Source organism: Oxyura jamaicensis, chromosome 4 (assembly GCF_011077185.1).
Source record: "Oxyura jamaicensis isolate SHBP4307 breed ruddy duck chromosome 4, BPBGC_Ojam_1.0, whole genome shotgun sequence".
NCBI lineage: Eukaryota > Metazoa > Chordata > Aves > Anseriformes > Anatidae > Oxyura > Oxyura jamaicensis.
Window position 1 is genome coordinate 6,326,797 of NC_048896.1, and position 72,089 is coordinate 6,398,885.

Consider the following 72,089-nt stretch of genomic DNA (forward strand, 5'->3'; position numbering starts at 1 on the left):
TTCAAGTAGGTTTTTGAAACCCATTTCAAAATGCAAGGGACATCATGTCTGATTTTTGAAACAAACGTTGGCAATGTTCAAACTAAATGAGCCATATTTACATCTCACTGATTTCTGTGAATGAAAGGGTGGCAGCAGGGTGGGGGACACGACTGCGTTTGGCAAGTCCCAGTGCAGAGAAAAGAAATTAAACAAACAAAGCAGGAGCAGAGTACTTTCAAAAAGAATCAAACAGCATGGACCATTAATGTTTCAAGAGATAGGAGCTGTATGTGAGCCAACCATCCCCAAGATATTTATTCCCTATCTTTAAAATAGGGAATTGCATTAGAACAGGTAGAATCTTTCAAAGCAGGGAAAATTTTAAGGGCACTCACTACCCTTTAAAGAAGACTTCAAAAACCATCTCCAGCATTGAGCTGAATAAGTTGGAGAGATTTGTAGGTTATAGCAAGGGAGAGTGATGGGAATACATACAGATCAAGCTGGTTACTGCAGTAAACAAACCTCCCCCAAACTAGCAGTGAGTGCTCCAGCTCAGGAATGAATGGCTTCTTATCTAGAAATAGGTATTAAAGTAAGCCAAGAAGCTGGGTAAACACCAGCCAAGAGCTATAAACTATTGTTAGCGAAAGGTGAAAGCCAACCAGCCTTGGCCACTGGAGTGGTGAGGAAGAACATAGCCAGACACTCAGCTCTTCGTAGACGGAGATGTAGCCTTGAGGAAGCTAACCCCTGAAGGCTTTGAAATTAAAAATGATGAAAAAGAAGAAGTTTTCATTACAAAGGAGGACAGCATAGCACAGCTATAGAGGCAGAGCTTCAAACAGTGCTGCTTTAAATCTGTGACAAAGCCAGCAACTGCACGGGAAGAAAGCAAATCCACGCTTCTATTCATCCTGTACCATCAAGGGCAACATGCAGCTCAGCTTTCTGTGCATCCTGGCCAGTTAGTGAGAATAAACTATTTTATCTCAAGGAAAGGGACATTATCATTAATTGACTTGCAGAGTGCTTTACACTAATGCTGTAAACAGGTGCTGTAAAACAGAGATACTGTAATCATGCAAAGAGTTTGAAAATTAGCAAAGTTAGCTGGGCTTTATTTCCCCCCAAAAATGTACATGCTCCACCTGGCTGGTGGTGGGCAGGCATCATCCCAGGGTCTTCCCAGCCCACCCAGCTGTGGCCAGCACCATGTGTCTTGCATACCTGGAGTTGCATCCCAGTAAGCCTCTGGCCCAGCTGGGTGCCCATGGCTGGCAGAAGGGTTGGAGTGGGGTTTTTTGCATCAGCCCAGCACTGTTTGATGGAACTGCTTGCACCTGGTGTGCTGTCAGAGACACTTTTCTCATCCTTCCTGAAGGCCAACATGTTCCCAGACAGCATGAAGAGTCCTTAATATAATATAAGATAGGTCCAGGACACTCCATTACCAATGAGATACTTATCTAATGTTCTGCTTGTAGCAGGAGGTCACAGGAGATTTATCTGAAGAGATGCACATAGAAAGACTTAGCAGACAAGCCATTTCACAGCCTCTAATACCCTCACCTTCTTAGTTGCTCAGCTGAAATGCCTTAAGGGATGCATTTTACAGGAGCTCAAAAGTGAACTGGAAACTGCTTAGATCACACAACGTATGCATTTTAAATAGCAGTGTAAAATACTGTGCTTTACAAAAGCTCACTGTTGTACCAAGTGATATAGACATGCTTTGAGCACTGCTGCTGGAAAAGTTGCAGGAAGTACAACAGAAATAAAACACATACAGCAAAACAAATCTGTGACTTACTAAAGTTTATGATTAAAATTTAAAGACTGTTCAAGTTTTATTCCCTATAGCTGCTACTCCCCGGACAAGAAGAGACAGAGAAAGACTGACCTTGAATAATTAAGCCAGTCTGTGGCACTAGATCAATTGCTGGTATTGGCAGAACTCCACAATCAGGCATTTTGAAATGCAAGTGTCAAAGTGCATGTAACTATGGGGCTTTTGGTGCAAAGCAGCCAATATAAAGGAGAAGAGGTGAAGAGTGAGAGAAAATAGATTGTGGAGTTTTTAGCACACTCATGGGGGAGGGATGGGAAAAGTTTCCATTTCCTAACTCTAATAGGACACAACTAGCAGCTGACAGAAATCCACCATGTGTTTTGCTCCCATAACCTTGTAGAAGTCACCCAGAGCAAGCTGAATCTCTCCTGAGTGAATTAAATCCATCTGGAGCAGACTCTGAGCAACTACTAGTAGTCAACAGTTTAATTGAAAATAAACTTTGTAAATCCAGGGAAACATCTCTGATCAACATCAATTACTGAACAAACCTGAGAGTGCTTGAAAGCAGACTTTCCCAGATGTGATGGGCATTTTTTTCTGCTGTTTCTGCTCACCCTCAGATCTGATAGCACTGAGGAGACCCACCAGAATGGGATGTGAATTTTATAGAAGTCAAGAAAGTCTTCATGTTGATGTCAGCCAAGAAAGACTTTGTGTTAATTTCAGGAGCCAGGGGAACTCCTGCTTAAATCTCTTCCCAATCCCTTGACCTACAATCACATGCATGGAAAAGCAGCATCAGGCAGACAAGATAATCATTGCATTCTTGGTGCAACAGTACTGGAAGATGCCCTTAATACTGGCATTATTCCCAGAACTCTCTGCCAGACACTTCTGTCCAAAATTCAAGATATTTTAGGTGGTCTTCTATAGAAAGAGCGATGTACAGCATTTAGAGAGCATTTTCATGTATGAAAACCTTAGATCCCACGCACCCCTGCCAGTGGCTCTCTCCAGCCACAAGGAAGATGGAAAGATGCTGGCACAGAGTCACAGTGCTTTGGGGGCTTCTCTGCTCTCCCTAGCAGGACAGCCTGCTCAGCTTCTGCCAAAGAGAGAAACTGCACATCAACAAAGGAAGGAAGACACAGTCATTTCATTGCCCGTCCCACAGTTTTTATGGTAAGTTTTGTGGTACCTTATGTTTTCCAGAAAGATCCAGCCCCTGGACTCCTGTGATGAGACAACACCTGATTCCCTAGCTTTAGTTTTAGAGCTCATAGTGAGTTATAATTTCCAGTTTTCTCAAGTATATCTTAAAGCTTCAAATTCCAGGAGGAAATCAAAAGCAAACCAAATATATTAAAAAAAAAAAAAAAAAAACATTGATTCTTAAACTAAATCATTATCTAACAGGCTTACTTTTTGATCAATTTGCAGGGTGGCCATTTTGTAGTGCTCCAAAGACCTGGCTTGAATTCATATATGGGCCATTGAAGAAATGGTGATGATGAGCAGCAGCTGGCCAGAAGGGACAAGGAGGAAGGAGCAGGATGTCTTCCTCATGTTCTCTCAACCCATGACCACTCTTTCCAGGCATGGTTCCTCCCTGCGCTCACTCCAGTGCAAATATAAAGGAAGGCAGGAGGCAGCTAGGAGAGCGAGGAGGAGAGACAGAAGAGTTGCTGGAGACTTAGGGGGGCACTTTCCACACCATCTCTGTGTTACTCCAGCTCTCACTAATGCTGGAACATTACAGGCCTTTCATTGCCTTTGTTCTCCTCTTTCCATTTCATGGGCTTTTGGTACATGCAGCTTCTGCAAGGGAGTGAAAGAGAATCAGCAGCACTGGCTCCCCTCCTCAGTGGAAATGCTTTGAAACTTTCAAAGAACCCAACTCTCTCCCCACATCCCTGCGTTATTATGCACCAGCTCTGCTCCTGACACACTCCATTGTAAATGATGTATGAAATGAAATCTCACTCGCCTAATGCAGAGAAGAAAGGCTCTGTAGGCAATGCTACAACATTCCTACCTGGAGAAAAAGACAGCAAAACTTCAGACTCCCTATAAGCAATATATATTTTTTAAGTTGGTGTTTTCTTTTTTTTGCTGAGGGTGGGGATTTTAATTCAGATTTCACAGAGAAACACAAGCCACTTAAATGCATTTCTAAGCCTTTCACAGTGACTGTGCTACCATCACCCATACCCTCACCAGAGGGAATTGCAGCGGTAAATGCATTAGCCCCACAAACAGTGGAGCAAAGCCAACGACTTTAGCCCTATGGGAGGCAGTAGGCTGGTTGCATGGGGGAGCAGCGGCAAATGTCAGCCTTGATATGAATTTGAGACCTCCTTCCAGTTTTATATGAAGCTGTTTGAAAACCAGAACATGTCAGCAGACTCCAAAGGGAGAGCAGATCAGAGTGGGCTGGGAGCTGCAGCGGGAGCAGCGCCGGAAGGTCGGCAGCATAAAGTGGCAAATGCTCCGCAAAGTGCTCTCCATGCCCAGAGTAGATGATGGATTAGTTGAGGGCACAGGAAAAGTCACTGGAAGGGAGAGCAAAGAAGGTGACTGAGACATTGCAAAAGGCACAGAGCATCTGCTGGTGACAAATAGTCTTGTGGAACCCTTAGAGTGACTTTAAGCCAGACACATCAACCTTGGCAGCTCCTGGGCTTGGTGGGACCCACGCCCCCTCAGTGTGCTCTGATGGGCTTTGTGATTTCCCCAGAGCAAAGAACTGTACCCAGTCACCAACTGCCTCGGAATCCTTTGCAGCCAGGCTTGAAGGAGACCCTGTCCTTTGGGCTGACAGGCGTTTGCATGGTTCCTGTGTGCTGTTTGTTGGCCGTGTTTTGGCTTCTGCACCTGGCCATCACAGTGCTGCTGCCACGAGCACTAAACTCTGATTAGACCTTATAAAGTGTTAGTAAACTTCTAGGGATGATGTCTTTATAGCTGACAAATGAGCCACCTTGATGGATTATTAGACACTGTTAGCCATACTTGCTAGACTTTACGTTACTAATGAGTTTTAGGGGGGTTGCTTTCATTATTCTTTTCCCTTTTGTTTGTTCTGAGCAGCAACTTGCACAGTGACAAAACAAAATGCTTCAAGGCAGCAGCTGGAGCTTGAAATTAATAAAAAGTAGTTGTACTGATGTTTGGATGCAGAGTCATGCTGTCAAATGTGCTTGTTTCACATGGCCATGGTACTCCCAAGCAACCTGATTTGTTGTCAGGGCAGGCAGGGGAACAGAGAAGGGTCCCAGGGCTACAAACAGTCAAACAGTTCAACAGAAAGCTTCCCTGGGCACTACCATAACCAATGGCCAATTTTAAGAACCTCCCAGCAGCGATGTCCTGCCCAGCCTGGCTCCGCACCAAATCCTCCCTGCAGACACAGCCTCGCCCCACCAGGCAGCACACGCTCCCTTCTCCCCCAGTGCAGGCAGGCTGCATTCATCAGCCCTGTGGAGCCCACACTTACTGAAACACCTGAGCCATGTCATTATACCTGTAACAAACCTGCTGTTTTTACATATAATCTGGATGAGTTAGAAGTCTTGTCCAGAAGTCTTAAAATATATATCTATGTAGAAAGCCTAAAAGCCCCAAATGAAAGAGCAGACAATCAGTTCTGGCATGAGTCCAGATACATTTGACCTCCTTACTCCTCATTGTTCATGAAGTTAACAGGAAAAATATCCATGTTTATCTGAGAATGGCACCATTATTTCATAAAGCTACTTTATTTCCCTTTCTCTTTTCTGTATTGGAAAAATTCCCCAACATAAACTGAACATTTACTGCAGGCAGATTTTCTCCTCATTGTTCAAGGATAAGATGTGAATGGGAACGGCAGGAGGCCAGCTATTCTCTAGACATATAAAGTGAAAATGATATTTTGAAGAAGATCAAAACCAGTAGCAAGTTTTCAACCACTTCCATTATGTGTCTTTGTATTATTTGTGCTGCAAAGAGGTGACAGCAGTACAGTACATCAACCCTTGTGCACAAAATGACATGCAACAGTTTTTAATCAAACTCTGCTCAGGGAACATAAACCAGTGGAAAGTAGAGCAAATAACAAGAGAAAATTTCAAGCAGGTTTACTTGAACTGTGATTAATAATAATAACCATAACAATAACAATAATGGTAACACTTTGTATTCCCAGACTTTGCCTTATCCTGTAGTACTTTTGAAACCGTGCCAGCTTATAAAAAAAGCTATGTTTCCCTTCCTAGGACTTTGACAGTGACAAATCTTACAACTGAACGGCAAAGGTGTTCCTAGCAGGGTAGCTGCACTTTGTGGCACTAGGGAAAACCAAGCACCTCTCCTGTCAGTCTGCTTCTACTGACCCTTTCACAAACTCATCAAAACAAGAGCATCCAGGAGTTAAACCTACAGGAAAACACACATGGCCCTTCCTGCCATGCAAATTCCTTCTTCTTCCAGGGTGTGGAGATATTCATGAAGTACCCATCCTTCCCCATATTTCACAGCCTCCGTGGTAGCTCAGACAGGATAACACTGCTGGAGTCATCCAAGGAGCCTCAGTCCTGGAGAATGCTACGTGGACCGTAGCTGCTCTGGCAGGAGGGCTTTGACATCAGAGTGATACTTACTGATAACACAGGGCACAGGGCAGGGGATGCTTGTGTTGCTGTCTGCATCAAGGGCAGACCTGAGGAGCCTGTCCCTGTGCCATACCCATCCTCAGGACATGCAGACTTGCCACAGCAGAGCTTGGCTACATGTGGGTGTTTCCAACCACTGGGAAGCCTTTATTCAGTCAGTCTATTTGTTAGTCCAGTGGTAGCAAAGAAATACAAAGCCAAGCAGGTGAGTTCACCCAGTGCTCCACCTCTCCAGAATTTTTCAGGAGACTCCTGGCAGCATCAAATTAACCATTAGTGAGGCACACATCAGAACCTGAAGGTGTCACAGCAACAGAGACAGACCCAGAGAGCCAGCTCTATAAATGGAGCTTTAGGGGCTCTTCATGTCACACAAGCCTGGAAAGATGCTTCCTTCGAGATCAAGTACCACCATTTTAAGCTCAAAAAATTCATGCAAACAATGCCCAGGAGTACCATGCTAGTACCATACCTGCATGCTCCCTGCCTGCAAGTCACTGCTGTCATCTGTATGGGGATTTCACCTTCCTGAAAGGCAAGGGCTGATGCAGAGCGCCCCTTGCTGCATGCAGGTACCTGCATGGTGCTGTCCTAGAGCACACGGACATCAGACATCCCGCACCAACACCAGACATCCCCCTTGCAGGCGGCTCCACCGCTAACCTTGTGTCAGGCACGTCAAGTCAGATTGAGCCCAGAGGGCACCAGCCAATTATAAAGAAAACCTCAGAAAAGGTTTAGAGTTGGAGACGGGCACACAACAGCTTTATGTGCAATTGCTCATCCATGTCCATAAACTCTGTAAACCTTGTTCCATTATAGTCATCCTAATAATAATCATTAATCAGTTATTTTAAGTCATTCACATGAAAGGCTGTGAGCTTTTTTTTTTTTTTTATTTTTTTTTTTTTTTTTGAGCTAGTATAAATCAACCTTATAGGCAAAAGAATAAATACAGGGAGACAGGTGTACAGATCACACTGTCACACCAATCACTGCTTAAAAGCACACACTGTAAATAGCAGACAAAATTCACCCCCAGTGGAATGCCATTGACTGCACGGGCTAGAACTGCAGTGGGGATAAATTGGCCTATCAAAAATACATAAAAATTTAGAAACATAATTCAGTGATGTGAGGGAACAATTTATCACTTAAAATGACATTATCACTAGCAAACCCATTAAATATTATGGGCTCCGTTAAGATTCTTAAGGGGCCCAGCAACACTGGAGGAGGCAGTGGGTGCATGGGGTGGGAAGCAACTCACACCCAAGGCTGCCAGTGGGACCATACTGCTCACCAGCTCCTGAGCCACGGCTGGGGAGAGCTCTGGGGTGGCAGCCCTTGCCCTGCTCCACCAGCATGTCTCCACAGTGCAGGCACAGGCAGAAGTGAGGGGCATGAACAGCAGCCACAGCAAAACACTGTGCTTTGGGAGCTGAATTTGTCTGTCCTCAACCTGCCTATTTATGTGGCAGCATCCCTGGCCAGGGAGGAGCATTGCCACCAGCCCTGGCTGCCTTTCCTGCTGCAGGAGCTGTAGTCTACAAGATGAGCCTTGCAGGGAGAGGCAGGGAGGGATAGAGACATCTTTTCATGCCCCCTCATGGTGTTACCATGATTTCAGGCCTTTAGAAAGTCATCAGGCTGCTTCGTAGACCACTCATCACCAGTAGGAGCCAGACGTGTGGCACTGTCTTAACAGCCCAGCATGGTATTTAGCTACAGTAGGAGTTGTTAGGTTTGGTGCATGGGCTCATTGGGGAGTATTGCAGAGACATTGTGTATCACAGTATGGACTTAATGACAGTAATTGTGTTTTCATGAAGAAGGGCTGAGGAATTTTGCTCCAGTCTGGAAGTGCCCAAGCCCAGCAGCTCTGCCCAGGGATGCGGGCTGGGGCAGCCACGCGGCTCAGGATGGCTTCACCGAGGGGCCAGCCTTGTGGTCCCACAGGGCTCACAGGTAGCTTGGCAGTGCACCCATGCCAAGGCAGAACACAGCAGATGAGGGCAGCGGAGGGGATATGAAAAAAAAAAAAAAAAAAAAAAAAAAAAAAAAAAAACCACCTTGCTAGATTGCCTTACCAGGATATGATTATTGCAGATACTGGGCAAAGTAGTGTCAGTTGCAAAACATTTGTGGGAAGCAATTTTATTAGAGATATCAATGTAAATAAATAGAAAGATTTTTCCGAGTGTGCTTCCACACTTGTTTTGAAAGGTTCTTTCATTACACTCACAACAGCTGCTGATCATATTCTTCTACTCTCTTATGAAGCATCTGTGGTAATAGTACATAAGGCACACCAGCGTCTGGCTGCACACCACTGCGTTTTGGTCCAGTAGCTTTGAGATTTCACTCTTATTATTTTTTAAATTTGCTAAGGGCAGCAAGTACACAGGCACACAAATAGAAGCACTGCCCCTGCAGAGGCCTCAGTGGGGATATCTGATGCCAGTGGATATCTGATGCCAGTGTGGGGCCAGACGCCCTGTCCCTGCCCCCTGCCCTGCTACCAAGTGGCCACATCCAGCCCAGGCTGCTCGCCAGTGTTCCCATGGTGCAGGTGCAGGCTTGCACCCTGTGACACATTGCAAAGTGGGGCTGGGGGGGGGCTTCATGATTAATATAACTGAGGTGTCAGGATGCATTAGTCAGGTGATATGAAAGAACAACTGCATCTTGAACTGTGATTGTTCATTTATTATTGCAGAACTGAATGGCAAAGCCTAAGAGGGCTTTTTGTCCCACCCTGTATAGATTGTTATAAAACAGCTACATTAATCTTTTGTTGTTGTTGTTTGCTTTTGGTTTTTGGTATTTTTTCCCAGGGATATAAAAATATAAAGCTAGCAGCAGAATCAAGTTGAGAATTATAAGTCCCATGACAACATATGCCCCTGAAAACTTCACCAAAATTTTATAGCGGGAGTTGCTAACAAACTCACCATGTATATGCCTGTTTGTTGTGTTCTTACTAATGGATGTTTATACACAGTAACATACCTATACCCTGCCTCTTAAACCAAATTAAATTAAAATTCTTTAACAGTACTACAGTGAAAAATAGCTAGTTTAGGCTTTTATCCATCTTTCCTTCAAAAATCCCAAAGCATTTTCCATGCATCAAGTAGGCCTTGTAGGCAAGAGCTCCTGTTCTCACATGACTGAAGGATAAACCAAGGTAAAAAACCATGGTGCAACTTGAATAATGTTAGCTGTGAACAACAAACTACCCTGGCAAGAGAACGGGCTTTCATCCCAGCACTAGTCAAACCCACCAGAGGCTTTTTGCTTTGAAATAGAACCACACAGTGTGGTATTATTTGTTTTTACATCTCTCTTCTTCTCTCCTGACCACACCTTATTCCTGAAAGAGACAAAAATATTCCAGAAACAACTGATTTCTTGGGAGAAACATAGAGGATTTGATTTGCTTCTAGTCTCTTTATATTTCCAGTCCCTCAAGACCATGTCACAAACACGTCTCTCCATCGCACCTGACGTACCGTGTGATTGCTCTTTCCTGCCCTATCTGCTTGTTACCGAAGAGTGGGCTCAGACCTGGTTTCACACTGGCACAGCAAACTGTGGCACTGCCCTTTGGGTTCTCAAGAAAATGACGCAGGTAGGTTTGTATCCTCTGCCTGCATCACCTAGAGGCTACCTTGGATACAGAAGTGAGGCTGATGCATCTCAGCCACTCACCCCTTCCCCAGAAGAGCCAGGGAGCACATACCCCCCAGCAAGACAACTGGCCAGGAATGGCCACAGTGCAGCCCCAGACATCTTCCTGCACTCGCCTTCCCCAAGCACCCAAAGTAAAGTGCATTTTCAGTGTGCAGCCCAGGTCACGTCACCGCAGTCAGCTCTTAATATAACTTTCTGGATGACACTACAATGTAAAACCTGGATGAGTTATTTCTTTGATAATCAGATGCTTTCTCTCCAAAACAAGCTATATCCAACAGCACCTGCATGGTAGAAAACTGCAACCTGTGAGCATCCAGACATGCTTTGAAATGTTCATGAAACATTTCCATGCCCAATGGATTACACTGTTAATCAAATCCAACTTATGACTAGCCTGAATACCTGGCCCTTATTCGCAGTTGGAAACATATCTGGCTCATATTCAAAAACAGATTAATCAAGAGGTGGTCTTTAGATTAAAGACTAAGTAAAATATGTTTCAAAATTTTGATTACTAGCTCTGGGTACCAGGAAATTAAAACATATTGGTAAAGTCTGTGCATGTATACTAGGTGAAAGCTATGTAAATGCCATCACACTCCACGGGAGGGTTTGAGTTAAGCACTGGTCCATGGACTACATTTCAGAATCAGACAGTGATTTTTGAAGAATTCAGACAGTAAGACAAAAATAGTCAAAAATTGCCACACACACACAGGACTAATGATGCAGAATTTTAACCAGAGGCTCTTTAGTGGTGCTTTGTTATCTTGACCCTGGCTCCCTTTGCTCCCATTAGTCTAACAACTGCACCTTCCAGCCTCACGTGTCTGCTAAAAACCGTGGATGTACATAAGACATACTGCTGGAAGCAAATATGGCAACTTTGTCCATGGTGGAGGTTTCCCAATATCAGGAAGGAAATAACTTCAGAGAAGGGCAACTCATGTTCTGCATACATTACAATTTTACTGGGCTGTGGCAACAACTGTAGAACCCAAAGCAAAGCATTTCCTGACTCTCTCCAAGTGTTTAGAGCTCATCACAACATGGGATACCAAATGGAATTTAGCTATTGCAGGCTGATCATTTTTTTCTCAAATATATATATATATAAATGCATGCATTCACACACCCACAAATACATGTTCATGCACAACCATACATATTGATCCACTTCTCCTGTATGCACACTGATCCACCTAGCCACAAAATAAAGATTTTTTGGATACTCTGATGCTACATTTACTGACACAGTCCCAGGGGTAGCACACCTATTCTTTTTGGCATTACCCGTGTAATGCAAGATATAAAATTCTCGATAGATGTTCTGAGTTTGTATTTAATAGACCTGGAGGCTCTGAGTGCCTTTTCACAGATTGTGTTCCAGCTGTCTGCCAATATTTGAATGTGCAGGTCTTGGTCCCATGCTGAGCAAACAGGCAGCCTCCCACGCATTTTGTGTACCAGGAGTAATTTATGAGTCTATCTATAAAGGAAATAACAGTGCGTTAAGAAGGGGTTATGTAAAGCTCTGAGATTGAGAAGTAGCTCAGTTAACTCAGTACAACTTCCCAACATCAGTGTTATGTTTCAGCTGATTTACAAATACAGGAGGCCTTCATCTGGTGATTCATATGCCTTCTGAAGCAGATGGGGGGGGGGGGGAGGGGAACTCTATAATAACTGTCTCTACATAAATCTCATGTCACTGAGAGGCTTCTAACTTGAAATCTCATATTCATTAAACATCTTTTGCAAATATGAGCATCTGAATTGAACCACAAGTCCCTAGGCACCATGGAATATTCTGGTAACAACTAACCAGAGTAAAAATAAAGTAAGAGGTGCTGGCCATTTGTTATCAATCTCACACCATGGGGATTTCTTCACAACTGTCATTTACTGTAGATTCCATGGGCATTGCATTGGAATGCGCACAATGAAAGCACAAATGGGGAGCCAGGCAGCCCTGTCAGGAGTCCCTGAGCTTGGGCAGAACTGCTGCACTCCATCCAGACCAATGGCCAAAGGTGTTTGCTTACAGCACTTCTCTTCCCCTCCCTGAGAAGAAAGCAGCCAGCAGCAATCACAGAAACCTGTTTTAGAGACCTGTAAGCAACCTGTTTCAGTCCTGCTCTGCACACCCAGCTAGCAGCTAAGAGGATTTGAAAAACCAAATCTTCCCTAACCAGGGAACAGATTGCATTCAGCAGCCTGGTGTCAGATCTCGACTGGAAACGAGGCACAAAATGCAAAAGTTGCAACCTACTCAGCTTAACAAGTTCAACATTATTTATTTAATGTCCTTAGAGCATGAATATTTAAAGTGTGAAGTAACCTTTAACCAGAAGAAAGTTATCAAAATCCATATGTGCCACCTCTCCAGCCAGAGGGCAAGCTGAGCTGGCTGCTCAGTTCAGGTCAGAGTAGACCAGGGCAGAAGCTTCATCTTGTTTTCTCAGGAGCTGCCACCCAAGCCATCCTGCTTCTGGCACTGACCTACAACAAGCATCTTTCTGCAACAAGCATTTATCTGCCTATAAATGGTGTGTATCATGAGCCTATGGCTACTTTTGTGCAATGGGGAAACAGGGAGCAAACAAACGTCACCTGGTGCAGGGTCATGAATGGAGGTCCTGTGACCCGGGCTGGGGCTCGGGCATGTCTCAGATGCTGCCCAAAAAGAGGCAGCAAAGCCTGAAACTTCAGCAGACAGCCAGGATACACCACCAGTGGTTACAGCCTTACAGTGGTCTGAAGGTTGACCCAAGCTATTGGAGGAAAAATTTTATTCCAATTGAAACCGGGAGCGCACATAGAGCAAGGGCATGGGACAGTGTCACTGCCCTCATGGGGAACAGCCAGTCTCAGGCAAATGCATCCACATGGATCAGTCTCATCTGGAAATCAGAGAGAATAATATTTTCCTACCTTGTAGACCCACTGCAAGAGATATTCCTTAGCACTTGGGAGGCAATCAGACCATCACCATGATGAGCACCATAAAAAGCTGCCTGTGAAATGTGTCACTCAGCCAGCCAGCCAGTCAGCCCAAGCCAAGCCCTGCCTTCACTGCATGTTGCACAAATGAGACAGACAGAATTTATAAGCCAAGGAAGTGCATGCTATTTTCTCTGGTATTTTATCCACTGGGACTCAAGCTTTGCCAACTGTTAGCAGCTAATGTTGCAACCAGCAAATTTCAGCTTCAGCTTGTGAGATTCCTGGCATTTCACTTCAAAAGATGAAAGATGTTGCATTCCTAAAAAAAAAAAAAAAAAAAAAAAAAAAAAAAATTATTATTTTAATGTAATATAAAACACTCCCATTTTTCACCAAGTGTGTTGAAAGCCAAAAGAAAAAAAAAAAAAAAAGACAAGGAGAAAGCAGCTGGCAGTGCAGAAAAACTCCCCAGGAGCTTGGAGCTGACTTGTTGGCTGGTGGCATGGCAGCAAGCTGGGACAATTTGTTTTGGTGCCTGGTTTGTAGGGCCTGGACCCACACAAGATTCTCCGTCTGACCAGGAAGAAGAAGAGCTGAACTAAGTGACACAGCTCCACAAAGCTTCCCCTTTGGGAGGTGAATCTAGAGCAGTGTGGCAATGCTAGTTCCCCAAAGAAAGGGCCATGGCTCATTTTGGGGCTCACTGGTTGCCTACAGCACCTCCAGAAAAAAGGCACCTCCCATGTGTGTTTGCACCTCAACAACCAAAATCCCAGTTCTTGCAAGCAGCCCCAGCGCCCTGCCCTCTTCCTTGCACTGACAGCCCAGGATGGAAAGTAGGAGGGTGATTTCTGGATATAGCATGACACCAGGCAACCTGAAAGTTGGAAATCAAAGAGAACCAGAAGTAGACTCATTATAGGCTAATTAATCCAGCACAAGTCTTCTGGACAAAGGTTGATGACATTCACTTCAGGATAATTTTGAAATAAATATGAGGATTCACAGACAAAAAAAAAAAAAAGGGAGAAAAGATTATTTTGAAGCATAAATATAGCTCATTTCCAGGCCCCCTCCTCCACATATCAATTAATGAAGTAAATCATCCATCTGAATCAAAGATGTGGGAGAAAAACACAGTTATCTATTTGAACTACAAAAAAATTAAAGGATTTAAAATGAAACATATAATTAGCCTGTAGGACTTTTCTGTAGGTTATTGAGAGGAAAAAAATAAAAAATAAAAAAATAAAAAAGCTTACTAACTTTAAAAAAAGGGCTAGACAGCTACAAGAATAGCTTCTGCTTCTCTCCAACAGAGGGGGAAGTGCTCATCTTCCAAAGACTGGCAGGGCCAGCCAAAGCTCAGCTCTGGCTACAGGGTTTGTAAACCATCAGCAAACAAAGCCCTTCATACGTTTGGTCCTATGCTGTTGCTATCATCTGGTGATTGTAACTGCTGAACCTCCATCCAGGAGGCCAGCTCTTGGTCCTTTGATACCAGACAATCAACAGATAGCACCAGCACAATGCCCGCCATATGAGGGGTTTCATTCACCAGTGTTTGTGCTCTTCTGATTGAAGGCAGGCACTAAACATGGCTATTTTCATCAGACCCTAGTGCTGCAGGACACATAGCTGATGAACACCAGCTGGCAGCGGGAGGACGTGTTCCCAACAATTAGCTGTATGATGATGCTCTGCAATCTCCTCTGAAGCATCTGGCATGGGCCACTGGCAGACCCAGCCCCGGGATGAATTGTCGCTCTGTTCCGCTGTGGCAACCCTTACGTTATTAAAGTTTAAATTGAAATGAGGGGTTCAATGTCAAATCTAAAAGCCCAGCCAAAGACTCAGCAGATGCTGCATATATAAACTCATACAAGGGTTAATATTAGTCTGGACAAGGCTGAAGCTAGCTTTCACAGATAAATCACAAGAACGTCCTTTAGCAGGCTTCATTTTTCCAGAGATTATCACTTGCATAAACATGAAATATCTACGGGTCCCACCTGAAAATCCCTCTTTATCATCACTATTTATTTGCAAATGTGGTAGCTGCTAGAGACCCCAGGCTGGATAGGCACCCCTTATCTTCCACCAAGACTTGGATACATGCCTATCCTTAAACACTATTGTGTTGCTGCTCCTTGCATCATTGCAGAAGCAGGCACAAAATGCCATTGTAGAACTGGAAGCATGTTCATGTACTGTTGTTCTGCTGAAAACAGCTTCCCAAAATACAGAGCGGCAGAGAGAAAACTCCCTCTGCTTTGCATGGCTCCATGTAAGGGTGCTGGGGGTTGGCCTGAAGGACTGAGCAAAGGAGGATGGGTGCCTTCCTTCAGACACCTTCTCCTGGTGACCCTACCCATGCTGTCCTGCTGCCACACACCTGTTTCCTCCTGTATGATGACTTCTGGCAGTACTGGGGCTAGTGCTTGCCGATGAAGTGTCCTGAAACAGTCAGGCATAATTCAGACATTCTCAAATAAATGGCCATTGGACATCTCCATAGGAAGGGCAGAGGTGTGATAAGATTAGTTAAAAGTGTACAAATCACTTGATCAAAATCTGACAAAAAAAAAAAAAAGGGTGAGTAGAAAATTATTCCCTCACAAATAAGATCACTTTGACTAAGTTACTTGCTTCCCTTCAGAGAAGATTTAAGGTTTTACTCTCTTCCTCTGCAATCTGTCTCCCTTTTGAAGTTAAAAGAAAGGAAGGTTTGGGGGCTTTTTTATTTAAGAAGAAAAAAAACTTCTCCTCTTTGAAAATATTTTTCTTAGACAATTGCTGTCTCAAATTTTAACAAATACCCACTAATTTGCACCTTGTTCAAAAGCCAAACAGTAACTTTGATTTTTTTTTTTTTATTTTTTGCCTACTGAATGTTACTATGCCTTTCTTTGTCTTAGTGGCAGAAGGGAGAGTCTTAAAGAAATCAAACTACCAGTTCCCTTTCAGATTTCCACAATTTGTTATATAATTTCTTAAAAGGAGCCATAAGGCCACTTGGAGGAAAAAAAATCTTTCAAAAGAAGAAAGAAAATAGATTTTTCACCCATCTTCTTGTAGATGAAGTAGATGAGACTAAAAAAGGTGTTTCATTTGAAACATTGTATTTGAGACCAAGAAAAAAAGCTGACGAGGTGTCCCTGCTAGGAATTTCATTCGAAGGGACCAGAAAGAAGAAACCAAGAGATTTTCTTCAAGGACAAAGAGAAAGGAAGTTTTGAAAAAGATGAGCTCAATCTAAAACATCCTTTTTTCTTTTCTTTTCTTCTTTCTTTTTTTTTTTCAGCTATGTGAGAAGAGACGTGAGGTTTTGTTTTCCTGAGGAGAATTTTTGGGTTCTGCGTGTTTGAGGTACAGCGGGTGTGTGAGTGGCAGGAAGGAAGGGAGCGGGCAGGGGAGCGCTGCACCCACCTCTGCCTGCAAGGCTGCCTCATAAATATGGGAGGGCTCTAATGACAGAGCACTCTTTTAGGAACCACGTACTCAGAGGCTGCTCAGGCGGCTCCACGTTGCTCCAGCAACAAGAAGCTCATCTGAACAGCCAGAGAGAAAAACCCTGGGACCACCTCACAGCCATGGGTAAAAGGGGTGGGCAAAAAGAGGGGGAGCAGAGAGGCTCAGCACCTCGGTCCTGTTACACTTGAGGTTTTGCAGTGGCTCCTGCAGCAGGGCTGGAGGCAGCCCCATCACCACAGTGCTCAGGGACCCACACCTCCTGGTCCGAAGAGGCTGACCAGTCTGTCCCTCCGCTTACTGTGGGCATGAGCCGGTACTCCAGGCAGCTCGATGCATAAACCTCCCTCTCCATCTCCCACCATGCACATGCACCAGAGTACTCCATTCATACATATGCATGCACATGAGGGAAGCATAATGAAAAGCATCCAGCCTGTCCTTTCCCAGAGGGAGCACATCTTCCTGCGACTCCTGTGATGGAGCTTCCAAATAAATACATCAGTACAAAAAGGAGGACTAAGGAGAATCTCCACCCTTTACTAGATGTGAGGGGAAACTTAGTTACCAGAGATGAGGAAAAAGCCGAGGTGCTTAATGCCTTCTTTGCCTCAGTCTATAGCAGCAAAACCAGCTGTTCTCTGGATGCCCAGTACCCTGAGCTGGTGGAAGGGGATGAGGAGCAGAATGTGGCCCCCACAATCCACGAGGAAATGGTTGGCGACCTGCTACAGCATTTGGATGTATGCAAGTCGATGGGGCCGAATGGGATCCACCCGAGGGTAGTGAGAGAACTGGTGGAAGAGCTGGCCAAGCCACTTTATATCATTTATCGGCAGTCCTGGCTATCAGGGGAGGTCCCACTCCACTGGCAGCTAGCAAATGTGACGCCCATCTACAAGAAGGGCCAGAGGGTAGACCCAGGGAACTATAGGCCTCTTAGTTTAATCTCAGTGCCAGGGAAGCTCATGGAGCAGATTATCTTGAGAGTCATCATGCAGCAGTTGCAGGGCAAGCAGGCGATCAGGCCCAGTCAGCATGGGTTTATGAAGGGCAGGTCCTGCTTGACAAACCTAATCTCCTTCTATGACAAGGTGACACGCTTAGTGGATGAGGGAAAGGCTGTGGACGTGGTCTACCTTGACTTCAGCAAGGCATTTGACACCATTCCCCACAGCATTCTCCTCAAGAAACTGGCTGCTCTTGGCTTGGACTGGCGTACACTTTGTTGGGTTAAGAGCTGGCTGGATGGCCGGGCCCAGAGAGTTGTGGTGAATGGAGTCAAATCCAGTTGGAGGCCAGTCACTAGTGGCGTTCCCCAGGGCTCGGTACTGGGGCCGGTCCTCTTCAATATCTTCATTGATGATCTGGATGAGGGCATTGAGTGCACCCTCAGTAAGTTTGCAGATGACACCAAGTTAGGTGCGTGTGTCGATCTGCTCGAGGGTAGGAAGGCTCTGCAGGAGGATCTGGATAGGCTGGACCGATGGGCTGAGGTCAACTGCATGAAGTTCAACAAGGCCAAGTGCCGGGTCCTGCACCTGGGGCGTAATAACCCCAAACAGAGCTACAGGCTGGGAGATGAGTGGTTGGAGAGCTGCCAGGCAGAGAAGGACCTGGGAGTGATGGTTGATAGTCGGCTGAATATGAGCCAGCAGTGTGCTCAGGCGGCCAAGAAGGCCAGCAGCATCCTGGCTTGCATAAGAAACAGCGTGGCCAGCAGGTCCGGGGAAGTGATTGTCCCCCTGTACTCGGCTCTGGTGAGGCCGCACCTTGAGTACTGCGTTCAGTTTTGGGCCCCTCGCTACAAGAAGGACATGGAGGTGCTTGAGCGAGTCTAGAGAAGGGCTATGAAGCTGGTGAAGGGTCTGGAGAACAAGTCTTACGAGGAGCAGCTGAGGGAGCTGGGACTGTTTAGCCTGGAGAAGAGGAGGCTCAGGGGTGACCTTATAGCACTCTGCAGGTACCTGAAAGGAGGCTGTAGCGAGGTGGCGGTCGGTCTATTCTCCCACGTGCCTGGTGACAGGATGAGGGGGAATGGGCTAAAATTGTGCCAGGGGAGGTTTAGGTTGGATATTAGGAAGAACTTCTTTACTGAACGGGTTGTTAGTCACTAGAATAGGCTGCCCAGGGAAGTGGTGGAGTCACCATCCCTGGAGGTCTTTAAAAGACGTTTAGATGTAGAGCTTAGGGATATGGTTTAGTGGAGGACTTGTTAGCATTAGGTCAGAGGTTGGACTTGATGATCTTGGAGGTCTCTTCCAACCTAAACTATTCTGTGATTCTGTGAAATCCACCTGTTCTAGCCTCCTTCTCCACGGTGGACCAACAGCACCTGATCCCCACACCCGCACTTGTCCCAGACCCTCACCACTGGCAATGAGCCCCACACTGAGCACCACCTGGGGCTCAGGGACTGCAGAGCAGAGAGGAAGGATGAGTGCAGCAAGAAATAAAAGCAAGTGCAAGAGGTCATGAAAGTTAAAGGTGGTTCTGGGGAAGATAGATGGATTTTACACCAGGTACTGGAGCTGGGCAGCAGTGAAGAGGACAAAACAGATCTGGGGAAAAAAAAAAAAAAAAAAAAAAAAAAAAAAAACCAACAGCCACTAATTTGTTGTTATTTATCAGTTTATGAGCACTGGTGTATGCTGTGGTGGGTGTGTTTGCACATTGCTAATCAACTGAACAGTCTGCATGTAGCCCTGGAAGAATGGCAAATTAACCCAGTATTCTGGCGTTGGAGACATTTTGTGCTGAAAAGATGTGTTTGGTGGCAGACTCATAAGCTCCCTCCTGGATCACACATTTGCATCCAGGATGTTTTCTTTCCAATACAAAGCCAGTGAAAACAAAACCAAACAGCCAAACAACTTTTCCAACGAAAATAAATGGAGATTAAGCATCAAAACTCTCTGTGCATTTCTGCTATTTCCTTATGAAAAGAAAAGAAAAAAAAAAAAAAAAAAAAAAAAAGGAAGTCAAAGCCTTTAATAGCAGACTTTCAGGTCTTTTCAGCTCTGAACATCATTTAATTTAGAAGTTTCCTCTAGTTGTTTAAATGCTTTCAGGTGAAAATCAAACCAAAATTAACCCAAATGACATTTTCCTTTTTCTCATTTTATTCCTCTTTTCATCAAAAATCTCCTGTGAGACCACCACCCCCAGCTCCCAGCTCTCTAGGGACCTGAGGATGTGGCTGCCCTGCAGCTCCACTCAAGGACACAGAGCCAAGGCTGAGGAGCTTCCATAGCTCAAAAGCTGCATAAAACATCCTGGTGTGACCAGTATCAAGGCCAACCTGCCCCTGCCTTTCAAAGCAGGCCTCTGATTCTCTCCAGCACTGAAGAAGATGGAGTGCATTTTTCCCAGCAAGCCTCAAGCTGCATCTTCCTGGTGAGTACACAGGAAAACCACCACCAGTAAGCTGAGGAATAGGAACATGTGCATCTGGTCCAATTCTTTCATGAATAACTCAGTAATGATAAATAAATAAATAAATAAATCTGTATTCATACAGCTTCACCACGATGCTATTAAAATAAAGGTAATGGCTGTTAGTGCTGCATTAGGGAGCAGGCTGCAGCTACATCTTGCTTCATTAGCAGCATCCCTGCCCCTCACAGAGTCATTTAAGGCACTCTACAGAGCCATACACACGTAAGGTGGCTGGGGACAGGGTGAGCTGGGCACAACATCATTTCAGGGACCTGCTTCAGGGTCCATAGAGGGTCACTGCTGTTGGCTCTTTCCTCTATGTTTTCCCTGCTTGCTTTTCACAGATTAGAAAACCAGGTTTTAGTTTTGCTGTCCCAGGTTACTCCTTCTTCTTCCTCAGTCATATTAAAAGCCACAAGAGGGTATTCACATGAGGAAATCTTTGCAGTAAATCCCCTGCTTAGTCCCTGTGGAGTGTCGGGTTTGTTCTTCCCCAGCTCCATATGCAGAAAAGCTGCTTTCCAACCTGCCTCATGCCAAGGTGGACGTGCCACCCCCAGCAGCAAAAAGGAGAGAGCAGGGATGAAGACATGCCTGCAGTGTCCCCACACTGGGCCCTGCTGCTTATGGTGGGACAAGAGATAAATGTGCCAAAGGTGCTAACAGTTCTCTGGAAAATACAAAGAATGCTCTGGGGACGGCCTTTACTGCTGCTTCAACATCCCCAGAGGGCCATGCTGGAGGGTTTGGTTGCAGGGTGCTGCATGCTCCCAAACAGCACAACAGCTGGGATTAGCAGGGTAATGTGGGAACTTGCTGGGTAGGGCCAGCCTCGCTGGCTCCACTTCCAGACCAAACACTCAGCAAAAGCCCAAAGCCCTTGTCCCGTTCTGGGGGGCATGCATGTGGCTGAGCCCCCCTGGCCCCATCCCCACCACAACGCACCACTGGTTTTCACCCTGTCAGCCGCCGCAGCCCGCAAGCCCCTACAGCTTGTTTGGTTTGAAGCTGTTGTGTTTGTTTTCTTTTTCCGTTAACTTTCAAGTATAAATGTGCAAGCTGGGGAAAGCATTCCTAATGCCCCATATGTTTCCCCTCAGGAGCAGAGCTATTCTTTCCCATGGTTTAGACTTTTAAGATGTTGCCACCTTATTTTGACTCCTGGTTGTTGCAGAGCCATGAGTTGGGCACAGGGAGCAGATGAGCATCCTTTGCAGGACATGGTACTACGGCTGCCTGCAAGGCCACCCCAAGATGGGCAGCGAGATGGGGTACACAGCTCCTGTCCTATGGCCAGGCACTTCTGTGAGTTGGAGCCTTTTCTCAGCAGCTCTGATGAAATGCTTTGAACATAAAAATGAAAAGAAAAAGGAAAGGGATATCCCGTTCCCTTCCCTGACACATATATATGTACACACTCACACTCCCGCAGACTTCTCCTTCGCCCGGTATATCAAATGGCCATGTCTTTTTGAAGTTATCATGGCAGTGAGAGCAGAGCAACAGCACAACTCGTAGAGGAGGAGAGAGCAAGGGGAGGGCGCAGGCAGTGGCATGGGGAGGATAGCAAGGGGCCACGAGGATCCTCTGATGTCTGTTAGATGTGCAGGAAAGGATTTCCCACCAGAGAAATTAAAATAAGCAAATAAATATCCAGCCATGAGAGGGCAAACAGAAAGTAAAGAAGAGAGAGATCTAAGAGCAGAGCTAGGAAAAGGACAAAGGAAGAAGCAAAGCAGAGACAGAAATTCAACTAATTATAGAACAAGAAGTATAAAGAAAGAGAGCCCGCAGGAGCCCTGCCACCTCCGACTGCCACGACACAACACCTGGTGATCCTCAGCCACCAAGCTCCAGGGCTGCAGCAGCCCCTGGCAGAGAAACAGCACAGTGCAGGAGGAGAGAAAAGGGGCAACTTGTACTGGTTCTTAACTCATCCTCCCCTTTGTACCCCAATAACATAAGTCCGGGCGCTCATCTAGAGCCTGTGAGCCCACAGGGAGGAGGTAACCAGCCTAAGAAAGAGGCCCGTTGTACAATCAGTTGGGAAAGCACCACTGAGCTGTCTTCCAGCCAAGATTAGGTATCTTCTAGTGTGTATCTAATCTACCCCAGCAACAGGGACCTGACTTTCTCTCTTGGGCTACTCCAGAGATTTCATCACCAGAAAGTCATTTAGAGCATCCCATTTTTCTCAGAGTGAGTCTGTACTCCCAGTAGAGCCATGCTAAATAATTCCTTTTTGCACTGGAAGTGTAAAATCTTCATATGTCATTTTGACTTTGTACCTTATTTAAAATGGTTGACATTTTTGCATTTCCAGGCTTACCTGGAGGGTGCTAAGCAGAAGACCAAGAGACTGGAAAACTTTGCAAAGCAGAAATCTTACAGAACATGAATGTAGGATGAAAACAGCATCCCACGCATATTTAAATACCAGCATCCAGAGTGAGCAGGATTATGATTGCTTGGCCTGAAACAAATGGTTCCACTTTTGCTGCTGCTAATACCATTAAATAACCAAGAGAGCAAACGTTGCTGATTAGAGAATGGCACAGAGAGTCACTGATGAACATTCGCAAATGCTAATCAACTTTACAGAAATGTTAACTTTCAGACCTAAAAAAAACCCTGACAGTGTTCCTGTGAAGTTATGTGGGGTGAGGCTCTGCATACCAGAGCTGTACCTTCACATCAGGCTTGATCCTTGCTCACTGTGGTAGCGCGCAGCAGAGTGCACCCTTAATGCTTTTCAATTATGTGACAAGCAAAGCAACCTATCGGTGCTCTTTATGTAAATGTCCCGATATTTCTCATATTTATATCTAATTACGTTTGCTTCTGATAGAGATGTAATGTTTGGGTACTGAAGATTGAGAAGACGGCTCTGATGTTAACATATTTACATTATTAAAAAGTAATACATTACATAGGCAGTCTGCTGCATAGGGTTGCATTTCTAGATGAGCTCTCAAGGCAAATCCATTATCTTCCCCCTCCTCCTGTCTCCTGAACAGATTCTGATAACTAGGATTGACTGGCAGTGGTTAAAGTGACTGCAGCTGGTATCATTGTGCCAAAAGGGAAAAGGTATCTTACACATGCATGAAATTAAATACGCCCAGGGGTCTCAAAGGACCACACTGCATTAGTAGGCAAGGAATTCAAGACATTAGCTCAGAAGATCAGCATTGCAAAAATGGTGCAAAAAAAAACAACCTCAAGGGTGATAGAGAAAGACAGACTCCCCCATGCAGTGCTATCAGAGGCATTTTCTGTGAAAGCCCATTAGCTGGAAGGGAAGTATCTGCAAGACCTCAGGCCTGGACTACCTTTTCCCCTTCGGTCAGGAAACTGCACATGTCTGATGATCACCAGGACATGCTACAGAGCCCATTGCTCTCTTCTGTTGAGGAGAAATGGTGTATTTATAGGAAAGGCTGAGTGGTTATATTCCCTATGGATCACCTTCTGGGAGGGCATGTTCCCCTTGGGACTGTATCCTCCTCCAATGCTTCCTAACTGATCACGTCTTCACAAGTTCACCAAAGAAGCCAAGACCCCAGCTGGTGCCTCATACATTTTGCAGAGACACCTCAAAGTAGCAAACTCAAAGCTAAAATGTGTTATTCAGTGTTACATGTCTAGTCAACTCAGGAAGGATGTCAACTGCAAGTGAAATCTGGGGGGACAAGAGGCAGAAGCTCTGTTTTAGCCTTCCACCGGGGGATATTTGCAAACCGAGCAGGTGCTGAATGTCTTCATCTTCTGCTGTGATCAATGAGAACTGAGAGGGATCCGCACTTCCTGTATAAATACAACATCTCAAATGTTGGCTCCACATTAAAAAGCCCCGAAGAGCCCTTCTTTCACAGCAAAAACCAGTCAGAAACATGCAAGTGGACTCCAAGATGTCCAGCACTAACAGCACTGAAGGATTCATAGAGAGACCAGCCTATTCAGGATTCATTTATAAATTCTTGATAAATGACAAATAGGTGTTTTAATGAACAGTAACTGGCAGCGATGTAGCTGCAGTAGTTTCAAGGCTTGAGTGATTGACACTGCAGAAGGAAAGACAAATCTGGGGCACACAAGACCTGCTAAAAACCTTAGATAACAAAAAAGTTGCAGAATCCTTACCAAGTATGGCAAGGTCCACCTGATCACGAATGACCTGCTAATAAACTATAGCTAATCACCCATATGTGCTGTCAGCTACACACTGGAAAGCTACTGTGAGGGGCATTCACACTGGAAGAGACACTCAGCATCAGTGCCCACCAGGGAGGACAGGCACTTTTGCCCAGGTTCAGACACTGGACAAATTAATTGGATGAGGAGCCTGAACAGGTAGACCTTCAGCACCTGCCTCAGTGTACGTATTTCCATTCAGTACAACACACTCATGTATTTCAAAAGGAAAATATATGAAATTAGGTCTTCCTGGCTATTTCTACTGCTTTGCATGTAATTTCTGTCTCCTTAGAGTGATGTGTGCTTACACCGAGGAATTGGAAATGACTCCTGAGTCAGTAATAGTGGTGGGGAGGAGGAGAGTTGCTTGGAAGTCAACTGATCTGCATTGACAGAGAAGTTGTAAGGCAGCTTCTGTGATTTCTTCCCAAATTAAGCCTAGCACAAAGGAGGATTCTCAACCACTTCTTTTAATGAGCACAGAGCTATAAGGACAATTACACTAGATGAAATAAAATTAATTAACGCACATATTTGGGGACTAAAAATGCTTATTATCTAATATGTATGAATTTGACCTAGCTTAAAATTAATGACAGAGCCAGAATATACACGGCATTCAAGTTATATAAAACGGAGATAAACATGGTGCAAAGGGAGATGCTGCTGATCCCTCTAATATCAGTACTGCGAGAGCTGGGAGGAGTGGATGAAAGCATGCTCTGTACATAATTTTCATAGAAATTTGCTTCAGTTGAGCTTGTACTTTACATGTGTTTTAACAACTGAACTTACTGGCAGCACTGAGTTTGGCAAAGTGAACATTAGGTAATACTTCTATGAATATTTTCTCAAGCTGAAATTCTATTTTGGAAAAAGACTAGCACAATGCAGCACTTTACTTTCCGGGATGCCAATACCACTTACATAATTGATTGAGTTTGTGGTTGCCTGCGCCCTGGCATTTCAGCCAGGATGCCTGCTTTAAATGCTTGATCAGGAATTTTTATTCTTGGAAGATTCTTTCAAGAAGAAGCATCCATCCTACCGGAGAAGAGAGGCATGCCATGTGGCCTACTAATCCAATTAAACTGACCAATACACTTAAAACCCAGCATCAAGAAATGTGCAATTAATTAATCACTTGCATACATTTGAGAGGCCACAACTTATTCATCCAAGTTATCTAGCATGAAATAACAGAATTATGATTAAAATCAAGAACTTTTTTTTTTTTTTTGATTACAGCTAGGCAAAGTTTATTAAATAATCACTCCAAATTACTTTGGCAATTCCATGTATGACAGAACAATTTCAGTGTATAAGAACGTCTTGGATGATGTTAAAGGGCAATCCTATCCAGATAGTGGCTGTGAAATCACATTTGGCATCTCAGGAACTTCAGCTCAGCATGCTCTTCTTATTACAAAAATGTACAAATGTGTAATGTTATGAGTTGGTTCAAAAAATGAGATTAATGGAAGTAAGGCATAGCACCATGGTCTGCCTGTGCTTTCTGATAATAGGAAGAAAACCCCTTTGCAGGCTGGAGTTACCAACAACCCACATTAAATACCCTTAGGCCTACACTTGGATAGTGCTATCAAAAAAATACCAAGAATGTGCAAATGATAGAAATAAAACCTCAGATCACTGTTTTTAGGATGGAAGACCTGTGTGAATCATACTGCCCATTCCCTGAGCCAAAGCAAGGCTATTTTCTGCAATGATGCACATGAAGGACGTTCCAGAGCTTCCCCACCTCTCATGGGCATGGGGGAGGAAGGAGAATTGGAAGCACATGGTTCAACAGGATTTGGACCAGGAAGTCTGAAACTTGGCATAGCTCGTGAATCCTGCAGTCTCCTACATACACAAATCCAAATAAACTCAATTTGAAAGGAGCAAAATAAAATCTTTCCTGTTTACTCATGGATGTCTCTAAGGAGCTCCCAGACCCTCCTGGGCACAGAACAGAGGGCAGTGCAGGAAGGGCACAACACAGAGCTTGCTTCCCCTTCTCTCCTGGTATCAGCAGATGCAGTTGCTAAGAATTCCCCAGGGAGCAGATTTGCCGGGGGTGGTGATGCTGAGGACGGGAAAACGACCGCAAGTGCCTCTCACTCCCTGCATGTGGGTTCCCAATACTGCGGGTGCTATGCCATGGCTGCTGAGATTTATTTGCCAGGGAGGGTAGGGGCTCTCTGCAAACCTCAAATGCACAAGGGAGGGGTCAGGGCATGGGGTCAGGGGTGAAGCCAGAGAGAGAAAGTCCTTACCCATTGTTGAAAGGGTTTGAGACATCTCTAGGGACATGAGGGTTGTCCTTACAGCATCAGTGATAGGCGCAGGCAATAAAGAAAGGATGAAAATGTGCAATTCTTCATTTGCAGAGCCAAGGATAATAGTACTCTGAAATAAGCCACAGGTTTATAAATGTAACTCCATTTTTCTACAGCGAAATCTCCCATATATAACTCCCATGTAATTCCTTATTCACTTTTATAATCCCATCTTTCTTCTGGGAAGATTTCCTTCACTCTGTCTGCCCCCAGATTCACTTTGGGATATAGGCCTGATTTATTCCTCAGAGAAAAAATCTGCTACCACTCCTCCTGACTGCTATGAAGCACTTCCTTAACCCTGCAGAGGAAGGATCCTTTCCTAGTCATGTCATTAGCATTCCCTACTACTTGCATGTCATTTTTCTTTTTCCTCTTCATTCTGTTTTTTTTTTTTTTTTTTTTTTTTTTTTTTTTTTTTTTTAAACTTCTGCAGTGAATTCTGCTTCAACACCCACATGTCTGCTATTGAAGCCAATCAGCGGGATTGACTCAGGTAAGTTCTTTTATTAGGTACTGATTTCTTTGTGTCTGATGTCTTTATCCAGACTCCTCTGAAAATTCCATTTTGGCTGAGCATATCGAAGCAAATGCCTCTCTCACTCTCTTTCATTAGCAATTTTAGGGCAGCACTGGCAGGCTTTTCACTCCTTTCTCTTGAACTCAGGAAAAAAAAAGAGCTGCAGTGGCTTTATCTCTTTTTACTATCTCCTAAGGATGTCCTGCCAACACTCTCCCACCTCCAAAATTGGACAGAAAATGTAGGTCTTTGGTAGTCTGATGGGCTGAGATTTGGAAGCAACATTTCAAGACACTGGTTTTCTCATCTCCTCAGACTAGAATTAGTTCTGCCACCAACATTTTGCCCACGGCCCCCAACCCCAGGAGTGCTCACAGCGCATCTCTCTCTCACAAATTATTATGCTCCAATGAAGATGTTCCTAGCAGAGCTGTAACGTGTCTGGCACGAATTCATGTTATATCTAGATTTTGACATTGGGCCTGCTCCTGTAGAAGTCAATGTCAAAATTCCCTGTATTTGAACATGAGAATTGGGCCTGTTCCTCTGACTTATGGAAGTTATTTTTATATGATAGTGAATTGGATGCAGTATTATAAAGTCTGGAATTAATCTGCATTCTAACGCTTTATAAAAAGCAGGAAAAAATATCCCAAATTAACATCCTCCTTAACCTTTATTTTTATCAAGTGTACTAAATCAACTGAAGAATAATTGCTCTGAGGACTATGCCAAATGAGTGCACATTTAGTTTACATATTCCCTAATGTAATATGAATTGATGAACTTTCTGAGATACACATGATATAAATGATCATGATGTGCCATTCTTAATTTCATTCAATTGTCTCTGCAAAAACACTTTGCTCTGAAGATGAAAAGTACGTTACATGCACACCAGGCTCACAAAAGGGAAGAAAACTCCCTTGGAAGTATTTGCCCTTTTGGCAAAAAAAGAAACTATTCTAAACACAAAGGTCTAAGTCTTGCTGTATAGTGACTCACTGGGACCCAGATTATTGCACAGGGCATGGCATGGCTGTGAACAGGTCAGGGAACAAACACTGTCAACTCCAGGAAGAAGAAATCTGAGTCAGTCCCACCACACTGTGATGGTGCTTCCTGCATGCCAGCTTCCCTGTGAATGTCCCACCTCTGCCCCCAACTGACTACTTAGACCTGTCTCAGCTACGTGAGAAAAGGAAGAGTTGTTGCTGCTCGTGTCACATGCCGAGCAGCCCAGGCGTTAGTCCTGGTCAGCCTGCCCTCACACCCTCAACAAGGTGAACCACAGCATTGCCCCAGAAGAGTGAAAAGTGAGCCAGCAGTGCCCCACTGGGTTTGATTTGTGTTCACTTCTCAGTGAATACAGCACTGTAAATACCCGCACATGCTACCAAGCTATCTCCTGCAGGAGTGAACACCTCAAAGAAGACAACTCAAAGACCTCTGCTTCTCTGGCTGGCCACTCTCAGTGACAATTCCCAGCACTGATTCACTACTACATGCAGTTACCAGATGTTTTTCATTCCCTTTGAGTCTCCCAACCTTGTATGACCTTGGGCACATCTTCTTTGGTCCTCAGTATGCCATCCGTTAACTGGGGCATAATAATGTGTTATAGGTTTTAAAGCCAAACAGGATAAGCAATCATCTGAGTTGGAGCACAGTATCATAGAGGCCACTGGAGTTCTCTGAATTCTATTTAAATCAAAGCAAACCTCTTTCAAAATATATCCTGCTTTTATTTGCTCATAGCTATACTCTGAGGATCCAAAGGAAATGTGGTAAGTGGTGCCAATGTTAATTACTGTCACAGATAGATAAGTCTGTGTTCAGCTTCCTTCATGGACTCCTGCACTTTGTCTGCTAAACAGAAGAGCCCAACAAAAAGATTTGTTCCTCAGAGACTTACAGATCATGATCAAATCACACCTTACTTTTCCTTTTAGGATACTGAATTACAATAGTAACACATTATAATAGTAATATTTATCAAATGTTCCATGTCCTGCTTTCAAGCATATGGTTCTTCTCGAAGTCTTGCCAAACTCCGTTCAGTGAATTGTGCACCAAGGCAGGGATGCCAGCACTGAGCTCGGTCTTCTCATTTCCTCTCCTCTGTGCAAAGCCTAATAGCTCCCCAGCAAAAAAGGGGCTGAGTCTCCATTAACTTTGATAGGCACTCCTGCAGTAGAAATAATAATGCGCGTGGTTATCACAGAGCTTGCTGCCTAGGGAGAAACTTTTCTTCTCTGACACCTGTGAGCAATCTGGAGCCATTAGCCATTTCACTCCAATACTAATGATGCTCCCCTCAGTCATTATCCCTTGCTTTTTTGTTATTGTTTTTATATATACATATAAAACCGTACAGTAAAGCCGAATCTAACAAGTCATTAAAACCCCAAAGAAGCTCTGACTGACTTGATCCCAATTGTTGTGACAAGATTCTCCCTATTGAGCATTTGACTTGCGTTTTATGTTGCCTCATTAAACTGTGCTAGACTTTAATCAAGGTCAAATGAGGGCAAATTTGTGTTTCCAGAATCCAAATAGCTTTTGCCAGGCTGCTCATCTGCAACTTGCATTGTTTCATGGGCTCTCCCCATGGATATAGCCCTGCTGATTTCCTTGACATGCCACATGAGAGCATGACCTGTGTCCCTTGGGGCCTGGGGAAAACCTAGGACCCATGACTGTTTATACTGCATTAAATTCTCATTCAAATCTTTCCCCAGTGCCTCTGAAGTGAAATGCCCAGACAAGGAGATCAGTGAAGAAAGAACTCTGTATCACAGTATGAATAAAACATGTTCTAATTTTATCAACACCTAGAAACCCAGTCCTTAAAAACCTGAGGGTTTTTTTTTTCCTTTATAAGGTATATGATGAACAGCCGATTACATTTTTGATGTCTTTTAATGATCATAATTAACTATGATCCATCATTGTAATTTCATCACTAAATCAAGGTAGATCACCATAACAGTCATGATAAATCATGCTCTTTGCACAACTATTCCTGGGGATGAACCAGAAAATGAAGTTAGTTAGAGGACTTCAGAACCTCTCTGCTCCATCAGCAGGTTACATAGCAGTGAGTGCGTTCCAACTGCGCAGACATGACATCCTATGCAGAGACACCACTCATGTCCCCTCAGGTTCATGGGCTTGTTTGACTCATGTCAAGAGCTGTGCCTCTGGTCTTCATTTCCTGCATTCAAGGAAATCAATTCTTGGTCCCCCATTCTGTGTATTTTTCCTTCCTGAAATAAAGGGATCCATGTTTCTAATTTATAGGGTGGCAGTATCTAAGAAAAACAGCTCCTTACACTATTCCCTCTGAAAATCCTCATTTTAAATAGAAAACAATTTGGAAATAATCTAGATAATGTAAATAACTGTACAGTCATGTCAGCCATGATTAAAGCCAAAGTCCTCACTATCCAAGGTCAGGTAAGATCCCTTGGCACCACCCATGTTTATCTACACAACAAATTAGTCTGTAAGAAAGATCAGGATGGTGCAGTATATCCTCGCAGGGTCCAATAGTGCCCCCATATCAATTCTGATCTCATTGTAAATCTTGATACTGCTAGAGAGATTAATTTTCTTTAGACAAATCCAAGTCTAAGGACCTACGTGATCTTTTCCTGACTTTGCTCTGTAATTTCAGTTCTGTTAAACACTGTTCCACAGTGTTAGACGCCACAGATGGCTGCCTACCCAAGAAATATGAAGAGAGCTCTTGGGACTATAAAAAGCAAAAATCTTGCACAAGTTTCCCAGCCCAAAAGTTGAGGAAATAAGCTCTGAAGTATCCTTATGACTGCTCAAGGACTCTCTGGAGTTTAAAAAAAAAAAAAAAAAAAAAAAAAAGTGTCATGCAAATGCACAACATTGACTTTTACATGTAGTTCTGTATGATCAAGTTCACCAGCCACAGCTCTCAGCAGCTCATACATAAGATGTAAAAGACGCATCATCGAACAAATTGGGAAAATGAGTTTCACCAGCGTGAAACAAGGTTGCACAGGATTTTACTAGCAGGACTTCTCTCTGTCCACTAGGCACAGTTTCTTCCTAAAGACCATGAAGAGAAGAGATCAAGGTCCCTAGAGAGTACAGTAAAGACAGCAAAATTCCCTCATCATGGTCCAAATGAGTAGTATTGTAAAGGTGATACATCACAACTAGATTCCCCAGTCTCCAGCAAGATAGTAGAGGGCCCCCATCACTCTTGTTCTCCTTTCTCACATTCATTTTAATCATGTCTCTGTCATTTTCAGGTTTGGGTACAGCACAGTCAGCTCGACCTGCCTTTGGCTCTTTGTCAAGGGTGTCATATTATCCATCTGTGTTACAATGGTAATGCTTGATAGCCAGGAAGGTCATTTCATCTTTAATAATTCCACCCAAAGGGGATATGAAGGTTGAATGATTACTGAGTCATATACCTTCTTGCAGAATACCTCATCCTCTTTGCTGCTAGATTATTTAAATGATAAATGGAAATTGGCCAAGAGAAAATCACTTAGAAATGAATCGTGGTCATAAGCCATAGGAAACACATTAGGTTTCCAGAAAGACAAAACAAAAATCATCAAAGCTGACTTTCTGTCCTAGATACAACTGGAAATATCTGGTTAAAATATTTTAGCTTTACCACCTGTTGTTAGGGAGGGGAATAACATGAGGCATGGCACTGGTTCTGCAGAGGTCCATCACTGCATGAAAGGCCCAATAGACTGCAACAGCCTGCTAAAATCTGAACCTGGTACTCTGACGATCTAGAAAGAGATCATGTGTACAGCTAGGCTCGCAAGCCAGAGGAACTCACGTGCCAATGTTTGACTGTGCCAGGTGAAAAGGAAGTAGAGATGCTAAAAAAAAAAAAACTAGGAAATGAGATCTGAGCTCTTTCCAATGCAGGATGACAATACAGTAATTCTAAAAAAAAAAATAATTTTTTCTTCACACTATCATCTAAGTTTTGCTTTTGTTACTGCCTTTGTTCGTGTTCTTTGAAATACAACTAACTGACACTCACAATCATCTCTCTGCACAGTCAGCTGGGAGATGTGAGCAGGGGAGTGCCAGTGAGTGCTGCAAGGTTCATCTCCTAACGTGCCACTGCACAGCCAAGTAGCCCCGGGCTACCCAGCCCAGCTTTCCAACGCTGTCTCAGATTTCCTGATTGCAAATTGAAGATTGTAGTAATACTGCTGTGGCTCTACGATGCTTAATTAACATTTGGGAAGACTTCTGTATGGTATATGCACTGTCAAAATGCCAATGTCTTTTCCATGTTGCTTACAAGATAAGAAAATGACAGCAGGTAGGCTGTGGTCGTGCTGGCTGGTCCTCACTGGTACCACATACACACTCGTCTGTCTGTTCATGCCCATCTACTGTCTCTTGACTAATGTTTAAATCATTAGCTCTTTAATGCAAAGGCATTTCTTACTCAGGATCAGTACAAAGTCTAGCAGTGTGGGATCCTGGTTCATGGCTAAACCTCAGAGGCATTGCAGGAGTATGAATACTAACAATGTAAATGGTTGCTCTAATTTGTGGCACACAAATTTATTTTGTGTGCATGTACTGAAATCCACCTGCTTCCCCCTACCCGTGTTTCTTCTTTATTGACAGCTTAATCACCTTTATGTCTGCTGCTTATCTTGGAGGATTTTCTATGAATTGAATTCACTTTCTTCCACTGTGACAATATCTACACTTTGCTAATTAACCACCTGGTGGACGTGGTTACAAACAACAATAAATATTTTCTGTACCAGAGTATAATCACAATGCTGTCACTTGACACTAGGGTTTTCACATCTTTTGATGTTTTTTTTTGTTGCTGTTGTTTTTTTTTTTTCTTCCTTTTCTTTTAGTGTTAAGACTTCTCTAGCTGTCTCACTGCAAATGCAAACAGATGTTTCACATCTTATGACTCAATGACCCATTCCACACACCTAAAACAATAAAACTTCAGGCACTGATGTTTTTATCAAATGAAAAGTCCATCTACTCCTCTCAGTCTAGTACAAAAGATGAAAAAATAAAGGTTAGCCTACGGGAGCTTAGTCTCCAAAACCACTGAATCCTTGGAGACTACCAACAATATTAGTAATTACTGCTCAAAGCAATGCTGAGTTGGCATGGAGACCACCAAGAGCTGGGTCTTTAAAAGATCAGCTCCTATTCAACACATATATTAAGTGCTGTATTAAGCACCTACTGAACCCCAGAAAAAAATGTAATCACAGAATTATTTCTAAGTGGAATTTTTAGTTTTTCATAAGTCAAGAAAGGGGGTCATGAATAGAAAGGGCAAAAATCATCAGAGAAACATTTACCTCAGCCTCCCTGGGTGCCATTAATCACCCTTTCCACAGAGCCTTGTACAAAAGCCATTAAAATTTAAGACAGAAGAAATCACAGCTATTCCTACAGCTACAGCTATTGCTGCTGCTACTACTCTTAATTAAGGTCTGAGAGCAGTTAAACATTTAAATATGATAAGACTTAGAGGTGAGCTGGCTTGCCAAACGGAGAAAGCAAATGTTGTCAAATGGGATCACGGAGAGGACCCTGGACAGCAAGACAGGGGGCAGTGGGGCACGGAGCGTGCTTCTCAGGGATCAGGGCTCCTCCTCGTAGGTGAAGCCAAAGCTGGACTCTGGCTCAAGTGGCAAATATGGGCACAGACACAAATGGTGATTCTGAAAAGGCTTTTCTGCTTGGGTGCCCTGAGGCATGTCTCAGTGGAGATGGTGTTTGTGAGGGCCACCTAATGCAGGAAAGCAAGGAGATGTTGAATGAAACTGTGGAGATCCTTCCTTTGGGAAAAGCCTCAGGACACGAGTGAAACAAAATGAAGAATAAGAGCCATCATCTCCAAATTTTCAGGTCTAGGAATTCAGGGCTGGCAAAGCTGTGAATGATGAAGGGTGTTGTGCACAGTCTCTGAGGCACAAACACCTCAATATAGCTTGTGCTCAGAAGCAGCACTGAGCATTATCCGGGAAGTTAGTGTCGCATTGTATAATCCACACTCGCTTTATGATGACACAGTGTCTTCCTTGCTGGATATTTTACCTTTCAAGCAGTAAGACAATAAACTACAGTGCCTGACAAGAAATGTTTTCATTGCCATTGTTTTAGAAACACATGTTTTCTCATTCACTATCAGCACTGCCTAAATCAAAAGAGGTGACTTTCACAATAAATCAGATAAGAGCAGCTCAGAACTGATACCTGCCAACATGTTTTCTCCCTTAATGGTGCTCTGGAGGCAGACTGAGAAGCTTTTTCCCCAGAGCATCCTAGAGGATGTGCATGATGTGGATGAGCCCGACTGTGGCACTGTAGTGCTCCCTGTAGTGCCTGGCGTAGGTGCTCAGCACCCCTCGTGCTGTGATGGACCATACCACATAAAACAGAGCAATATGACATGCATGCAGAGAAATACATGAGAAATTTACCACTTCTGATCCCCAAAATGTGCACTGCTCAACAGCCATCTTAAACGCCATTGTAAGCCTACTGCCCCAGCACAGCCACTGCCAAGCAGGCATTTGCCCTACTACTACACATGTTTTTGTTGTTGTTTTGTTTTGCCTAACAAACAAGGGATGCAGATGCTTAATAAAAATCTGTTGCTGCTATTTTTATGCTCACAATTAAGGTCTAAGTATTCCCTCTCTTTCCTGGCAGTGGAGGCTCTACCTTGGGGTATGCAGGTTGAGATAAGCATAAATGACCAACAAAATCATCATCTTCAAGCATCTAAGCAGGTGCTTGCCCAGCTGGGAATGAGGACAGGTTGTCTCAGCAGCTGTGAGCCTGCACGGCACACCTGCACTGTGCATCCACTGCTAAATAGTAACCCTGCATGGTTGTTTGTGAGGTTTCTGGGAGGATGAAAGAAGAGTAAATGAAGGAGCTGCACACTGCTCTGCCTCATCTGAGTCTGCTGCAGCTGGCGAAGCACCATACTGAAGCAAAGCACTCATAAGGATGCCTGAGAGGAGCAGGTGGGTGGTGATCAGAGTTATTTCTCCTCTTACCCCAGGTGATTTTTTCTTGTGCTAAAACATTTCTTATATGCAGGCAGACAACTTACTCTTTCCACCATACACTACCCTTGTTTACCCCACATGCAGTGGATCTGGCTTCTCCCCTTGAAGCAATAGGTTTGTACAGTCGCCCCAGTTCCACAACCCCCAGGGACTGATGCTGTCATTTCTTCCAATTCCCCCTTACCTGGGAGCCCCGTGAGACCTGCCAGGCTGGCAGCCAGTTGGCCAGAACCCAGGCACCTTTACCACTGCCACTGGGCACCAGGGATGCGTCGGATGTCCTTTCCAACCACACCCCAGATCAACTGACCACGATATCCAAAACCTGCCCAGGAGCAGGCAGAAACACCTTCATGCACACTGGTGAGACGTAAGGAGCAGCTCAGGCCAGAGCCTGTGCTAACTCTGGGAAAAACACATCCCATGACACACTCAAAACCTGGATCCCACCTGTGTGGTGCAGACTCAAGCTTTCACAGGGAGAACTGCAAATGTCTGCTTGAATGAAGAACTCCAGAGAGCAAGAGCTCAGCTGCTTGTGTTCAGGGACATGTGGGAAAGGCATGTGCAGGTCAGCAAGCCTAAAGCTATCTTGTCCCTGCGGGAAGAGCATCCCCTAACCTCATATGATCATGCCCTTCTTCTCCTCTCACTGTGCTGCTGGTTGTGAAGGCACCCTACCCAGACACTAGCTTCCACTCAGAGCCTCTACAGACTCTTATCCACAGCATGTCTGAATTTTAAAAGTTCTGCATAATGTCTCCTTGCATTTCATATTCAGCTACACAACTGGAGCTGTTGTCTGCGTTCTTATTACCTTTAGGCCTCAATTAATATAACATTTTCCATGATCTTGAGAAATTAAAGCTCATGGCAAACACAGCTCCCCAAATCAGTATCTTGCCTGACCACACCACCACTGTTTGCAGCCTCACCATAGTCCTGATCCCTGCTGCATCAAACAAAATACATACATCTCTGCATGTGTTCTCCATACAACTGATCAGCACTCCCACATTTTTAGTCCAGTGTCCTCCTACTCCACAGGAAATATTTTCTTACTTTCTCCCATTACCCTTCATGATTATACAGAGCCTTTACAAGCATTCACTATGTTGTTCTTCCCAAAATCTTCCTTAAGATGCTACTTTCTTCTACAAAAAATAGGCATTCATTAGACTGCTGACATGTTGCAAACAGCATCTAAAATGCCATCTAGCATGTCCAGACTACTGTCTCATTACCCTCTATTTTTCCCTCTCGTTGTCTGCATTTATGTTTCTCTCTCAAGTTAAAAGTTTTGGAAGGTGGAGAAAATCATTTTGCACAATAACAAGGGCTTTGTTATCCTGGCTCACAAGTAGAACCTGTGGCTGATACTGTGGTAGTAATAGGGAAATTGCTCCTTTCCCCTCCACGCACACCGTTTCCCAAGTGGGACAGGGTTGGCTTCTCCCCAGATGCATTCAGCTGGCTTCTCCTCCTGTGCCACTTCTCCTTGTTTCTTGTCCAGTGCCCACTCTCCATTCCAGCCTTCTTCCTTTTCAGTGCTCACCTGTCCCTTTTTTTTTTTTTTTGGGGGCGGGGGGGACTCTCTGAAGTTTTCATCCGTCTCTCTTTCCAGCATTCAACCCCCTTGCTTCCTGCACTCGCAGCCCAAGGAAGCCTCGTTTATTTATACCAACTCCTGCTCTCCTGTCCTGCTTTTCCTCCCCACTGCATTCCCACTTCCCTGCGCTCTCCTCTCTCCCTCTCCAGTCTTTCTACCGATGGCCCACATCACTCCCTCTCTGCTCATCTCTTGAAACACAAGCACATCTCACACAGACAAAAATCAAAACATATGAAAATAGAAGGGGAGGGAGGGGTAGAGTGGGAGACCTATGCCTCGTCTCGTCCAGCACACTTCCACTGGCACCAGCTGTTCCAGACAAGAGTATTAAAATCCCCCTGATGAACAGCCTTAGGATTCAAACTCCTCCAACAGGAGCATTTAACTGTAATCCCTAATAGTTACAGATCATTCTGTGTCTTAAGGCAGGAAGTTTTATATGTCTATGTTAAATCATTATCATTCAAGAAAGGGATATCTTATTAACATGCACAGATGTGGGAAGTACAGCAGGACTTATTACTAGCCCAGATCATGATTTAATGCAAGGAGAGGGACAAGGGTCTATATCATTCCTGCTGTGCTGAGATAGAGCAGAGGGTACAAAATCCCATCTCTATAGGAAAGGCATATAAACACTTTTTTGTGTGTGCTAATTGACCAAATGGCATCCTGTTGACTTGTTTCAGGACAACACTCAGTCCTTAAGGTTGTCTCAGATGACATAGCCTAACCCACATAGCCCTGGTACCAGCAATAGGACACAATGACTACCTCAAATTCACTTTGGTTTCTGCTGAACCCCCAATTCACCATCCCACCTGACTGCAAGGCATGGGAAATGGCAACTGACATCTCAGAAATAATGTGCTGCCACTGAGAGCTGGCTCCTCTCGCTCTGTCATGCACTGCTGGAAAGCATCCCATGGGCCACAGCCACACTGCCTTAGCCAGGGAGCCCTGCTGTAATTCGGGATCTGCTGAGATCCTAGGCTAAGCTTCCAGGTTGCAGAAATCTTAAGCCCATGTGTTTTGGAGCTCATTAAAAAAAGGCTTTGCACAGCTCTAATTTTCATTTCAACATTTTCTTTACACCTCCAGGCTTACTAGCAAGCTGTACCGGCAGAGACTTTAATTTGTTTACAGAAACAAAACAAAAAAAATCAAAATTAAACATATGAAATCAATTGCTGAAAAACACCCTGTTACTAAAGGTTCAGATGTAATGACACCATCATTTAGAATAGTCTCATGTGGGTGTGTGCCTACTGAGAACTGCGAGAGGAAAATAAACCACATTAAAATACAATTCCTCTAGCTGTTTCTGAGACAATCAAAACCTTACAATAAGTGTTTTTCAGGAGGAAGGATTCTACCTCAATAATATCTATAGATTGGATAGTCCCAGATGGCTCATGGGGAATTTTTATTCCAAACTAACGATGGAAATAATCTTTCCGTATACCTGTGTGCACATAGTCCTTACCACTGGAATAGCTGACTCCCTGAAAATGTCCTTGTACAGCCTGTGTAAAACTGGAAATTATGAATGTGAGGTCTAGATTAAGACACAGGTATTATTCATACCAACCATTTGTAAGCACCCTATTTAGCTGGTTTCATTAGCAGGCTGTCCTACAAGTCATCTCCCAGGACAAAGATGCTACTCTAAGAGCCTCCTTTGTTTAGGTGCTGGGATGTACTCTGAAAGACTACTGCTGTGGAAATAAGGGGGAGCCAGTTGATATAGTGTGGGGAACCTCAGGGTGCTTTTGGCAATGCTTCTTACCAAAGAGTTTTAAAGGAGTCATGACACAAAAGAAAATAACTTATTTTGAAATACCAAGTGTTCAATAGAAACAGAACTAAAAAAAAAAAAAAAAAAAAAAGAGAAGATAAATGGGATAAATGGTCAGTACTTGGAGTGGAGGAGGTTATCTACAGGGATCTGCACTGCTCAGTACTGCCCAATGTATTTGTATTTGAAATGGGAAAGAGGGAGAGAGGGAGAACCTGGCAAAGCTTGTTAATAATGTAAGACCTGACTGGGAAGAGCTGCAGAAGGATCTTGTGGTGATGAATAACTGAGTAAAAAAAGGCAGGTGACTTTCAGTGCTGATGAATGCCATGGGGAAATATAGCCTCACTCTGTACACACTGCAGGGGGCTCTAACCGAGCTATCACTGCTCAGGAAGGGCATGCTGGAGTTACTGGAGTCATTCTCTGAAAATATCAGTGCAGTGCTCATCAGCAAATGAAAAAGCAAATCAAATGCCAGGATTTATTAAGAAAAGAAGAAAGATAAATAAAGAACAGCATTGCCCAGAAGGTTGCAGAGCACCCACATTTGGAATTCATGCGTTGTTTTTGCCTGCTTGCTATTGGAGGCAATGACTTGCAGCTAATCATCCAGCAGACCTTGGTCAGCCTGCCCCTGTAATGTCTACACTGACCGGGAGGTCTGCAAGTGAAGAGCTAAGTATTAGTATCATTATGCCCTGAAAACAAATCCTAAATACCCAGCACATCTAGTATCTTCCATCTGATCCAGCCAGAGCTGCTATGATGGCCTTCCATTAAGAAGATGCTGGGAGACCCTGATAGTATTCTCAATCTCCGTGCAGTTCTCAAACAGATCTGCTCATGGTGGCTCAGCTCACCACTGCACATGACTCATTCCCAGAGCACTTGGAAGCATGAAGCAGAAAAACATCCATAAAGGATTAGATCACAATCCCAGTGACTGCACTGGTGATTACGAAGGGGGAGAGGAAAAAAGATTTGTGTTAAAGACTTTTCCTAGGATGAGTAATTTGCAGCATTTAAAACTCTTTGAAGACTAAGTCCCTGTTAAAAGATACTCTTGCCCAGAAAAAGACAACCTTTGGCCAGTATTATATGATACAGCTATGTGGCCATCTGGATTTTGCCTTCAATCATTTTCATTGATTCAGAGGCATTTTGAAATGCTTAAGTTACTACATCAGATTTAAATTTCAGATCAATGTTGTCTTTGCAGAACTGCTCTGTCTTGAAACACAGCGGAGCACACCCCACGCAGTAGCAGCAAGGGGCTGTGCCAGACCCACTGGAGCTGGCACTTCTCCGACCACAGCAGTTATCAACTGCTTCCTCTCAGGGCTTGTTGTGTTCATTCTGCTTGCAGTCCTCAAGGTCTCAGATGTCTTGGATGGCACAAAGCCTCTGTACATTAACTTTTTTCTACTGGAAACACTGGAGACTCTTTCAATCATCGTCTTCTTGGCAATTTATTAACTAGAGTCAAACAGTCTTAGAGTTCCTTGGATGGGTCTGTGGGTGGTTTGCATCCATGCTCCCATTTAGCTTGGTGCACTGGGGGCAGACCCCACACCATGGTTGCTCTCCACATCACCTGAATCACTGCATGTTGCAGGATCAGCCTGGCCTTGACTGCTCTGCTCCTCCTCATCCCAGAATCTGCACAAGGTCAGCCCAGCTTTACAGTGCACAGCAGAAAGCTGCCAGGTATGCTGCTGGGAACTGTCCTCTTGTGCTCAAACGTAGTCAGCCCCAGGCTCTTGCTAAATTATCTATTTCCTGCAGTTATGGTGAAGTTCTCGGTCAGCCCCCTGACAGATCACCCTGCTTGGCCTGGCCTCCCAGCCTGGGGGCTTCCTTCTTCCACCCCACACCAAGCCTTCAGGGCATGCTTGGCTGCAGATTTCAGTTGAGGCTCACTCCTTCTCCTCTGCTCCTGTCCACTGCTTTGCAGGAAGCCCCTACAGAAGGGATATTAGCTCAATCCCCTGGTGCCTCTTTTCCAACGCTTACGCAGGGAATGATGCTAATTACTATGTTACATCCTGCAGCTTGAAAGGAATTCACAATGAAGCTGACAGAATTGGACTGAACGCTGCGTAAGGAAGTGAAATTTGACTGTCAGCAGGGCTGTGAAGATGCTATAGGACATAATTTAGCCAAATGCACCTGCCACACTGGGTTCTTTGCCCCACAGTAAAGGAAATTAAGATTTAGTGGTTAGCTGTAGGCTTACACTGGTAGCAAAAGATACAGCTCCTCCTGGCTGTAAGGGGCTGTTGAGGCTGAACCATAAAGGCTTCTGCTAAATTACACAGGGACAGGTCTCAACTGGGATTATATCTTTCCTTCTATACTCTGTACAAAAGAGAGACTCTCTTACAAAGCCAGAATAGGAAGAAACACTTCCTCCTTTCAAGTTGCACACAGTCACTAAAGCTTTGTTGTTCCCTTAAATACCTAACATCAAAAATTTTGAAATCAGAAGCATTATCATTTCCCAAAGCTCTCAGCGCTGTTCTACAGGGGTAAATTGCTGGCTGAAGCATTGAAAGCCAGAAAACCTCAAACCCATTTTAGGAGATTCTTCTTTTCCTGCAGCCTCGTAACATGCATTTAGGGATTAGTATCCAGGGCACCTATCATGGCAGTCTTTAAACAGGATCAATAGAAGGAGAAATGTATAATCAATACATCGATGAGAACAACTTGACCTTTCCACAAGAACTGCAGGGACAAGGAAGTATTCAAAGAAAGTTTTTGTAAGTTTTCACAGAACAAATCTCAAACTTGCAGAAAGTTCTTGGCTATATATAGGTCAGGATGGCAGAGCAGACATCGAACAACTGCATATGCAAAGGGCCTCTGGCCAGGTTCTGGTCCAACCTCACCACACATGCCATGTCCCAGCTTATTTGCATGGTAGCCTAAGGTGAAAGATAAAAGATTGGAGCTGGGGAGAGCTGCCACTGCAGATGCAGAGAGCTGTCTTCAGGCACATCAAACCCCTGGCGGGCATGGTGGGGTGGGCAGCACACTCACAGGAGCTGGGGCAGCTCCATCCCAGCCCAGTCTGTCTCTGGAGAGACAGCCCAGGAGGTGCTCGTGCCTCCTTAGTGGAGGAAAATGCAGAAATGGAGGCAAAACTCTGCCCCGGCAGCACTGGAGCTGCTATAGCAGCAGAAAGGCAGGGCTGACCCTGATGCTCTGAGAAGGCATGCTATCACTGCAGTGCCCAGGGCATCAGCAGAGTAACTCCCTCAGAAAAGTACACAGCTAATTAATTCCCCACATACTGCACTGCTTAGCAGCCACCATTGCAACCAGAAATTTGTTCAAGAGTAAATATGATCAAGTAGTCAGGAGCACACCTGTCTTTTGCTGACCCCCAGCTACCCACCATCACAGCAACATGAGCCCTAATGAGAATTTATGACAAGTCACCAGCCAGGGAACCTCACCTGGTCAGACAACACACCACATACCATGACCTGGGCTTTTCCTTGGCTGAGAGAACAGGCACACATTTGGCTTTTCCGGGTGAAACCCACAGAGGGGCGGAGCCAGAATTCTGGTGGCCTTTATGACAGTAGGTGATGACCTGTGTGAAGCACATTACATCAACCTGGCTGCAGTAAGGCGCTTGTGCAGCAGTCTGAAAGGCGTTCCAGGAGATCTAACTGCAATAGCAATCAGAGTGAGGAACTGTGTAATCTTTCCCTATGGGTGATTTTGCAAGAAATGATATAATTACTGCTTTCAAGATTGGCATAAAAGTACCATAAAACTGTGCCAAACTGAGCTCAGGACATAAAAACATTCAGAAACCTTTGAGACAGACAAGAGGTGGAATAGACATGTATCTACTGTGCTGGAAGGGGACTCAGTGACAGAGGTTCAATTTTTTATGCTGCTTCAAATTGCCTGGATGGTACCAAATATATCATTTGTTTCTGTCTCCAAAATAAGAATAACTTTTTTTATATTAATTTGCAGCTGCTTGAAGCTGCTGTGCACTGTCCAGTACAACAGGATGTCTAGATATTATAATAAAACCTCAGAACTAATAAGCATTTTCAATGTGGGACTTGTATGACAGACTCAGACTTTGAAAAATCCTAACAAATTCAGCAATGTATGAGGCACTGTCTCGCAAATATTTGATTTAAATCTATTATAGATAGATAAATAAAAATTATAAAGTATACATTATGTATACATACATGCATATACACAGTGTTTCTTTAAAGCATCTCTCTTACATTTCTTTTTTAAGTGCAACTGCTTTCCTGTGCAAATTCAAACCAAGAACCAGGTATTTTAAAGCAAGAAAATTATGACCAAAGATATAAATACATCTCAGCATAGCCCTGACTGACAATATGAGCTTCATTTTCACACTTTATAACACTACCTGAATCACTAAATATATTTCTGTTCTTGCAAGACAACATTCCACATAATTTTTATTTGTAAATAAAAGGCAGAAAGATGCATGCACAGTGCTGGAATCAGGAATAAATTATTTTGGCAGAGTCCATTACTCTGGAAAGCAGCCTGAATATCAAGCCTGGAACATAAATACAGACTGAGGCAAACGTTAATCCATCACAGGCATTTGCAACATTCAGGTTCCCAAATTACCCCTGCTGAGCCCAAGTCGAAGCAGCATCAGTGCAATCCTCCCAGTGCCCAGTGGACCACAGGCCCTCGGTCCAGCTCCCAGGGGCTCCTGCTGCTGCCACGTGCTGAACAACAACCTCGCAGCTAGGTCTCAGCCCTTTGCCACAAGGCAATGCAGCTGCATGCAGAGTTGGCCAACACCTAACAGACTGCAGTGCCAGCACTCTCTCCACACTCCTGGGCACACAAAACCCCTCAGATACCTCAACAGGTAGCACCAGGGAGGGCTAGGATCCCACAGAGTTTGGGAGAAGCATTTTTTTCCATCACCAGATGCAACTAGAAGTATTCTTTAAAAAAAATAAAAAAAAAATAACTATCAAGAGAAGCACCAAAACAACATTCAGTGCTTTTCCTTCCCATCCCTTCTTACTCAAGCCAGGGCTCCCACTGAGCCTGCCCAAGGCAGAAGTCACCACATGTGCCACCCAGATGTGAGAGCTCCCGGCCAGCTCAGACCACGCAGCAGCTGTGCTCAGCCTACAGAACAGCATCTCTGGCCAGGCCGCCAGGCCTGCCTCCAACTCTTCCCTGAGATTTGGTGTCAGTGCATGGACTGAGCCTGACCCAACGGCTCCTTCCAGCCCCAGGAATACCATGGACCCTCCCCAGCTTTGATCCTTGTTGAGAGCATCTGGCTTGCACAGGTGTCAGGCACAAAATGGATGATGTATCCAAGCAGCACCCAACATCGATTAATGACAATGATGTATGGAGTCATATCCTCGCTGTTACACCTGCATTGTAATCCACAGTCATGTTTCATTGCACAGGAGATCAAACCTGCCTGACCCACACGTATCACACCAAAGGTGAATGTGGAATGATTTCAGTTTGGTGTCAGCCCTGTTACAGCCAGACACTGAAGGTCAAAAAGGCTACAGGCAATATGTACAAGAGAGCCACCTGGGTTTAAAGAACTTAAGTCCTCTTGTCTGAGGTACTTGCAATCATTTATTTCAAATGCAGTTCTGGTTTTGAGGACTACATAAATAATCATAGCAACCATATCTGTTCTGTCTACCCACTACTAAATGCATTTTTCACTCCAGTCTCCCCATCAGCAGAGGATACCTTCAGGGTATCCTAGTATTTCTAAATATTCCAGAAACTGCAGATGATTTACTCTCACAGTACTAATGTAGCTCAATCCATTCTCATTTTCTATTCATGGCAGCAGTAGTTTGCTAAAGAACATCGTCTCCTATCAGTTCATATCGTTCATGACAACTTTACAGTATCTGATATAATTTCTAATTTTTGTGCCTCGAATGGCAATGCGCATCCCAGCAGCTGCGTGTTCCAGGGAAGCGCAAAGGCACAGCCTGCATCCTGCCACCAGATGGTACTCCATATGGACACAGCCAAGGAGGACATACTGGTGCTGTATCACCAGTGGAAATCCAGGCCCTTCCCCCTCACCATATTCTCTCTAGAGCCTGTACATGGTGTTGGGAATCGTATAGCCAAGTTCTCTGTTCATTCTGAATGCAACATAGACTCCAAATGCAGTAGAGGCCACTTCATGTGGCATTTTTCTGTTTCATCACCTTGCGGGAGAAAGGGGCAACTATATTTGTGTGCACTCTTTCCCAAGCTGGTTTTCTGAACTTGTGCCGCTTCCACTTCATCTGTAATCTCCTGAGCACCATCAGTATAGTTGTAAACTCCATGTGGAGATGGATGACATTTCTCCAGGGTACACACGTGTCCCTGTATGGCTTGGAGGCCACAGAATGGCTGCCATTTGGATGATGTAGAAAACCAAACCCCTGCCTGCTGCAAGCCAGAAGAGATCCCAGCCCTGTACATTCTGTGAGTGCAGAAGAGGGAATCCCAAAGTATTAGCAAGTCCCCAATTTCTGTAATTACTTATTAAGTGTCTCAACTCATACCTTTAGGTGGAAAATCTGTCAGCATTCTAGAGCAGAATTGTCCAGACAGAGTGATGGGACTGTCACCAAGGAGGTTATTTTTCATTGAAGTAACATACCCATCCCCACACGAGCTATGGATTTCATGCCTGGAAGATGCTCAGTACACTTCCTCAATGGTTACTCACTTCCACAGACAGAAACCAGATTAGTTTTTGACTTTCCTACACAGAGACCAAGACTTGTGTGCCTGTGTTTCTTACAGACCTTGTGCTAAAAAGCACATCCCGCATCCTTCTTTCTCTGCTTTCCTGCAGCTGATGACACTAAACACAAAGGAATATCGACCTTGTACGTTGGTTGGAGACTGGGCTCAGGACAGGGGCATGTCTATTTTTTTTGTCTCACCTTCAGGAGAGGTCTTGTGAGCCAACAAAAATAGCAGCCTGTAAACCACCTCAGGTGAGGAACAGTCCAGGGCTAAATATCCTAGGGAAGGATGACTACAAGTGCAAATTCAGGTACAGGCAGGGTGCACTGCTGCCTTCCCTAGGACATGGAGCTGGGCCTGTGCCTTTAGCCATCGCTAGCGCAAGCATGTCTGAATGAGGGCTCGCTGCCAAGAATCTCCCCTGTTGGGGGAACTGCTGAGACTTCAGTGCCATTTTCTGAAATCCCAACAGGCAGTAAAATGGCCCTATGACTCAGAACTGCCTCACTGTGAAAAGCAGCTCCCAACACTGGCACTGTGGTCCTGAGATACCCCCTGCCTGTGAAGTGAGCCATCCAGACACCAGATCCCCTTTGATCTTTTCCAAAATGAAAGGCTAAACAAGAACAGACTGTTTTTCTTAAATGCAGGGGAGAAGAAGAGAGGGTGACGGAGAGGGAAATTGGCCTGCTAGGTTCATCTCAACCATACAAAAAAGTCCTTTTAACTTCTCTTAATGAGGACTACTTTTTCCAGATACTACCTAATTATTGCAAATTGCTTCATCTTTTAATTGTTACTGCAAGGCAACTAAACATTGTTATGTTGATTGCTCAAGAGTGGATTGTTAATGGCTTTAATCATTTGATAATCCAGTAATACAATCAATGTAACTCTGTACCTTGTAGGAATAATTTTTGGATCCACATGCTAGGAAACATATATTGTCTTACCATATGTCAGCGTCTGTGGGCCAGATTCTGCCACTCTTCCTCAGCTGCAGCTGTTCTCCCGCACAAGTCTGATCCCACAGCTTTCCGGGGGAACACCCAAGTAGCAGTGACTCACTGCATACACGGCTGGCCAAATTGAGTAGGCAAAGGGGAAGCCTAAAGATTTAGGTTCTGCAACGCAGATGGATGATTTATTGTCATGGGAGAGAGGAGTAAGTTCACACCTCTGCAACCTCGTCACCATGGCTAGGCTTTCGCTACAGCATGGAAAGTTATGCCATAGAGTGAATTTTGAATGGAGAGCCCTGCAGCTCCAGAACTGACAAGGGCACACAAGGTTCAAACTGCCTGAGCTGGGCAGAAAGAAAGTGGCAGGGCCTGATGCGGATAGCTAGATAGGCAGGAGATCCTCTTTCAGGAACGTACACCTCCAGAGATCAATCATCATAAGTGCCAAAGATACTACTTGAACAGCAAGGCAGAGCGTTAGGTGGGAGATGTGTTTCTTACCTTTCTGCCTCTGCTCTCTCTGTTGGTCAGGACCAGCATGTGGTCCTGGCAGATGGGGTCTGATGTAAGTGGATCTAGAGCATCCAGCAGCCTCATTCAAAAGCACTGGGATCACTGCTGTATTCTGTAGGGAGTTCCAGAGAAGAAAATCAGAGTATGAAGAGACTGCTCTTACACAATGTAACAAATAACAGCATTTGGCTCATTAATAGCATTCAGCCCTTAATGAATCTCTCTGGCTTTCAGTTCCTTCATTGTCTTGCTGGTAGGAGCTGTTGGTTCCCTGAAGTATGACTGCCACAGAGGGGGTGGGTTGGCACAGCCAACTTGTTTGGGCCCTTGGTCATCTCCACCAATCTGTGTTCCTGGGCTCACAGACCACTTGTCTGTGGGGAAAGCCAAACCCAGCCCCATGCTCTTAACCAAAGAACACAGCCATCATTCCGAGGGACACAGAGAGCAGGACAGGAGGCAATGCACCCCATCCAGGGAGATGCTGAGCGGTTCAGATGGGCACAGGAGTGAGGGACATGCAGAAGATGCTGGTGACAGCATAAGCCAGGAGGAGGTCTGCCTGGAGGTCATGGGGAGAGGTACTTCTGCCCAGTGGACCAGACTTCGTTCAAGCACTTTTGGAAACTCTGTTGTCCATCAGCAATGCAGGACAGGATGGAACAGGACAGCACAGGCCACCTGTTCTACTCCCCTGGGCTGATCCCTGCCAGCTCCTCATGCAAACAGGAGCAAATCTCACTGCAGATCACACAGTCCCACCAAAAGCAATTTTGAGGCACAAAAGCATCACAGAAGGGTGAATTCCTCCAGAGTCACTCAGAGAGTAGAGGCGGAGCATCACCTGACACAGGCTCAGTCACAAGAAGTCAGTTCTGACAGACAGCGAAGAGACTAATAAACTAAAGAGATGCTTTGATTTAGTCTTTCAGGAAAAGGAGACAATTAAGAGGCTTGTGTAATTCAATAACAGTTAACAGGAAAAGGAGCTGTCATAGGCAGACGAAAGCACACCAGTGTGCAGAGAACCCACAGATAAGCAGATACCCAGTGCAGCCACACTCACCAGCAGGGACAGGGAGAACATAACGGTGCAAGAGACCTCCATGGCAGTCCCCAGCACCTCAGAGGGGAGATTAGGAAGGGCACAGGGAAATTAGGGTAATGACATATCAGCTGCCATTTATTTTCAACACCTGATGAAATTAAAGGGCATTTAATGCAGCACACAGGGGAGGTATCCACCAAAAAACATAAGACGGCATTGAATGTTAGCCAAACCCCACCCAGGACAAAGCTTGCTATTGAAATTCAGCCCCATCTTTTCTAAAATGACCTCAGATCAGTGGGGTTCCTTTTTATTAGAGCTTTTCTCCTGCATTATGAACATTTACCTGTAGTTGGTCAAGGGACTGGCTGATATTTTCCAGCCAGGAATCTGCGATGTCAGTCAAAACCAAAACTGAGGGGTCCTCTCCCCAGCAAGCATCAGCCTTAGGGACCTCCCTCAGCATGGAAAATTTAGTAGCACACAGAGCTGGCAAGCAGCAATCACCTAAAGCGGTAGTGTAAAACATACAGGCTGGGGCTGGCCATCAGAAGCATGCAAATGAATTAGTAAGATTTTTTTTTTTTCCCTCTATCACCTCTCCTTTTTCTTAAAAAGAACTTCTATCACTGACAAGGTGAGGAAAAGCTGCTAAACATAAGCTTTTTTGAGGGGCAGAGTGTCTGGATGCAAAGCAAGACTACAGAGGCGCTGGAACAGCCAGAGGAAGGGTGAGATGTGCCACTCACCCAGGGTGGGGACCTCATCCATCAGGTTATCCCCTGGCTCTAGGAACCAGGCTTGTCACCAAATACAGGCTTTGCACAGCCTCGGCAAACTGCCCACCTGCACACACAGCCAGCCTAGGATGCCATGGGGAGAGCCAGGCATCCTCCCCCCCCCAAGAAACTGCCCTTCAGTGCCTTCCCATCTTTGCACTCATGACTGATCCAAGTAAGGACTGTGAGTAAGTTGTGTGCTGATACACCTACCCAGGGCTGCCAAACACAACCACAACTTCACTCATCAAAGCCCCCAGCCTGCCCAGGGCAGTGGGTAGGAAAACTCCGGGGAAGGGGGAGTCTTGTTACAGGATCCAGGCCTTGGAGGTTTTTTTTGACTGATATGTTATTTTAACTTCGGTCTTCACACAAATCCTACCCACTGGTATCGGCAGCTCATCTACAGACAAGGACTCAGAGACCATCGTGTCAGATACCATATCTATCACTGGGCAGGTCCTCAGGCAGATGGCTGGAGCTACACAGATCATCACTTTTATTAATCAAAACATCATGTGGCTCTTTACATAGCATAAATAAGATGAAATACAAGAACAAAGATGTGCAGCTGATTAAAAATAGATGCATGCATAACTTAACAGTTCAGAGCCCAGCAGACAGAAATGTTAAGTGGGGTCCTACAGAGTGCCCTGCAAGGTCAATACAATTCAATAGTTTTATTAACAACTTGGAGACTGGACCAGGAGTATGCTAATCAAATCTGAACATTTTACCAAGGTGGGAGGGTGGCAAATAACACACAGGACAGAAATAAAATACAATACGAGCTTGATAAATTAAAGAAGTGGCCTGCAATCAATACAAAGAGATTCAGCAAGACAAATGCAGAAGATTAACACATAGGAAGGAATAAACAAAAGGACACAGGCTATATGGAGATATCTGGCCAAACAGCTATACAACAGAGAGTGGTCTGGGGGGATGATCGATTGAACAGTAGTCAATAACATCAGGCTGCTGCAGCCCAGCAAGGTAATTATTCCACTCTTCACAGCACTTGTCAGGCTGCTGTTTGGAGCAGCATGCCCAGATCTGGACATCACATCATAACAAAGACGGACAAGTTGGAAGGAGTTCAAAGAACAACAAAAATGCCAGAAGACTTGAAAAACAAAATCTTTGCGTACGTGTGAAAAATGAACTGCAAGCGTGAGACCTGACGCTGCTTTTATTCAGTCTCATTCCCAGGGGTCTGCCGAGGCCGGAGGAGTTGCAGCCCTGAGAAATGAGGTTGGTCAGAGGAGACTCAGACAGCACAGGCTAGAGGAATGCAGTGGGGGGAAAGATGTGCTAAATAACAGGATGCTACAGATAGGCAAAAGGGATGCAACATAGTTGCAGGGATTAATTAGGACTTATTTTGCCTTTGGTGAAATTGCAGGATTGGCCCAAAGCTCCAGCAGAGAAAATTTAGGGGAAATTTGACTCTCTAGTGTTTCTGAAAATTCAGGCAAAGAAAAGCACCTTGGATGGGAGCTGAAGCCAACAATAACACCACTGAAAAATAGTAGGTAAAGAAAAGAGATAGAGCGTCCAGCAAAGTCTGTAAAACCAGTCCCATTAGAAATGCATTACCTAACTCATCAGGAACAAGCTCTGTCACACTCACCTCCCACAAACCCCTCTGAAAGAGGGGTGCATTCCATGCTGCAGAAAGCCCAAGACACACATGAACTGAACTGAACTGAGCTGAGCTGAACTAAGCTCCACTCCATTCCCTTCTCTTCAGTTAAAACTCCAAACCAAGTCTCAACCAACTCTCTGCAGAAATAGTGATGTGCTTACACGTGTGCAGCTCCCACTTCAATCAAACCTGGCTACAATTAAAGCAAAAACGAGCTCTCCACCCTTTGGTGATAGCTTAGAACTGACAGAAATCAAAGCTCCTTGGCTGCAGCTGGAGGAAGGAGCCGCAGGAGCTCCCTCTGCCCCAGACAGCTCTCCCAGCACCCAGAGCTGGAGGAAGGCACTGCCTGGAGAGGAGCCAGAGCATCGCTCAGTGCTCCAGCGTGGAGACAGAGGTCTGTAACTCTGCGGCACAGTGTACAGTCTCCTGCCAAAAGCCCAATTGCACCATCTGCCAAATTAATATTTCCTATTTTTAATATCTCATTTAAAGGGAAGCATTAAAGGGAGAGAGGAGAGAAAAATAGAAGGCCACCTTACTGATTAGATTTCTAAGCTCTGTAAGGAATTGCACCAGACATCGGGGCTGCTTCTTTCTTGTTCTCCTGAGATCAGTCCGCTCTCCAGAGGTGTGCAGGACTGCTGGGTTGAATGCAGGGAAATGCACCACTGCACACCATGCTGCTGCTGCCACTACCACTTAGCAAGGAGTGGAGAGCAGGGAGGCTGGAGAAGATGAATCAACATGGTTCATTTCTTTGTGATGAGCTCTTTCCCCATCCTATTTCCAGCCTGGAATCAGCCCCTGCCACCTTGTTTCTCCTGGAAGGCATGTAGTACAGCAGTAAGGATTTGCATCCTGAAAGTGAAAGAGAAAGGGGTGAAAGCAGAGGAGAGAGGGAAAATCACCCCCCACAAACAGCAATGAAGCGCAGTTGCAGTGCTTGGGGAAGGAGGCAGCCCATGGATCCGGCAGCAGCGGTTGATGCTGAATTAGCATGGGACTGTGAGCAAGAGGCAGATGCTGTGAGCTGCAGCCACGCCGTAGGGACTGCTGCTGGCTGAGGAGCTGGGCAGGGCTCTCTGGCCCCTGGCCAGCTGCAAGGTCCCCTTCCAAAAATGGCACCTCCCGAGGCTCATCCAAACAGCTCTTGGGCTGAACAGTGGCCACGGCTGCTGATGCTAATGGAATTAAACATTAATATGCTAAACAGAACGAAGACAGAGGGGCTTGGATTTGTCTAGGTAGCAGACATGTCTGAGGTTAATGCCTGCCAATTCTTATTTGCTCTGCAATGTCAAAATCCATGTCCTTATCAGCCATCCCATTAGTCCCCTGAGGCTAGTAGCCCATTAGTCCTGTCCTGGCCCTTGCCAGCACTTAGTGCTTTCAAAGAGCCTTGCTCCTGCCGCAGGGCAGAGCGATACAACCGTCCTGGTTCCCACCTGGCATCCCCCCCGGTCTGTGCTGGGATCAGCTGGGCTTCCTGAGGTGGTGTGGGCATTAGGAAGCTGGCCTGCAGCAGGGAGCTAAGGGAGGCCTTAGCTAAGGAGCTAAGGCCTTTACCTCTGCCACCCTGCTCTGGTGGTGAGTGTGGTTATCCCAACAGGTTCTTTGCACTCGGAAAGGCGAGATGGGCCTCCTGCCCTTCCTCTTCCTCCCTCCGCTTCCCTGTGCTCTCCTCAGCTCTTTCATCCTCCAGAACATTTTGGGCCTGCTCTGATTCTCTCATCGTTGACTTTATGTTATGAGTTCTATGGGAGAGGAAACTTGTCTTCTGTTTGCCTATAAAACACCACTCCATACATAATTAATATTAATAATTAGTGGGTGTCACTATTAGAGACAAAAGATTACCAAAGCATAGCAGACTGCTAGTCCATTAAGCACAGCATCTGTTGCACGTACAGCAGAGACCCAGCAAGGGACCTCGAGCCATGGCTCCAGCTGACCGAGTGGCAGCTGTGGCAGCTCAGAGCTCTGTGCCTGGGGCACTTTGCACCAGTGAGAAGTTTTGCTGGCAAGGTTCCCCTCGGCCCGGCCAGGATTTCAGCTTTCCCAGCAGCAAACCCTGTTTCTCTCCTCTACAAAGCACCCTGGAGATGCCTGAACATTTGCCACATGAAGCTGAGGGTCAGACTCCCAGGCAGACCAGCTGAGACCCAAGTTACAAGACTCAAGCCTCTTTCTACTACTCCCCAACATGAAACAGCAGCCTGTATAACCACACTTACCACTATAAACAGGGATTTGCTGTCAACACATAGTGCGGCACTCTGCTAGTGAGACCTGTATCATCATCCCCACCTTGCAGATGGGGACGCTGGGGCGTGAAGGACATACAGGGAGTCAAGCAAAGGTACTGGACCAAGGTCAGTCAGCAAGCTGGGAGCATAACTCAGCTTTTCTGCAGCACTCCTATTTCGAGGCTTTAAATTAATCCTAATATAAGATTAAAAGAGTGGAGAGTGCCTTCTTCACCTTCCCCCAAGAGGGCAGTTACTCACTTTTGTAGTTTTCTTACATTTACATACTAGGCCACAGCAGAGAAATAAATTTTCTCTTCCTGCAAGCATCACAGTAAACAGTCCAAGCTCAGTTTGGAGCCACGTGTTCAGTGTGGATAACTTCCCAAAGAAAGATTGCTGCAGACATCAGGATGTAGAGAGGAAATTTCCCTCAGACTGTTTCTTCTACCTCTGGAGTAAATATTTCCCCAGAAGTTCCCCCCTTCACAGGCAAGATCCTTCCATTTATTTCTATTCCCAGACTTCAGATTTAGCAGAGCACTGAAGCAGGTACTTACCTTTAATCAAGCACATTAGTCGCCCCATTGAAGTCAATGGGACTTCTCAGGTGCTTAAAGTTAAGAATGTGTTCAGTGTGCTGCTAAGCCAAGGAAAGTGGTGGTTGATGAAGACAGAGAAAAAGCAGCCAACAAATGAACCAGAACCATCTGCAAATGACTCCCAACTGGGCAGGCTCCCTTGTATCTCCTTACACTGTTTTGCCTGCTGAAGAATTTTTCATTATGAATACAGAGCTCCTGCTGCTGCTACGGCTTTTAAATGGTGCTTGGCAATGCTAGAACCTGGGGGTACACCGCAGTTCCAGCCAGGGCCTCCAACTCACTGCTGGGGCACTTCCAGCCCTGGTGCAGTGGCTGCAGCAGGAGGGAGGTCAAAGCACGGCCCTGCCTTGACCTGGCTGGGAAATAATCCCATAGCTGCTGCAGGTGTTACAAGAGGAAAGCAATGATGGAAACACTCCTGCTGGAGTTACACTAGCCCAAAACTGCTTCCAAACCTGCAGGTGATGGTCTCCAGTAGTACTGCTATTTACACCACAGGGCAAACACCATGCAGTGTTGCATCCCACAACATTATCCCATGTTTGCTCATCCCTGGTAGAGTTGTAGCCCAAATGAGGGAACCTTGAGAAACACTTCCCACACAGCATTTTCTGAAAAATCCTTCCCAATCCACCATATGTGCTCAATTGAGTAGATTCCTCCATACTTGCTAAAAATAAGTCAACAATTCAGGACCAATGTGTGGTCAGTGGGATTTGCTAGGCAGAATGTTAACTGGAGTTAAAATTCATGTTTTGGAGACAGCTGCAGGAAGATGGTTGTGGACATCTGATATTGTGGCTTTGCAATAGGGGATGAGCTTGCCCAGTGCCAGTGCTGTGCCTTGCTCAGGTACCCATAACCCTTAGAATGAGCACCTGCTCTAAACGGTTCTTCCTAAAAGCTCAAAATTCATGTTTTACAAATAAGCCCTTAAAAATTCACCGTTTTCTGCCAGTAAAGTACTATAAAATATTCACAACATTCAAAATGGATCTAGATGCAAAATAATTCTTTCTTTTTTCAGGTGATAAGTTGCAGAAGACATTACCCCAGCTCCAGTTCTGGGAGGCACAGTTGTTCAGAGTGGCTTGTATATGTTCTCTATTGCTTTTTAAAGACATTATAGGTGGCAGATTGATTTTTATTAATTATTTCTATTGCAGCAACACCTAAGGCTGATCTGATGTTGCTCTTATATTGTGTAGGAGTAGCAAATAATGAGATTATCAGATTGTGTACTGCCTCTGAAAGTGCCTTGTTTGGGACTTGTATCATTTGTTGCAATGTACCCTGTAAACAGTATTTATCAGAGCAACACAAGAAGAATCCATAATATTCATCTGGCTATTGCCACCTCCATGGTAAAATTATGATGGCAGTTCAGGAAGACAGTTGAAAAAGTTTCAGTGTACTCTGCATAAGGATTGCATGTAATGACCACCACAGACAGTAAAAAATAGCTATCAGTCTGCTTCAGAATTCTTCCTTGATTGGAGCCATAATTTAAGGGCACGCCCTGGCTTTGTGAGCGGCTGTCCCCACGGCTGGCTGGAGGCAGCCTGCTCCGGGAGCTATCCTGCTTCAGCACCAAGTCATCCATCACGGCTCCCAGGGCCAGTGGGGATGGCAAGAGCAAAGGTGACTGCACCAAACCATGACTCCAGACACATCAAACAGCTGGGAAGCAACAGGCCCAGTATCATCTTCAATTGCTTTAGCCAGATACTTGCCCTTATTATCACAGGTGCACACGTGCCTGATGAGAGATCTGCTCAAGAATAGGATGCACTATGCACAAAGGGAGAGAACTGCTGACAGGAAGAATGTAGCTTACTATTTAAATCCCACTTTAAAAAAAAATGTCTTTTTTAATAAAATTTTCTTAGAAGAGTCTCTCTTGTGTACACAAAGCCATGGGGAAATTTCCCAACGGGTACAGAGGAGATTACAAGATACAGCTTAGGCTGGAACATCAGGGGGTGGATGCTTTGAACTCAGGGGGTTTCTAAAAGCACAGGGGAAATTCTTCCAGAGTCGGAGTATTTCACAGTGTTTTAATAGGGGACAAATTACTCTTTTTTTTTCTGCCCTCTGCAGATCTGCCCAAAGAATCACAAACATTTTTCCTCCTTCAAATCATTCTCTGGTGAGAGTGATAACAATACACCCCTGATAGTCTAACACCACCAGTAGATCTCAAAGCACTTGATAAAGTTGCACAGTTTCATGAGAGCTATTTTTCAGGGGCAGAGAGAGGTGAAGTGACTTCACTAAAGAGCTAACCTAAGTAGTTGAATCAAAAAAGACCTTATTATAGTAACACAAAAGCGTCGTTTGAGATACTACGATTTGACATCATCCCAAAAAATATAATGATTTAGGGCATGACTCCATAGCCATTAACGTTTGTGTAAGGCTTTCCATTGACATTGGTGGAAGCTGGGTCTGCCTTTTAAAAGCTATCCCTTCATCCACTCAGACAAGCGTGTTTTTTTTTTTTTTTCATTCCCATTTGCAGCTGATGTTCTCTAGGCTGTTTTCTGGAAAGCAACAACTTTTCCATTTTCACATAGAGCAACGTTATTTCCATGGTACGCCAGTCTGCTTGGGATGTCATGGCATGGCTCACAGCAAACACTAACATGACATGACAGGCAGATGCAACTTGCTGAGCTCTGCCTTGGCAGGACAAGCCCGGGAAGAAGTTTAAAACTGCTTTTTCCAAGGAAACATGATGGAGAGGGAAGGGAGTGCCAAAATCCTCCTTTCTGCTTCCGGAAGCAGAGACCCCAGTGTTACAGCCCGGTGCCACTGAGGGCATGGGACCACTGAGGTGCCACCGTCACTAAGAGACAACAGGGATGGCAAGGGCACCTTCGGCCATCTGTGGTGACCCTAGTGTCCCAAGCAGGGGTGACGTGTGTCTCTGCAAGACTGCCCAGCTTGCAGTCACACCACTGAGCTGTGTGCAAGCTCAGTTTTGCCTCTCAAAACACCCAGGAGACATCATTTAACAGAGGGACAAAAAGAATAGATCATGTAGCCTACCCAGACTGTAATACCTTGGAGTTAAGCCAAGGCACTAAGGCACACATGCAAGTAGCAGAAAGAAGAAAATGTCCTGTCTTTGATGGTGCAGGGCAGCTTTGGGATGTCCGGAAGAGGGAACTCATCACCCAGCTGGGCTAAGCTGGCAGGAGGATCTGCACCACATCCCCAGGTACCCATCTGGAGGCTCAATCACAGCAGGAGCTCAGGGCCTCCTTGCCTCCCTGTGCTGCTAGGTGAGGAGCAGGATCTGGCCAGCCCTGGGCAGGTACGAGCAGCCCTCGTTGTGCACTTGTGGGGACAGACCTGCTGCTGTATTCTGGCAAGGGGCTGCTTCAGCAAAGTGCTGCAGCCCAGACCTTGACTCTGATGGTGCAGCAGCCACCAGGAATATTCCTTCCCAGCTCCGTCACTTCCTTGTCCTCCTGGGGGTGATTCCTTGCTGCACTGAGCCAAGCCTGGAAAACTTCCAGCAAAAGCAAGCATTGCATCAGGAATGAAACAGCACAGTGCAGCTTTGGACTAGAGCCTGCTTTTGCAAGGTGTTGTATTCCAGCCACACACCAGACACCGACATTTGTTGGATGGGGTGAGTCTTTATGATGACCCCAGAGCCTGCATTAATTCATTTACCGTGATCCAACGACTGGAAGATATCCCTTTAGCTTCAATAGGATATTGGCTCAAGCCCACATACATCAAATCTATATCTGCAACATCCAAGCTGTCCCCATCTGTTACCCTGACTGTGAAGTTTACAGATGAAAAGCACAAAAAGTTATAAAATGCAATGTGCAAGCCCTGATCTTGTGCAGACATATGAGGCATGCTTAACTTCTCACACAGAGTGTAATCTCAGATGTCCCCGTGGACAACCAATGACGCAGAGACATCGGCACACATACCAGGCTTTCTGCACGCATTGCTCAGCTGGCTTCAGAGCGCAAGCATAATTAAGGTCAGCTCACACCTTGCCAAGCCCCAAACATGTACTTCCAGGAGCTTCAAGCAGGTTGAGGCAATTAATATCAATAGCTAATAATGTCCACTAATATCCACTCTGTAGCCATAGAATGAAATTGCAGAAGCTCAAGGAGGCTCCCAGCTCTGCCTAGCAAGGCAGGATTGCTTTCTGCAGTGCACTGTGAAGGTCTGCTTCTCTGCAGCCCAGGCTCTGGCAGCACCACATGCTGCACTGTCCTCTCGCCCCTTCACCTTGACCCCCAAATCTCCCAGGGCAGAGGCTGCCTCAGTGAGATTGATGACTCCACTTGGCTACACGAAGAACCTCTGATGAGCCTTGGTGGTTTTCGGCTCTTACTGCAGTGGCAGCTCGGAGCCTTTTTGACCTCCGGCTGCATGAGCACCCAAGACTGCAGCGTCTGTGGTGCAACCTCCATGGCACAGCCTCTGCAGCACAGCCCTGAAGCCTGCGTGGCAGTGGGGCAACACATGCCTCCCGAGCAGGGTTTGTGTTGGGATGAACAATGCCAGCACGGCGGCACTGGGAAGCAGCACAGCAGACTTTCAGCACAGAAATTACTCCAGGCATAAAGAAAACACCAACAAAGATCACACTTGACAAAAAGAGGCAGGAATTTCACAGAAAAGGAGAAGAATAGAGACTTTAAAAGCTGCTTTCATTTCACTCCACAGCTCTGTACACGGATAGTCAAGCACCAGAAACGTTAGGGCTCAGGGCACACTGCAGGTCACTAGGATTTCCTCATTTATTGCTTATTTCTTATATAAACTCACTACAAACACAGGAGTCCTCTTCCACTTTGTATTGTTTGGAAACAGTGAGACTGAATAGGATCTTTTCTTTTTCACTCCTCTTCCTCTTAAGGGCTGCAATAATGAGCTGAGGATACAGTTCACTTCTCTGAGAGGAGGCTATTAGAGCTGGTGCTAAACACCTACATCAGAGAGGCTGCAAAACAGCGGCTCTGTCCTCTCCTCCTCCGGGAAGTCGCAGCTCCACTCAGGAAGGACAAGGAGGCTGGCACTAGTGGAGGACACTGCGGAAAGGATTAACTCCTGATCCCCAGCACGAGCATGTGGGAAGCCCACATTTCTCTATGGGCAGAGGGGTCCCTAAGCAAGCAGGAGTGCTCCAGGAGCATGCCAGCCACCTCCCAGCTCCTCTGCCAGGTGTGGGGTGCCACCAGAGGATGGACGCTCGGGGAGCACAGAGGCACAGCTGATGGAAAGGGACAGCTGGGGGGAGCAGAGCCAAAGGGAAGAGATGTTTCTGACAGATGTTGGCAGCTGGCTGGATGCCTCCCAACCCTGAGCAGCTCAGGCTCAGGAAATGCTTGTCATGAGGCGAGGCTGAGATCAGGTGCCCCAAGCCTGCTGTGACCCTAAAGTGATTAATGCCTTAAAGTAGGTTAGTGTGTTAATAAATTAATTATGCACCAGGGTAGTCGGTTGTCTGAGGAGAGAAGGATTAAATTACCTCCTAGATAAATTAGGAACAAGATGGTCTGGGGGGAAGAAGGGAAGATCTGAACTTGAAGGAGTCCCACAGGAAACCCTAAGAAAAGACTGGAGATGAAGCCCACCCTGTGTTGGCCATCAATGGACCGTGAGCCTTCATGCTGGGGAGCTGGCCTGGAGATGACCTCCCCAGTGTGTGACAATGGCAACAAGCAGCCCCCTGACACACAGCGAGATGGAGAACACCTTGGCCCAGGGCAGGTGGGCCACTAGCTGCAGCTCCAAGGCCAGGCAGCACCACTACCACCTGGCAAATAAATTGCACGGGCAGCAACAGATAGCAAAGAAGCTGCCGACTCACAGCTAGAGCTGCCACAAATCCAGGGCCCGTCACCAAAGTATCAGTGGGATGAGATAAATGTTCCAGAAGTTCCTCTTCCCCTCCTCCCCCAAGCAGGCAGTGATTACTAAGGACATTTCCATGAGCAGTGTATGATCTTTATTTTTTTCATGCACAATGACCTTTAAAAGTACTGGGTAAGCTATTTGCATTGCCTAGCCCAGAGTTTCAACAGACAGCAGGAAGACGAGCATTAACCTTAATGGCTAAATCACTTCATGCCATGCCGAAGACAGAAGACTCCCATGAGTAGGCGAAGGACCATTTTCGTTTGATTATTACATATTTAAACAGCAACAAGCAACTCTTGAGGCTCAAAGTTACATACCTGCCAATGTTCCCCTGGTTTTTGGGGGCCAGCCTAGCAAAACACCCAGCCCAGGGCTCCATCAGTGCCTTGAAATGCTTCACAGATGAGGTGGGGAACCTCTGCTGGACCCATGCTGCCAAGGAGCTGTGAATTCAGAGCTGGCCCCAAAGCACCCTGCGGTACTAACCGAGGGCTCACGTTGCCTTGGTGCTGGGATCTCACACTTTTTTTTTTTCAGAGAAAAAGGATTTTGTAATGTGTAAGTTTTATTTATACCAACAGTAAAGAGGCAGCATAAAGAACATGTAAATAAAATCACAGCCCCTTCAGCACACTGTTTATGTGAAAATACCTGCTTTGGATTGGGTTTATTTGTACATTCATAAACATGAAGCCCAAAAGGAGTGAGCACTGATGAAATAAATTCCTAGAAAAATGCAATGCTTATGGCAAAATGCTTTGTGTTATTTAGCCAGCTCTGATAATTGAAACCTCACATCCAGCTGAGGTCAAAATACAGCTCTCTTTCAATGTGTATTTACTTCCATGGAAAGGTTTGCATTGATCCTGAGAGATTCCCCCAAAAGACCACTTCACTCTCCCTCCCGCAGGCACGCAGCCACCTCTGATAATACAGCTGTTTCCTAACAATTTGCAGCTTTGCCAGGCAAGAATTCTGGACAGAACAAGAGAGTGAATGCCACCACACCCAAACTGCAAGTTGTGCAGAAATCCTCTGACACAACTGGGGCACCTGCTTGAGCCTCTCCCCCTTTGTCGTGTCAGCGTTAATGACTTGAAAATCTGGCCCTTGCACAGCCATGGCCAGCGCTTTAATGTGGATTCAGGGCACTGTTATTAAGTCACCAAAGTCACTTCTCACAGTGGGTGCTTTGCAGTCCACCCAAGCACCAGGCGTGTTCTGCTCCAACAGCCAGGCGCAACGGAGCAGCACCTCTATCTCCGTCTGTCTGTACGTGTAAAGAGAGAACATGCTGCCTGCCTATGTGCAAAAGAGCATTTCTCACCCAGCCCCGGCTGCCAGCTGCTTGCTGCTCCCACCCACCTGCCTAAGCCTGGGCTATTTCTAGCGCAGTGACACTGCAGGCTGCACAAACCCGCAGGCTCATGCTCCAGCCTCAGGGATTTGGGGTTTTAGCTGCCCCAAAACACAGTTTGTTTTGTAAACACGAAGCCAGCCCCTGGGGAAGCTGGGACATGGGGGGGAAGAGAGGGGCACTGGGGGAGCCAGGAGCCCCCAAGCCTTGGCCGTGAGGATGGGGGCTGCTGGCAGAAGGCACGGGGACACCAGTAACATTGCCAGCTGCCGTGGGAAAGTTTGACAGGGGACATCTGTCAAAGCCCTCCTACTACAAACTACTTGAGAGGAAGCATGTGATGGTATTATTGGAGCTTGTATTGTGCTGCTGAGCAGCACTATTCTTCATGTCTCTTTGTTGTTTGAGAGAGACTTTTGTGACAGAATTTGCCTATCGCTTGTAATTCCGTGCAGGTTGGTGAAGTGCCCTGTTTTAAAAAAAACATCATACATTAGATTCTCCCGTTCTCATTTTTCTTGATGTACAATGCTGTCTAAATCAGTTTAAGATCAGGCCTGTACATCATCTCTGGAAATGAATACAAATACCTCTTACTCCAAGTCAAATTAAATAATCAGGAGATACATTGGCCACTCGCATATTTAATATAAGGAGATGCAAAGCCTAGAGCTTTCTGCTGCTGTGGAAGCACCCACACCACAGCCTCTCCATCCCCGGCATGGCCACACTGGGCAGTGCCAGCACCAGCACTGTTCCCACCAGGGAAAGAACTGTGGGGACAACACCAGCCCTATGCCCACAGCTGCACCCAGCATACCCTGTGCAGACATGACCCGAGCAGGAGACAGCATCATGGCACGGGCACACTGGGCAAATGGCATCGCTGCCTGTGCCCCACGTGTCCCCCAGCACCAGCACCAGGCTCTGCTTCCCAGCCCTGGCTCTGGCGTGGCCAACAGCTCCCCACCCATGCCCTGCACACCCAGCTGTGCCTCCTGCCACTGGTGCTGGCCTACTCCTCGGCTGCTGCAGTGTGATTTTGTTTGGGTGATGGGATCTGAGTGCAGCAGTCAAGGCTGACACATAACACTGATTGATACATTGGCAAGTAAGAGTTTTATGTTACTGGCAAGTGACTGTCAGGAGGTATGACTGGCTGAACACCACTTCACAACTTGCCAGCAGGGAAAAAAAAAAAAAATGTGAATACAGCAGGAATGCTAAAGGAGGAAGCTGCCCTGATAACAGGCTCTGGGACAGTGAGCATCCTCAGGGCAGCTGCAGTGGACAGGACTTTGGTTGCAAAGGGGAAACAGGACCTCAGATAAAGGAGGTGCTGACATTTGTGTTTGGGGTGAAGGGGGCCATGGGGGCTCAGAGCCACTAGCATCCTCTCCCCTCCCTGCCTGAAGCTGTATCTAGGGAAGGCCAAGAGTGTGTAAGTCCACTCGTCCTCCCTTAGAAGGTCCTGGGGCATCCTCGTCAGATACCTTGGCCTAATTCTGGGCTGGTGCTGAGCCCACCATCACAAAGCCCTCAGAACAACAGGTTTGGCAGGGAAAAAGCAGTTGTTAATCCACATTCCACCACTCAACTTCCAGCCAGGATTATTCACGCCTGAGTCAGAGTCCAAGGCAGCAAGTGAGGGAAGTGGACTTGAGCATGGGACTTGAGTAGCAGCTTTTATGAGCTTTACACAAAAAAAAAAAAAAAAAAAAAAAAAAAAAAAGCCTTTATAAAAGCTTAACAGCAGGTAGGCATAAGGCCATGAGAAACAGGGAGATGGTAATGGTCTTTTGAAAGTAATTCCTTTCAACCATAAAACCAAGACTTGATGAAAATGATAAGCCATGGGATGTGGCTGCCTGGTAGTGTATTAACATAAATGCTTCAAGTAGCAGCTGCAGTGGCCTCACGAGTCAGGAGGAACGAGGGGAGTTAGCAGCCTCATCAGCCAGCATGGGGAGCTGCTGCACAAAGAGCCCTGTGAGGGAAGCAGCCGCGATAAGTAATTGTTGGGCTGGAAATTGGCCCACCTGCATACACTGCCTCTCCCTCTCCCACCCCACGGCCCCTGGCAGGGACAGGGCAGCAAGTGGGCACTGGGGAGCAAAACATTTTCACACACACACACATCTCATCCCACCCGCCCCATCCCATCCGTTCCAAGCAAAACACTCTATCACTACCCGGTGCTTGCTATGCAGAAGAGGGGAACTTGTTTCCACCTCATTTGCCATTTTTGCATTTTCTTCCCTACTTCTCCCTGGCAGATAAGCAGACATCCCCTGCAGAACAGGCTCTCGGGAGACCTGTTCCCATATTAAAGTCACTGTTCCCCCAGGAAGATGTTCACCTGTACCTGGCTGCAGTGCAGACAGGCAGGGGGAGTGTTGTCCCTGCCCTCCCTGCACCTGCCCACTGCCCTTAATGGACTGATAGTCACAAACACAACTTCTGACAAACGAATTTGCAGAATTCAAATTTCCCTTTGCAAAACTAATATTCCAGTTCACTGGTGTCCCTGCTAGGAGGATGCGATTTGGTTGCACAGTCTATTATGTTCCAGAACGTGAAAGGTCAGGCTTAAATGGGATTTTTCATTGTAAAAGTCACCTACATGAATGACACACAGTAGCACCAAAAGGCATTTGTAAAGCAGAATCCAGGATTTCAGATGCACCATTTACTTCTGTTTATCTCCCGAATAGAAAACTGGAAAATGTTTGCCTTTCCCAAGTCTTCAGCTTAAGAAATTTCCTGGAGCTTTGTTGCCCTTTGATTAGGTTGGGATTCATTCTAGTGGATGAATCCCAGAGGATGCTCTTTGGTGCTGGCAATGTCAGCTGTTGCCCACAGCCAAGTGCTGCAGGCACCAGGACACCAGCACGCCCGGCCAGGTGCTCACCATGACGGTGGGACTCGGTGCTGTGCCTCAAGCCACGCATGAGGAACAGACCCAGGAAACATGCCAAGAGTGATCAAAACATGAGCACAAAGGGTAACGAGCTCCCCAGTGCATTGGTGTGTGGGTCCCTCTCGCCGCTTGGCAGCATCCTCCCTGGGCATGACCCAGCTCTCCCCCAGTTCTCATCCCCATCTCTCTGCATCATCTCTGATTTCTCTTCATGTTTCTGATTTTTACTACCAGGATAAAAGGAGTTTTTATGCAGCCTCCTCCTAGGACTGAGGAAAAAAGAATCAAGACATGAGAGTCAGGTTGCGAGGGGAAAGGTTTTAGGGACAAAAGAGAACAGAGCTTCTTTGCACTTTCCAGATCACACATCCTGTTCTGGCTTACTGCAGAAGATCCAGAAGAAAGGGAGAGAGCCCTTTCAGCAGGAAAAGGCGCAGAAAGGTTCAGCACAGAAAGCAGCAGGAGCGAGAGCAGCACCATTATCTGACAGAAGTTGAAATAAGACTGGGGGAAAGAATGACTTAAAAATAAAAGGAACATTAAAACCAATGTTTCCAGGAGCATACATGTGTGCGTTTCTTTCCATGAGGAGGGCATTTGGAGGGATAAGCAGGGTTAAAGACCCTCATTCATCTTCCTCTTACAACTGTGCTGACTCAGAACCTGGTCAAACAAGTTTAATCTTTTTAGCGGCAACAAAGAAAAGTGGAAGGAGGGTGGAAAGAAGCCAGCCTGGACAGGCAGAGAGGCAGAAAAGGAAAGCACGAAAGAAAACTTCCTGTCTATGACTTTCAATTATTTGTTCCACTACAGAAATCTGTCTTGATGAGTTTAGGGGAAAAAACAATGTCGTTAGATGTGTGACTCTGTATTTATCCTCTTCGTCCATGCAGTCCTAGCAGGATGTCTGGGACCCCAGCGGGGACAGGACCCTGGTGGAGGCACCCCATGCTACAACCCTGAGGAGGAGTTCCTTAGGACATAGGGAGTCGCTTGCTGACAGCCCATGAAAACACCCCTTGTAAAACAAATTTGCATCCCCATCTCTGCCTGGTCCCTGAGCCCTAAATGTCTTTGAGCTCCCTAGGCTGAAAGAGTATCAGGGTGGGGGGAAAAAAAAAAAAAGATTATTTCCCTTTTGGAGACAACAGCATGATGACTCTGCCACTTCATCTTGCTTGAAAGGGAGCCATTCATTTGTGGCAGTGCTCTGTAACAAAAATGACCATCGCCTATGAGAGAGAGAATACTTTAAAAAACCAACCTCACTGTACAAAATAATCCTACACTGGCTGGAAGATGAGGTTTTTTTCATCCTTAATTTCTGTAATTCCCAGTCATGCTGAGTATGATGCATCCTCATTTATAATGTAAGAGTTAAGGTTGGGGCAACAATTATTTTCAGGATCCTATAATCTCAACTGTAAAATTTCACCCCAGGCTGAAAATGAAAGAGCAAATCCTTCACTTTGGCATGAGCTGTATAAGACACAAAGCAGTTCCACTGCTAGCGAGTTACGCAAATATAAATGCACATTAGATTCCCCACTTAACATTTTTTTCTGATCTTGAGCCAAAAATAAGATCTGAACTGAAATATGAATTTTTCATTGCATGTTTCTGATCCAAGATGTAAAAACAGACTTCCGAGGCTGCAAGCATCTACCTGCTCTCGCCCACCTCCAGAGCCCTGGAGATAGGTTTGCTGAGCACACACCTTGCAGACAGCCGTATCGGCTGGCTGTGCTACTGGCTGCTGCAAAACCTCTCTAGAATGGCTCGCTCCAGTCCTGCTCCAGATCTGTACCTGGCTGCACACTGCCAGGGAGCTCTAGAAATTAAAGGAAAGCATCCTGACTAAATACAATATTAGTAAATGCTGCAAAACACAGACCCGCTTTGAAAGGTTCGCTCACAACAACGGCATGCACAAATATATCATCCCAGCTCAGCAGCCGGTGTGTAGAGCAGCATCTGTACTCAACAGGCCTGCCTGCAGATCCCTGCTGATTCCTCTTTTCTGTGCTCTAAGGAGCTCCTCTCCCCAAGCCACAGCACTTTGTGGAGACCTGGCTGATGAAAGGAGATATTTTGATGGGAAAATTCATGCTCTTCTCTGTCTCCTCCCTGCTCAGACCTCAACAGGGCCTTTTTGGTCAGAAAGGGGATGTTCTGACATGACTGCATTTTGCAAATGCAACCACGTGAGCCCTGCAAAGCATAGCAAACACACACCAAAGCCGTGAGAACCGTGGGAGCAGGGTCTGACCCTGGATGGCTCTAATGGAGCTCCCACCTGGGGCCTGATCCTGCTCTTTTTTTGCAACACCAGCTGCTGGGAGTGACAGTTCTGGGAAGGTAAATGAGGGGCCTACAGAACCCTGTAGCAAGTCCCTGCCCTGCTCACTGGCTCTGCACAGGGTTTTTGCAAAAGGCAAGCGTGTTTGCAGGGCATCACCCATTCTGCAGCCTCTCCACGTGCCAGGCCCCCCCAGTGCTCCAGCAGGAGCACCCACTGCTGGAAAATGCTCACATGCAGGGAAATCTCCCTGAGGTGCCGTGCAGGCTCTGCTCCTTTGGTTTGGTTGGTTGGTTGTTTTATTATTCTGTAAGGAAGAGTGGTGTTCCCTGCCAGCCAGCCAGGCATCGTGCAGCAGAGCACTGCTGTCCTGCCTGAGTCTGGAGGCACGGGAGAGGAGACTGAGGAGGCCACGGGGCTGAAGCACTTCTTTCAGTCATAAAACTTGACGGTATTATGACAGGCTGGGGAAGCATTAATTACCGTTATTGTTGTTTCAGCCATTAAAAGGAGACATGGTCCCTGCTCTGGAGAGGTCTGCACTGGTCTGATTTGGGAAAGCATCCCAGGACAGCCCTTACATTACTGCTTAAAATTCATCTCATGCTGAAGCATTACCCTAATTTGGGCCAGAGTAAGCAAGTGCTTAAGTGATTTTTTTTCTCCAAGCAGAGCCAGGCTAGGGCTCAGAGGAAGAACAACAAAAGAGGCTTTTCCCTTTCAAACCACCGTGCTGCTCTGAAAACCATGGCAGGGCTGCATCTGCAGGAGGGGACGGGAGGCAGTGGATGCACTCAGAAGCCACGGGGTAGAGGGGAGCACCACGGTGCTGAGGGCTGTGGGCAGCTGTGGGTGCCACTGGGCGGGGGACAGAGCCCCCCCATTCCTCATTGCCATCCCCGTCCTGCTGGCAGAGCAGTTCAGGCAAGCGTGCCCAAAACGGGCTTCAGGCAAAATGCCTTGTCTTCGGCTAAAGAGCTTAAATTGCTGGACTTGGCCAGCCCTGCTGATTTACCTGAAGGGAACTGTGAGAGGGAGTGCTCCATCTGCAGATGGCGAGTGCTGAGGTGGGATGTGCTGAGGGGCTGGGACCCCTTCACTTGGTAGCCTGCAGCAGTCCCACAAGGACCAGGCCAGCTTTGGTTGGTGCAAGAGGAAAGCAGGAGCATCAATTTTAAACCTGACTATGGTATTTACACAAACATACATAAGGCTGAGAGATGACAGAATTATATAATTTGCTTGGTACAGATTTGCTGCTCAATTTTGCAAAATGTAGCGTGTGATTCAGATTGCTATGAGTGTTTGTTTTTAAATACCAGATTAAATGGGCACATAAAATTACCGTAGCCTTGAGCTGATCCATTGCTCTATGACATTTAATGTTGGGTTGCATCAGTCATGCCATGTTGCGTTGCATCACATAATGTAATGTGACATGACTGATGAATCCAGACCTCCTGCTTCACCACCAGGGAAGCCTCACCAGCCTGAGAGCCATTGCTCGGACCACTGGCGCAGCTGGTGCTGCTGCACTGCTGCTCCTCCCTGGGCTTGCCGTCCAGGGCCCTCCAAGATGCAGAGGCATGAGGGAGGGACCAGCAGGGTCACTGGAGCCTGAATGTGCCACAGCAGGGTGTTCCGCCGTTGTTGTTTTTTTAAGTTCGCTTCCCTGGCTCTGAATGCAGTGACTGTGCAGTGCCTGTGCACCCGTGCGTGAATTTGGAGTGGGGTGCCTCCCAGCTGGGACCTGCACCCTGCGGCTGGACTGCGGGCTTCCCAAGCTGGCCCTGGAGTCACAGAGCTGTACAAGGAGTGGGTGCACAGATGAGTGCAGAGCTCCCAGTGCTTTCAGTTCCACTTCTGGTGCAAAAGCCCCCAGGCTAGCTGCTGCTGGGTGCAATTCCTTCCTGGCATTGTAAGCTTCTCTGCAACCCAACACCACCAGGCTGCTTGCATGCCTGAAATGCCTCCAGGCTGGCAAAGGGCTGCACCCCCTAAGTGGGTTGACAAGATGGGGATGAAAATCCACACTAAGCTTCAGGGAAGCAAAATGGATTGGAGACAGCATTAGCTAAATCCCACGGTGAAAGGAGCAAGGGGGCTTTCTCTGCCTCTTATTCTGCCTTTGAAGCATGGGAGATAATGCTTCTCCTCGGGCTGGGAACCTTATGCCTTCTGGCTGGAGGTGAAGGAGGGCGGACAGGTGCTAAACATGCACACAAAGCTATGAAATGGCCCCTGCACCTCCTGCCTGTCCTAAACCTGCTCCAAGAAGGAAACAAAGAAAATCATAGAAAATTGCTGCTTTTTTCCAACCCCACTGAGCGTCAACAGATTGCTTTGCAGCACCAAGTCCACCTCCACAGGCCCAGCCATGCTGTGGTAATGCAGCTCCTCACCCTGCATGAGCTGGGACTGCTGTGCTTGCACCCACCCTGCTGCTGCCCCTGCAACGCCTGTGGCTCTTCATGGGCACATCCTGGAAATCAGATCGAGGAAATGATCTGGGCTAAAAATAACCCAGATATAATCCTTTAAACAGCCGGAGAGACAATCAAAATTGTGATATTTATGGATTTACATGCAGTAGCTAAACAAAGATTATGGTATTTAAATTAGATGGGGAAGGGAGGGCTTCCAGGCAGGGCCAGAGCATCAGCCCTGTCCGCACAAATGCTAGCAGTGATGGAGCTGTGCTCTCGGCCGTGCTCCCAGTCAGGAGCAGCCTCTTTACCCCTGGACCAACACCCAGCCTGTGCTGGATCCCCTGCCCAACACCCACAGCCCGGCAGAGAGGCAGTTAATTGCAGAGAAACTGGAATGAACAAAAGGAGCCAAATTGGCATTTAGTACTTGGAACTAGCTCTATCCCCGACAGAGCATACATGAGCGCCTTCCAGAGAACGGAGAGTCACAGGCATCCTGGGGACATCCCCTAAGCCAGCACTAAATAAGCATGATTTATTCATCTACTACCGCTCAGATATTTTTTACAACTCATTATTCCCTATATGTGCCGCGCTTTGCAGCAGAGGCGCTGGGCAGAGGATGCTGCCTTCTGCCCTGCATGCTCACAGCTGAGCAGCACTACAGCCAAACGCACCCAGTGGGCACCTTGCCACATCCTCTGGGTGCTTGCTGTTAATGGACTGGGTATAAGGCCCTGAGACCCACAGGTTTTAGGCACCAAAAAACCCTCAATGCAGGCTGGATCCTGGGAGCAGAGCAGCTGTCACCTGCGTGCATCCCAAACCAGGTGGTACTGGTAGAAATTGCTCATGAAACAACAAAAACTGAACCAGGAAAAACTTACTAAGCCCAACACAGGGTTAAGCTTTGGGATATCTTGCCACGGGATTCTGCAGATGATAAAAATTTCCTTGAATTCAAGACCAGAAAGGAAATGAGCAGAAGACAATTCCTGCGTGGGCTGGGACCATCCCATCCCGCCCAGCTCCAGCAGCTCCCAGCCCCACCACAGTGTCCGGGGGTGGGAGAACGCTTGGGGAGTCCCGGGGTGGCTTTGCCTCTTCCTACGCTCTTCCCAGGGCTTGGGCCAAAGGCCCCTCCCTGGGACAGCAGATCAGGCTGGATGGACCTTTGCTATGACCTGTTATGACTGCTCTTAAATCCTTAAAACAGCTTAGTTTAAATGTCAGTGAAAGATCACAGAGTAAGAGCACATACATACTCGACTATCATGGTTCAGCTGACAGGAGGTAATTTGTTATGCTGCTGTAACTTGATCCTATCTCCACCAAGCCCTCCAATGCTAACATGAGTCCCAGAAATGGGGCACGGGCAGTTCAGACACGTGAGATTTTAGAAAACTTGCTCACAGCCAGGAGAGAGACACCACCGCCAACCTCCCTTACAAGATAAACTCCCTCATGGCCATCTGTTGTCAGCAACGGAGAGGTTGGCCACTCCTCTATGCTCCTATATGCCCATCTACACTCCTATATGCCCATCCCCATACTATTTAATGACCCAATGCAAGCACCTGCAGGTTTCTGCAGTGCTGGTGGGTGGCTGCTCTGTGGTGGGCAGGGAGCTGGCAGTGCACACTGCAGGGCTGGGTATGGCCCTGCTCACCTCTTCTGTGATTCTCTGGACAGCATACGTAAAATCCATTTCCAAGGTCTCAAACCAATGAATTTTCCCTGCGGATCTTTACAAAGTTATTTAGTTCAAGTGTCTTCGTAATTGTGATAGATTGAGTCAATTCATACTGGTTGTAGAGCGGGCAGCAGGAGAAAGCAGGGACAAACATGGGTGTTGGCTCAAGACCCCCTAATGAATGTTAGTTGGCACCTGGTACATTTGTCAGGGCAAGGCAGCACCGTCTGTCCTGAGCTGGGGGTGACACGGGGGCACAGCCCTGGGAACAAGCTTGTGCTGCACACCAGCTGGGGCCAGCAGCCTTCCTCTGGGCAGCCTGCAGGCCTTGTACCACAAAACCGCTGGTCCCCCAGCTGCTGGCACGATTCAAAAGCAGAGTCCAGCCTCCCAAATCCAGTCCTTTAAGGAGCAGGATGGAAAATTGTAGCAGCACCAGGAAAAAGAAGTAGGTAAGGCACCCCAGCTCCTGAAGCCAGCCAGCAGGAGCAGCAAGGGACCTGCAGTAGCACGATCTATGGTAAGCTTTTGTGCTAAAAGAAAAAAGAATTAAATGTATAATTTTACACAGCACTTAAAAAAAAATCTATTTTCACTTTCAAAGATTGGATTTCCTGCCTGTCCTTCTCCCAGGTCATTTTCTCTGTACTTGGCCTTACCCTGGTGATTTCTCATCGCACTTCCAGCAAGTGTGAATGGTGTGCCGCTTTGCAAACTCTGTTCCCTCTAGACTTAGATTATTATTCGCTATTGATTCATTGCATCCATCCACAAAGATGCATGTTGCAAAATATCCAGGAGCAGTACAAGAAAAGCAATACAAAATACCATTAAAAATGTAAAGAACCAGCCATCCAGACAGGAGGCAGGATATGAGCAATGGCAGGCTCATCAGGCTGTGGCATCCATTCCCAGCTTCCCTTCAACAAACCATACAGAATATGAGGCAGATTAAAAAAAAAAAAAAAAAAAAAAAAAAAAAAAAAGTCTACTCCTGGCATTATCTTCCAGTTTTGCATAGGAGAAAGGCAGCAGCCCTGGCAGGAGGTGGCAAGAGCAGTCCAGTCAGCAGTGTGGGACAGGGTAAGATATTGCTGGCATTTCAAGCATCATAGGAGCAGAGACAGATCCCAAGCCTCTAAAAGACCAGACTCAGGTAGCACATTTTTTTCTAGTGATTTAGAGAAAAAAAAAAAAAATCCATTCTGCACAACCCCATACTCCATCCATAGCTGCCCAAAACAACAAACAATACAAGTTCCTCCCAGGCAACAGCACCAAAGGGTCTGGATTTCCCATCTCCCTTCCCCTGGCCTCTCCCTGCAGGGCTCACACTGCTTCTCCTCTTACCCTGGGCATATACAGAATGAAAGAGAAGGGAAGGGGAAAAATATATTGCTCACAGTATTCTCCAAGCAAAAAAAGCTCTGTACACATGGAGCACACAAATCGTCTAATTCAGGCCTTTGTTTGCAGGAATTTAATATTCATAATGCACCTATTTTTATTTTAGTGCTACCCATGAATATAACTGAATAATTGCAGCTGATTAAAGGCAAAAAAGAAAAGAAATGTTAACACTGAGACAAACAAACACTAGCTGTGTGGTAAATAGAAACACTCAAGGATTTAATTCCCTGAATAAAAGCAGGGTGGGGGCAGTGCAAGCCAGGAGCTCCTGCCATTGCATTCCTCAGAACTGTTTGCAGCTAGTGTTTCTGGCTGTAGTTTCCTGCAACTGATTTACAGTGCTAATGTACCTTTTGCTTTACAAATGGTTGTAGCTCCAGTGTAATACTGGAAGTTTTTCTTTTCCTATCAAATGCAACACTAAATACATGTCTATCCTCCCATGCCAGGCATCACTGCCTTGTGCTGTTTCCACTAGTGGCTCACACCCAGCTGTTCCAGGCAGGCTGGGAGCTCTGCAACAGGGCAAGGGCCAAGCAGTGCCCTGGAGTGGGCACTGAAGAAGATCTCTCTCCCTCCACCTTCCATGCATTTGGCCCTGGTTCCTTGCACCCTCAGCACCTTGACTAATGGAGGAGATACTAGTGCTAGGAGATGCACCGTGCCCTGCCACATCCCTCACCTGTGCCATGAGTATCCTTGGGCCCTTGGTCTCCACGGCACCAAAATAAAAGCCTCCTCATCAAGCACGAATCTTGGAAAAAAAAATGCAATGAATATTCAGAAGAGATATTCACCTGGTACACACTTCTGGTCAGATTTTCCACCAAATTTAACACCCTTCATGTCATGCTCGAAATACAGGCTCTAAGAGTGTAAGACATTTATTGTTAAGGTTTACTTTATTATACAATATTACAGCCATTCGAGATAGATTGTATCCCCTGGCAGTTTCAGGGA

At 45.9% G+C, this 72,089-nt stretch overlaps 2 long non-coding RNA genes across 2 annotated transcripts; both read right to left on the reverse strand.

Annotated features, from left to right (window-relative positions):
* Positions 1-28,978: 28,978 nt before the first annotated feature.
* On the reverse strand, positions 28,979-50,298 carry LOC118166491. The gene is made up of 3 exons (XR_004750528.1): positions 50,249-50,298; positions 46,777-46,900; positions 28,979-29,230 (listed from the first exon to the last, which is right to left on the reverse strand). It is a non-coding gene; the product is annotated as an uncharacterized LOC118166491 (long non-coding RNA).
* Positions 50,299-50,562: 264 nt separating this feature from the next.
* LOC118166492 lies at positions 50,563-53,022 on the reverse strand. The gene is made up of 2 exons (XR_004750529.1): positions 52,801-53,022; positions 50,563-52,020 (listed from the first exon to the last, which is right to left on the reverse strand). It is a non-coding gene; the product is annotated as an uncharacterized LOC118166492 (long non-coding RNA).
* Positions 53,023-72,089: the final 19,067 nt, after the last annotated feature.